Consider the following 71,186-nt stretch of genomic DNA (forward strand, 5'->3'; position numbering starts at 1 on the left):
TCCACTCACTTCTTTCGAGAGAAACTTCTTCTCTAAAAAGGATCCATCTTAGCAACGAATAACTTGCCTTCGGATCTGTGATAGAAGGTGTACCCAATAGTTACCTTTGGGTATTCTACGAAGACGCACTTCTCCGATTTGGGTTCGAGCTTATCAGGTTGAAACTTTTTCACATAAGCATCGCAGCCCCAAACTTTAAGAAACGACAACTTTGGTTTCTTGCCAAACCACAGTTCATAAGGCGTCGTCTCAACGGATTTTGATGGTGCCCTATTTAAAGTGAATGCAGCTGTCTCTAATGCATAACCCCAAAACGATAGTGGTAAATCGGTAAGATACATCATAGATCGCACCATATCCAATAAAGTGCGGTTACGATGTTCGGACACACCATTACGTTGTGGTGTTCCATGTGGCGTGAGCTGTGAAACTATTCCAAATTGTTTCAACTGAAGGCCAAACTCGTAACTCAAATATTCGTCTCCATGATCAGATCACAGAAAACTTTACTTTCTTGTTATGATGATTTTCTACTTCACTCTGAAATTCTTTGAACCTTTCAATTGTTTCAGACTTATGTTTCATCAAGTAGATATACTTATATCTGCTCAAATCATCTATGAAGGTCAGAAAATAACGATACCTGCCACGAGCATCAACACTCATTGGACCATATACATCGGTATGTATTATTTCCATCAAGTCAGTAGCTCGTTCCATTGTTCCGGAGAACGGAGTTTTAGTCATCTTGCCCATGAGGCATAGTTCGCAAGCATCAAGTGATTCATAATCAAGTGATTCCAAAAGCCCATCAGCATGGAGTTTCTTCATGCGCTTTACACCAATATGACCTAAACGGCAGTGCCACAAATAAGTTTCACTATCATTATTAACTTTACATCTTTTGGCTTCAATATTATGAATATGTGTATCACACGATCGAGATCCAACAAACCATTTTCATTGGGTGTATGACCATAGAAGGTTTTATTCATGTAAACAGAACAACAATTATTCTCTAACTTACATGAATAACCGTATTGCAATAAACATGATCAAATCACATTCACGCTCAATGCAAACACCAAATAACACTTATTTAGGTTCAACACTAATCCCAAAAGTATAGGGAGTGTGCGATGATGATCATATCAATCTTGGAACTACCTCCAACACACATCGTCACCTCACCCTCAACTAGTTTATGTTTATTCTGCAACTCCTGTTTCGAGTTACTACTCTTAGCAACTGAACCAGTATCAAATACCAAGGGGTTGCTATAAACACTAGTAAAGTACACATCAATAACATGTATATCAAATATACCTATGTTCACTTTGCCATCCTTCTTATCCGCCGAATACTTGGGGTAGTTCCACTTCCAGTGACCAGTCCCTTTGCAGTAGAATCACTTAGTCTTAGGATTAGGTCCAGACTTGGGCTTCTTCACTTGAGCAGCAACTTGCTTGCTGTTCTTCTTGAAGTTCCCTTTCTTTCCCTTTGTCCTTTTCTTGAAACTAGTGGTCTTGTCAATCATCAACACTTGATGTTTTTTCTTGATTTCTACCATCGTCGATTTCAGCATCACGAAGAGCTCGGGAATTGTTTTCGTCATCCCTTGCATACTATAGTTCATCACAAAGTTCTACTAACTTGGTGATGGTGACTAGAGAACTCTGTCAATCACTATCTTATCTGGAAGATTAACTCCCACTTGATTCAAGCGATTTTAGTACCCAGACAATCTAAGCACATGCTCACTAGTTGAGTGATTCTCCTCCATCTTTTAGCCATAGAACTTGTTGGAGACTTCATATCTCTCAACTCGGGTATTTGCTTGAAATATTAACTTCAACTCCTGGAACATCTCATATGGTCCATGACGTTCAAAACGTCTTTGAAGTTCTGATTCTAAGCCGTTAAGCATGGTGCACTAAACTATCAAGTAGTCATCATATTGAGCTAGCCAAACGTTCATAACGTCTGCATCTGCTCCTGCAATAGGTCTGTCACCTAGCGGTGCATTAAGGACATAATTCTTCTGTGCAGCAATGAGGATAAACCTCAGATCACGGATCCAATCCGCATCATTGCTACTAACATCTTTCAACACAATTTTCTCTAGGAACATATCAAAATAAACATATGAAAGCAACAACGCAAGCTATTGATCTACAACATAATTTGCAAAATACTACCAGGACTAAGTTCATGATAAATTTAAGTTCAATTAATCATATTACTTAAGAACTCCCACTTAGACAGACATCTCTCTAGTCATCTAAGTGATCACGTGATCCAAATCAACTAAACCATGTCCAATCATCACATGAGATGGAGTAGTTTTCAATGGTGAACATCACTATGTTGATCATATCTACTATATGATTCACGCTCGACCTTTCGGTCTCCGTGTTCCGAGGCCATATCTGTATATGCTAGGCTCGTCAAGTTTAACCTGAGTATTCCGCGTGTGCAACTGTTTTGCACCCGTTGTATTTGAACGTAGAGCCTATCACACCCGATCATCACGTGGTGTCTCAGCACGAAGAACTTTCGCAACGGTGCATACTCAGGGAGAACACTTTTTGATAATTTTAGTGAGAGATCATCTTAAAATGCTACCGTCAATCAAAGCAAGATAAGATGCATAAAGGATAAACATCACATGCAATCGATATAAGTGATATGATATGGCCATCATCATCTTGTGCTTGTGATCTCCATCTCCGAAGCACCGTCGTGATCACCATCGTCACCGGCGCGACACCTTGGTATCCATCGAAGCATCATTGTCGTTATGCCATATATTGCTTCTACGACTATCGCCACCGCTTAGTGATAAAGTAAAGCAATTACAAGGCGTTTGCATTTGATACAATAAAGCAACAACCATATGGCTCCTGCCAGTTGCCGATAACTCGGTTACAAAACATGATCATCTCATACAATAAAATATAGCATCACGTCTTGACCATATCACATCACAACATGCCCTGCAAAAACAAGTTAGACGTCCTCTACTTTGTTGTTGCAAATTTTACGTGGCTGCTACGGGCTGAGCAAGAACCGTTCTTACCTACGCATCAAAACCACAACGATAATTCGTCAAATTAGTGCTGTTTTAACCTTCGCAAGGACCGGACGTAGCCACACTCGATTCAACTAAAGTTGGAGAAACAGACACCCGCTAGTCACCTGTGTGCAAAGCACGGCGGTAAAACCAGTCTCGCGTAAGCGTACGCGTAATGTCGGTCCGGGCCGCTTCATCCAACAATACCGCTGAACCAAAGTATGACATGCTGGTAAGCAGTATGACTTGTATCGCCCACAACTCACTTGTGTTCTACTCGTGCATATAACATCAACGCATAAAACCTAGGCTCGGATGCCACTATTGGGGAACGTAGTAATTTCAAAAAAATTCCTACGCACATGCAAGATCATGGTGATGCATAGCAACGAGAGGGGAGAGTGTTGTCCACGTACCCTCGTAGACCGAAAGTGGAAGCGTTATAACAATACGGTTGATGTAGTTGTACGTCTTCACGGCCCGACCGATCCAAGTACCGAACGTATGGCACCTCCGAGTTCAGCACACATTCAGCTCGATGACGATCCCCGGACTCCGATCTAGCAGGGTGTCGGGGATGAGTTCCGTCAGCACGACGGCGTGGTGACGATGATGATGTTCTATCGACGCAGGGCTTCGCCTAAGCAAAGCAATGATATGACCGAGGTGGAATATGGTGGAGGGGGGCACCGCACACGGCTAAGGAACGATCACAAAGATCAACTTGTGTGTCTAGAGGTGCCCCCTGCCCCCATATATAAAGGAGCCAAGGGGGAGGGGCCGGCCGGCCAAGGAGGGCGCGCCAAGGAGGAGTCCTACAACCACCGGGAATAGGATTCCCCCCCTTCCAAGTAGTAGGAGTAGGAGTCAAGGAAAGGGGGAAGAGAAGAGAAGGAAGGAGGGGGCGCAGCCCCTCCCCCTAGTCCAATTCGGACTAGGCCTTGGGGGGCGCCCAGCCTCTCCTCTCTCTTTCCCCTAAAGCCCAATAAGGCCCATATACTCCCCGGCGAATTCCCGTAACTCTCTGGTACCCCGAAAAATACCCGAATCACTCGGAACCTTTCCGAACTCCGAATATAGTCGTCCAATATATCGATCTTTACGTCCCGACCATTTCGAGACTCCTCATCATGTCCCCGATCTCATCCGGGACTCCGAACTTCTTTGGTACATCAAAACTCATAAACTCATAATATAACTGTCATCGAAACCTTAAGCGTGCGGGCCCTACGGATTCGAGAACTATGTAGACATAACCGAGACACGTCTTCGGTCAATAACCAATAGCGGAACCTGGATGCTCATATTGGCTCCCACATATTCTACGAAGATCTTTATCGGTCAGACCGCATAACAACATACGTTGTTCCCTTTGTCATCGGTATGTTACTTGCCCGAGATTCGATCGTCGGTATCCAATACCTAGTTCAATCTCGTTACCGGCAAGTCTCTTTACTCGTTATGTAATGCATCATTCCGTAACTAACTCATTAGCTACATTGCTTGCAAGGCTTATAGTGATGTGCATTACCGAGAGGGCCCAGAGATACCTCTCTGACAATCGGAGTGACGAATCCTAATCTCGAAATACGCCAACCCAACATGTACCTTCGGAGACACCTGTAGAGCTCCTTTATAATCACCCAGTTACATTGTGACGTTTGGTAGCACACAAAGTGTTCCTCCGGTAAACGGGAGTTGCATAATCTCATAGTCATAGGTACATGTATAAGTTATGAAGAAAGCAATAGCAACATACTAAACGATCAAGTGCTAAGCTAACAGAATGGGTCAAGTCAATCACATCATTCTTCTAATGATGTGATCCCGTTAATCAAATGACAACTCTTTTGTCCATGGCTAGGAAACATAACCATCTTTAATTAACGAGGTAGTCAAGTAGAGGCATACTAGTGACACTATGTTTGTCTATGTATTCACACATGTATTTTGTTTCCGGTTAATACAATTCTAGCATGAATAATAAACATTTATCATGAAATAAGGAAATAAATAATAACTTTATTATTGCCTCTAGGGCATATTTCCTTCAGTGTATTACCAAGAGGGCCCAGAGATACCTCTCCGATACTCAGAGTTACGAATCCTAATCTCTACCTATGCCAACTCAATAAACACATTCAGAGATACCTGTAGAGCATCTTTATGATCACCCAGTTATGTTGTGACGTTTGATAGCACATAAGGTATTCCTCCGGCATCCGGGAGTTGCATAATCTCATAGTCGAAGAAATATGTATTTGACATGAAGAAAGCAATAGCAATAAACTGAATGATCAATATGCTAAGCTAACAGATGGGTCTTGTCCATCACATCATTCTCCTAATGATGTGATCCTGTTATCAAATGACAACTCATCTCTATGGTTAGGAAACCTTAACCATCTTTGATCAATGATCTACTCTAGTAGAGGCTCACTAGGGACACGGTATTTGTTTATGTATCCACACATGTATTTAAGTTTCCGGTTGATACAATTCTAGCATGAATAATAAACCTTTATCATGATTAAGGAAATAGAATAATAACCATTTTATTATTGCCTCTAGGGCATATGTCCATCACGTGCCGCCCCAGCCGTCTCTCGGGGAGGCGGCGTGAGGGCTTATCCGGGGGAGGAAAGGGAAGAGCAGAGGCAGGAGAGCCCGAATCCGGCCTACACGCGATGAGATCAGCCGGGATCGAGCGGGGAAGGAGGTGGCGACGAGGGTTTCCGAGATGCTCTAAGATAGTACGGGCCAAGTTAATGTCAGGTTTTTTTTAAAAGGAGAGACAAAAGATTTGCCTCAATGATTAACTGAGCGGAAGACAATTTCTCACTTAATTGACAAAAAATCGGATGAAAATCATTACAACATGATCACCCACGTACTATTCCCAAACCGTTAGAACACATGCCGAACCTGGCACGCTAGGGGGCGCCCAAGGGCGCCGAGGGAAACAGTTTTGGTGCGAAAGTCTGGCGGGCCCGCCGAGCTAGCGACTAGGCATGCTCGTCGTCCTCATCGCCTCGGTTTCCATGGGGAATCAATACCAAGGTTGCCGCCAGTCAGCCTTCTATTGATTCCTCACGGGCGCCGCAGTGAAGGCGCGCCGCCACGCGTTCACAAGGCTGTCGCCCGGCTGGAGCTGGAGCGCCAGCATCGCGCCCTCGAGGAGATCGCCGCCCGACACCGTGATAACCCATAAGTATAGGGGATCAATTGTAGCCTTTTTTGATAAGTAAGAGTGTCGAACCTAATGCGGAGCTAAGTGTAGAACAAATATTTCCTCAAGTTCTATCGACCAACGATATAACTCTATGCACACTTAACGTTCGCTTTACCTAGAACAAGTATGAAACTAGAAGTGCTTTGTAGGTGTAAAGAGATAGGTTTGCAAGCTAATAAAGAACACGTAAATAAGAGATAGGGGCTGTTTAGATAAAGAAATAACTAAGTTAGTTTTAGTAGAGAGCTTTTTGTCACAAGAAAGTTATTTGTCCCTAGGCAATCGAAAACTAGACTTGTAATCATTATTGCAATTTTATATGAGGGAGACGCATAAGCTAACATACTTTCTCTACTTGGATCATATGCACTTATGATTGAAACTCTAGCAAGCATCCGCAACTACTAAAAATCATTAAGGTAAAACCCAACCATAGCATTGTAAGGTATCAAGTCCTCTTTACTCCCATACGCAAACAACCTACTTACTCGGGTTTGTGCTTTTGTCACTCACGCCACCCACCATAAACAAATCATGAACATATTGCAAAACCTACAACGGGCATCCCTCAGGCTTGCGCGACATGAAGAGCACCATAGGACAACACCAATAATAAAACATACAACTCAAACCAATCATGATCATCAATCAACCCATAGGACAAAACGGATCTACTCAAACATCATAGGATAGCCATACATCATTGGAAAATAATATTTAGCATTGAACACCATGTTTAAGTAGAGATTACAATGGGGAGAAGAGGTGTTACACCGCTGCATAGAGGGGGAGAGAGTTGGTGATGATGGCAGCGAAGTTGTTGGTGTAGATCGCCGTCACGATGATGGCCCCAGCGGCGTTCTGGCGCCACCGGGAGAGACGGGGAAAGAGCCCCCTCCTTCTTCTTCTTCCTTGGTCTCCTCCCTAGATGGGAGGATCGTTTCCCCTCTGGTCCTTGGCCTCCATGGCGGCGGAGGGGCGGGAGCCCCTCCGTGTTTGGATCTCTCTCTCTCTCTCTCTCTCTCTCTCTCTGTGTGTGTGTGTGTGTGTGTGTGTGTGTGTGTGTTTCCTTCTATTTCTACGTTCCTGTTTTCTAGCCTTTCATTGTTTCTTAAATCCACGAGATCCGTAACTTCGATTGGACTGAAATTTTAACATGATTTTTATCTGGATAATATCTTTCTTGCGGCCGAAGAAGGGCAAAAACCGCCTTAAGAGGTGGCCACAAGCCCTTGGCCGCTCCCTGAGTAGGGGGGCGCCTCAAAGGTTTGTGGACATCGTCTCACGTTGATTCTTGTCCCGAAAATCACATATATTCCAAAAAAATCTCCGTAAGTTTTTATTGTGTTTGGACTCCGTTTGATATGGATATTCTGTAACACAAAAAACATGCAACAAACAGAAACTGGCACTGGGCACTGGATCAATATGTTAGTCCCAAAAATAATATAAAAAGTTGCCAAAAATATGTGAAAGTTCTTGAATATTGGCATAAAACAATGAAAATTTATAGATAAGATGGAGACGTATCACGCCGCGACCGCGATGAGGGTGGTGTCATCGTCCTCGAGGACAGTGACGATGAGACACCGGCGCCAACCAAACCCGTCCGCCAAGGCGACCCAGGACAGGGAAGTAGCAAGGACGGCGGTGGCATGAAGAAGGAGGAGGAGGAGGACGACGACGGCGGCGACTACAACGCCTTCTGCAAGATCTTCGGCGTGTAGGCCCAAGGCGGCGCGACGGGCGGTGGGGGCGGCGTAGTCTTTGTTTTTTTTTAAATTGTGTTTTAAATATGTACAAAAATCAATGAAAACCTAAATTTCGCCCAATTCTATGTCGTGTTTGGCCGAATTTTGGGAAAGTATGGTTTTAAAAAACGGTGTCTAGGGCGACCTTGGGGCGGCGACTGGAAACCTACCGGCCCCACGTCAAATATATCGCCGGTTCGCCCTCAGACGACGCTATTTCAAATCCCTGAGGGGCCGAATGGCTGGAGATGCTCTGAGTAACTGACGCCCAGCAGTACGCCCAGTGGGCACCATAAGCAACACGTGGGGACGCAAATGCCTGACAACCCAAAATTTTGACTGCGTTTCTTTTTGATTATCTTTCTCAAGCAGATACTGTATTTTAGATTTTTTTAGGGGATTTTAGATACTGTATTTAGATACTATTTAAAAAAGAGATACTGTATTTTAGATACTATTTAAAAAGATACTGTATTTTATATACTACTAAAAAAAGAGATCCTACTCTAAAAGAAACTTGCAGCCCAGGCCCAGCCTCGCAACTGTCCGCCTATATATCACAGCTCTGCCCACCCCTTCTGGATGAGATAGCCTGGTTCAGTGATCTTCTCTTCGTGCCTACGAGCGTCGTGTTGGCCTCCAATGGCGAGGTCTCCGGTGTTTCCCGCGCTCTTGTGCCTCGCGGTCCTCGTGCTGGCCGGCGGCGCCGATGCGAGGAGGAAGATGGTCGGCGTGTACGAGCTCAAGAGAGGGGATTTCTCCGTCAAGATGACCAACTGGGGCGCCACCATCATGTCGGTCCTCGTCCCTGATTCCAAAGGTATCTTCATCTTCTTCTCTCTACCCCCAAAAAACAAGGACAAAAGATCTTGTTTCTCATGCCAATAAAATCGTATCGCCTCTTATGTGTGATCTTGCGTTCCTGTGGCGTGTGAGACTCACTTACCTCGCACAAATTATTTTGCAGGGAATTTGGCCGATGTTGTGCTGGGCAAAGACACCCTCGCTGAGTATGTTGTGAGTTGACTGAAACCTTCTCAAAATTATCTTTTCTGCATTGTTCCTTCAGCGTCCGTCTGAAATGTAGATTGCTCATAGAATGAACATTGCGCCGCTGCTCGTTTTGTTTCTTTCTTTTTTCGATTCACAATATGAAATCATTTCTTTTCCTAGCAAAGATAGGCCCGATTATTCGCCTGATCTCTCAACTTCATTGCTGTCCTGATGAGACACCGCGTTTTTTTTTTTTGACACCATGATGGGACACCACGTTAATTTAAGTTGCTGTTTCCTCTGGTCATTCAGAGTGATAACTCTGCCTTTGGGCCGCTAAATGGGAGGGTGGCGCAGAGAATGGCCAGGGGCCGCTTTGTCCTCGACGGCAAAGTATACCATACGTACATCAACGACGGCAGGAACTCCATCCATGGTATGCATTGTTCGATTCTGTCAAAGAGCTACACGCGATAACACGCGGTAATTAATTTCCCGTTGTTATAGGTGGCCACAGGGGATTCAGCAAAGTCATCTGGACGGTGAAGGAGTACGTCGCCGGCGGCGACTCCCCGTATATCACGCTGTACTACCGGAGCTTCGACGGGGAGCAAGGTAGGAAAAACGATACGGCCAAATTCTTTACCATTCAAAAAACCGTCATGTCGTTTGGCAAATCATGATTGCAACCAATTATTAATCAGGATTGCCCGGAGACCTGGACGTGTACGCGACGTACCAGCTGACGGGCCCGTACGAGCTGAGCATCCGCACGAACGCGACGGCGCTGAACAAGGCGACGCCGGTGAACTTCCTGCAGCACGTGTACCTGAACCTGGGCGGGGAGGGCAGCGGCGACATCCTGGGCCACACGCTCCAGCTCTCCGCATCCCGGTACACCCCGATGGACGAGGAGCTGCTCCCGTCGTCGGGCCGCGTCGACCCGGTGGCCGGCACGAACTACGACTTCCGCACGCCGACGCCGATCGGCGCGCGCATCCGGAAGGTCAAGGGCGGCAAAGTCTACGGGTACGACATCAACTACGTGATCGATGGGGAGGGAATGCGGAAGGTGGCGGTGGCGCGGGACGGCAAGTCCGGGCGCGCGCTGGAGCTATGGACCAACCAGCCGGCCATGCAGCTCTACACCGGCAACTTCCTGAACCACACCAAGGGGAAGGGCGGCAAGCTGTACGAGCAGCACGACGGGTTTTGCCTTGAGACGCAGGCGTACCCGGACGCCGTCAATCACCCCGAGTTCCCGTCGGTGACAGTCAGGCCCGGCCAGGTGTACAAGCACGACATGCTCTACAAGTTCTCCTTCTAGCTAAGGCTGGACTATGGCTGCGCTACGCCAGTAGTAGTAGTACCACCATTGGTTAATGGGCCGTAGATGTGTTCACTCTGGATTTGGAGGTGGCGCGATTCGTGGGACTGGATGCTGTTATGCGGTGAGCCCAGAACGGCTACGGTGCTTGGAAAATAAAATCATGCGTTTGTGCAGTGCAAAAGATCCGCTCAATAAGAAAAAAGAAATAAAAATTGTGCGAACATTAGTCCTTTAGCACGCCCGCGATTTAGCGTGCAACAGTAGGGGTGTGTTTGGTTGCCCAGTAGCTTCATCTCGCAGTTCCACACGACTTACATTTTGCACGTTTTTGTTAGTGATCGTAGACGAGTAGATCTACATTATCCTCGTGAGTGTACATATGCATATGCTTGGTCTAATTTAAAACACTCCTTAATCATTCCTCTAGGCTTTTTACCCCGCATCCTGTTACACTGACGCCATCGCCGGCGTGGTTCTTCTCGATCTCTTCCCCGTGTCTTGCTGTAGTGGCATCATCGCCGCTACCGTTCATCTCGGCCCCTTCTCCCACATCCTACAACACGGATGCCGTCATGGCACACACACCATATTTCTTCTTCTCTATCCTCTGTCTCATAACCCTCCTATTCGTCCCTCCGCATAGACCTTTTCTGCGGTGACGAGCTAGGAACTTGAAAGTGCAACTAATCCTTAGGTGGTTTTGGTAATTAATAACAACATATATTTCATTGAACTAATATCTATTCAAGTGAAAGATTTCAGGAAGTTCAATGATTGGCATCGCAAGGATTAGAGATATGGACTCCTCAAAATGCTAAAGATATGGATTGGCAAAAACTCAAGACTCTTCATTTTTGATTAAGTGATCCAAGATCACATTGAGTCTATAGGAAAGCCAATTTAAAGACATTATAGCTGAGCACTATCAGAGCCCTCTCAAACCATTATCATGTTTGGCCATCAGATGTCAAGTTTTGGGCGTTTCTGGCGGTTGGATTTCCCTCTAATCCCGTCCGGCCTTCCTCTGTTGTGCAAATTGGGCTGCATGGGCTGGGTCGCTTCTCCCGTAAAAAATCCACGATCTCCTGTTAACTGGGCCTAATGGGCTTTAGTTTGTCGTAATCGCTTTGCCGTCCATCACAACTTTTGAACGGCGAGAAAAAAATCGTCGAGAGGAGCTCTCTCCTCCCTTGTAGCGTTATGTGGTGTAGATCGTTTGGAGCGGAAGAGGACTTGCTCCGTCGAGAGGAGTAGAGACAGTCGGTCGCTTCTCTCGAGGAAAAAAAGTGAGTTGCACGGTTGCTGGTGAGTGGCGAGTGTTGGCTACGCGGTTCGCACGGTTACTGGTCGCGGACCAAGACTATCCTGCCGTGCTAGTTCGACCCTCCCGATGCGCACGTCGATGCAGGTAGAGGCGAAGCTTCAGCTCACTGGTCGGTGAAGCGGAGGGGTGAAACTGACTCGCTATAGTTGAAGCATTCAAGAAGACAATGAATTTTCAATTCCAGGGAGCATTCACTGCGAGCGATGTGCGCCACTCACGGGCGACGATTAATGGAGGTGTGCGTTTTCCCCAACCTACAGCCTCTTCAGTTACTGCGCTCGCATATAGCTTCGTCTCCTAGTGCTCTCCCTCACCCTTCGTGCTCCAGCAAACAGATTGCCTATCACGGTATCACGGGAGAGTGAGAGTTTATTATCCGATGGCCACACGCTAGGTCGTGAAGCTCTGACCAGGTTGTAGAAGCGGCAACGAAGAAGCTACGAGCATCTTGGGTGATGACTCCAGTTCAAGTAGCTCCTCCTCAACGCCTTAGAGGGTGTTTGTTTCCAGGGACTTATTGGTTTAGGGACTTAAAAAAGTCCCTATAAGTCCCACCTAAACTAAACACAAAGGACTTATTGGGATTTATTGTGGTGATTTGGGACTTATCAAATAAGACTCTCAGGGAGAAGCTTATTGGGGCTTATCCCGGGCCGGAGCTACCCCGCGTCGCTCCAGGCTCATTCCCCGCACGTCGCCTGCCTCTCGGTCCAATCGCCGCCGCTGCCCCGCCTCTCGCCCCGTCGTCGCACCGTCGCCGCCCCGCCTCGGTTCGTTCTGCCTCGGTTCGCCGCCCCGTCGCCGCCTCGCCTCGGTTCGTTCTGCCTCGGTTCGTTGCAGCGGTGCTTCCAATCGCCGGACAGGCCCTCTCCCGAGCCTCGTTGCAGTGGTGCAACATGGACTTATAAGTCCCTGTAAACAAAAAAAGTAGGGACTCGGGACTTATAAGTCTCTGTAAACAAACAGGTAGGGACTTCTGACTTATAAGTTGAGACTTAAAAACGTCCTAAGACTTATGAAACAAACATGGCATTAGTTGCTCGCTCTGTTTATAAATGGTTGATGGGGGATTCCTTGAACGCCATCGCCGCCTTCGTGGACAATCACGCCCGCTGACAGCGCGTGCCCCCCAACAATCACATCCCTCGGTTGTCACTTATTTAGAGATAGATGAAGGTTGATTTTTTCCTGCAATTCGTACTACAAGTTGCATCAGCAACCAAGGTCGAATCCTGAGCTCCAACTGTCGCGAGAATCCTTTAGTCAAAAATTGATCAATGCCTTTGTTTCTCTCCATATGCTACTAACAACACTAGAAGCTCCCACTCTCCTTCCCCAATATGCATCTTTTTTACAAGAAGGCTCAAGAAAAGCCCGACTTTAAATTAACAAAGCCATCAACCGGCCAGGGATTACACAAGGCCCTCGTTACAACCACTTAACCGCTGCAAACAACCGGTAACAAGAACGGGAAAGAAAAGACGACAGATACATAGTGTTGTCGAAGCAGCTTACAAGTAGTTCTTTTTTGCTCAGATCTTGCTATTGATGGTAGTCGGTGTTTATGGATGTTTGTAAACAGGGCTCCTAATTAGATTTGTGTTGAAAATTCTGCGTAACCACTTTGTAAGTTTGATTGATTGCTATGGACAAGTTGCTGATTATATATTTTGTTTGCAGCAGGCAATCTATAAGTTGAGGTTGTCTCCCCATTGTTTGATCATCTCCATCGCATTGTGTTATATGTTTGTGTTAATTCCTCATATTCAGGAATGATCTTCCCATTATTTTACTGCAAGTTTGTGTTTGTGCGAATGGCTCATTAAACTTGGTATTGATCCTTTTGTTATCAATTCTCTAGCAATGGATTTATTCAGGTGAGGTACTTGCGGTTCTGAGTGGTGATCAGTGAGGATGTGGTAGCAAAGGATGACACTGAAACTTGGTTTACAGGAGAATGAGAGGATCTTCGAAGCTTATTTGAGGCATGAATTTTTTGGGTTTTGCTGATTAATAGTTCCCTTCATCTTCATACACTTTTTTTCCTGGGTTGTCTCATTCTGATATCAAGGTTTCTTATTCGTATATGACTTTTAAAAACTGTATCATCGCATGGCCGAAGATTTGGCCTTCTTACAAAGGTTTCTATGAACATGGATCGACCACCACATGGCTGAAAGAGATGGGCAGTTCCTAGGTACACAGGTAAGCAGAATCACTATCCTTAAAGGTGTGAACCCTTGTTGCATATTGATTTTTCGTGTTCGGTCTTGTCACAGTGCCCACACCTAGGGAGCATCACATCAAAATCTTATGAGAATTACTAACGAGGTACTTTACTATTTTTACCTTAATTTTAAAGTACTCAATTCTGCATACATATAATTTATATATGTTATAAGATAAGAGGAGAAATATAGAGATCCACAGTTGTAACGCCCGGATAATTAGGCTATAGTAAATCTCTCCTAATGATGCCATGTCATCTCTGATTATTGTTGCTAATCTTTTGTTAGTTCAAAACCGATTCAAAAATTAATTCAAAATATAGCAAACAACAAAAGTTTTCAAACCTTGAAACAAAAATGTTCGGTGGGTGCATATTGCACTGGTAATTATTGTGGAGAAAACTATTTTATAGAAAGTGCCTAAATATTTTAAAATGAAATAAAACAGAAAAGAAAATAAATAAATAAAAAGTGAAAATAAAACCAAAGGAGAAAAGAACCCCCCCCCCACTGGACCAGGCGGCCCAGCTCGCACCAGGCCGGCCCACCTGGCCTAGCCGCCCCCCTGGCGTCCCCCTTCCCTGTTCCCCCGACCAGGGTCGGAACAGGGGCGCGTCCCCGCCGCACCACCTCGCCGTCCCCACTAGGAGGGGATAAGGCCGCCATGCCCCCGCCTCCTCGGTTCCTTCTCCCACTCGCCCCCGCTGCCCTCTCGGTCTCTGCGCCTCCTCTCCCCTCAGATCCACCTCGCCACTCCTCCTTCCCCACCGCATCCAAGCGCCACCATGGACTCGCCGCCGCAAATCGCGCGGCTCAGCCACCGCCTCGCCTCGCCAACGTGTCCGTCGTCTCCGCTGTCGTTCGCTACTTCGACTGGTGCACCCCGTTGGAGACCGGAACCATCGCAACGCCCACGATGTCGCCGTCTTCCTCCTCTGCTCCAACAAGCTTCGCCGCCGCTCTTCACCAACCTCGGTGACCCCCCTGCTGCTACTAAACCCCCAAGGGCCACCATGTGTGCCGCTCTGTGAGCCCCCGCTGCCTCCTCTCTCTGTCACGCCCTAGCTAGCTGTCGTCGTAGCACCCGAACTCAGCACCGCGGAGCTCGTCGCCGACGAGTCTCCGGTGACTAAATGGTCACGGGCCAGTGCCGGTTGCACTCGTCGCGCCCTGTAGATCCTCCCCAGCCTCTCCATTTGCCCGCTAGCTCGCCGTAGCTCTGTTTCCCTCGAGCTCCCGTACGCGTCGTCACACGCGCTCGTCGCCGGCAATCGTCCGGTGACCTTTTGGTCCTGGGCTCGTGCCCGTTGTGCTCGTACGCACACGTAGAGGCCTCCTTGCCTTATAGAGAGCTTACTGCCGCGCCGCATCGTCGTTCCCTCTCGCGGCCGAACTCTGGCGTCCGCCTCTCTGCCCGCTGACGCCGCTCCGGTGCGTCTCAGGCGTCGCCACCATCACCCCCCCCCCCCCTTGATGTGGCCCGGCTCCAGCTTTCGAACGCGACCAAAAACATGGCGAACGGACCACCACGGTGGATTTCCGGCCACCTCCCGAGCCGCGCCACCGCGTTTTGCCTCGCCGGCGTGATTCCGACGAGTCGTCGGTCGTCGCTGAGCTGGCCTAATGTGTGGGCCCCCTTGTGTTGCTGACGGGTGGGTCCCGTTGAACCATTGACTCGATCAGCGCCGACATGGCTCCCCTGTGTCTATGACATGTGGGCCCCACGCCATAACGAATAAAAATAAAATAGATAATTTGCTAATTAATTAAAACCTTAAATCTCTCACTGACTACTGGGCCCCACCTGCTAATTAACCCATTTAGTTAGTATAAACCCCACTGTTAGTGCCCCTGACAATGACATGTGGGTCCCACTAGACCCACCTGTCTGGTTTGACTGGTCAACTGACCAGTTGACCTGCTGACATCACTCTGATGTCATGCTTGCGTCATCGTTCACTGTTCTGGATAATGTTGGATTTAAATAAATAATTAAAATCAGAAAATGATTAAAACTTTAGAAAATCATATAAAATAAATCGTAGCTCAGATGAAAATGTTTTCTATATGAAAGTTGCTCATAACAATGAGACGAATCCGGATATACAACCCGTTTGTCCGCCACACTAGCATAGCGAACACGCAACTTTCCCCTCCGGTTCATCTAACCGAAAACGCGAAACACCGGGGATACTTTCCCGGATGTTTCCCCCCTTCGCCGGTATCACCTACTACCGCGTTAGGGCACGCCTAGCACCGTTCATTGTCATGTCATGCATCATCATGCTTATGTTTGCATTGTATTTACTATTTGTTCCCCCCTTCTCTCCGGTAGACTACGAGACCGACGCTGCTGCTGCCCAGTTTGACTACGGAGTTGACGACCCCTCCTTCTTGCCAGAGCAACCAGGCAAGCCCCCCCCCCCGATCACCAGATATCGCCTATTCTTCTCTTTATTGCTTGCATTGGAGTAGTGTAGCATGTTACTGTTCGGTTACTCCTATTCTGTTGCATAGCCTGTCATTGTTGCTACAGTCGTTGATACCTCACCCGCAATCCTAAATGCTTAGTATAGGATGCTAGTTTATCATCATTGGCCCTACATTCTTGTCAGTCTGCCTTGCTATACTATCGGGTCGTGATCACTCGGGAGGTGATCACAGGTATATACTATACATATATACATACTATACAGATGGTGACTAAAGTCGGGTCGGCTCGTTGAGTACCCACGAGTGATTCACGGATTGGGGGTTGAAAGGACATTTGTCCCGACAGCCCTCTGTGTGGATCTTTGTGGCGGAGCGACAAGGCAGGTTGAGACCACCTAGGCGAGAGGTGGGCCTGGCCCTGGTCGGCATTCGCGGTTTCTTCATAATAACACGCTTAACGAGATCTTGGTATTTGATCTGAGTCTGGTCACTGGCCTATACGCACTAACCAACTACGCGGGAACAGTTATGGGCACTCGACGTCGTGGTATCAGCCGAAGCCTTCGTGACGTCAGCGACTGAGCGGCGCGCGCCGGATTGGACCGTAAGCATGCTCTTGTATTAAGGGGTCTAGGTCTGCTTCCGACCACGTACGCAACATGCAGGTGTGCAATGGGTGATGGGCCCAGACCCCTGCGCGCATAGGATTTAGACCGGCATGCTGACCTCTCTGTTGTGCCTAGGTGGGGCTGCGACGTGTTGATCTTCCGAGGCCGGGCATGACCCAAGAAAGTGTGTGCGGCCAAATGGGATCGAGCGTGTTGGGTTATGTGGTGCACCCCTGCAGGGAAGTTTATCTATTCGAATAGCCGTGTCCCTCGGTAAAAGGACGACCCGGAGTTGTACCTTGACCTTATGACAACTAGAACAGGATACTTAATAAAACACACCTAGACAAGTTCCACAGACAACCCGGTGATCGCTTTTCCACAGGGTGACGAGGGGAGGATCACCGGGTAGGATTATGCTATGTGATGCTACTTGGAGGGCTTCAATCTACTCTCTTCTACATGCTGCAAGACGGAGGCTGCTAGAAGCGTAGTCTTCGATAGGACTAGCTACCCCCCCTCTTATTCTGGCATTCTGCAGTTCAGTCCACCGATATTGCCTCTTAACACATATACAAATGCATATGTAGTGTAGATCCTTGCTTGCGAGTACTTTGGATAAGTACTCATGGTTGCTTTGCTCCCTCTTTTCCCCCTCTTTCCTTTTCTTCTCGGATGCCGCAACCAGACCTTGGAGCCCAGGATCCAGACGCCACCGTCGACGACGACTCCTACTACACTGGAGGTGCCTACTACTACGTGCAGGCTGCTGACGACGACCAGGAGTAGCTAGGAGGATCCCAGGCAGGAGGCATGCGCCTCTTTTGATCTGTATCCCAGTTTGTGCTAGCCATCTTATGGCAACTTGTTTAACATATGTCTGTACTCAGATATTGTTGCTTCCGCTGACTCATTTATGTCGAGCACTTGTATTCGAGCCCTCGAGGCCCCTGGCTTGTAATATGATGCTTGTATGACTTATTTTTTACTTTTAGAGTTGTGCTGTGATATCTTCCCGTGAGTCCCTGATCTTGATCGTACACGTTTGCGTGCATGATTAGTGTACGATTGAATCGGGGGCGTCACAACAGTATAGAGAGATCCACATGCTTATAATTCAAGTACTCCATGTTAGTAAAAAAACACTCAAGTTATGGTATATTGTCAGATTAACATATCTTCTGTTTCCGCATAAGATGTTTCTTTGTTATTTCTCTGAAAATAAAATCTCATATTTATACGGTGAGATGTGAGGTCTCCACTACAGCCTACAGGACCAACGATGATAAACACTTTGTGCTGAAAGAAGTGGAGAGAAGAGATAAATTTCTATACTCACCTGGGGCAAGTTAATAAATATTATTTTTGATAATTCTAATTACTTAGAGCATACTAATACACTATTTGCTTAGGTTTGTGTTATGAAAAATCAGTGTAACCAAACTATGGACATGAGTTAAAGTATGAGGAAGGACTGAAGTTACAATATACATGTGTTTTCAATAAGGGTTACTACAATTTATCTGTAGGTGGTCATAATGATTAGATAACTTTGTTGTTGATTACCCTTTTCTTTTGATACCATGTTCCAACTTCCTCCATCGCATTTAAGTTCAAATGTGTTTGTGTCTTCATCACCGGAAATGTGGTTTATCTTACTCGAGTCTACTTTGTGTGCATGTTTTAACATATATTATTTTTATGCTTCTAAGACATGCAACAACAACATGGAAGAAATGATGTGCTTCTCATTCGAGAAGATTCAAAATTATTGGGAGGAAAAAAGGAGACATGGAATGTGTGCACTTGATTTCCTAAAACAATGAAACCAAGTGTTGATAGCATGGACTAAACAAGAACTAGGACTACACCTGGGGGATGGTTATCCGGGTTGTGGTAGATATGTCAAGTACACCAATCGTTGTGTTCCAGCAATTATTCAATATTTCCGTTGAACACTAATATTCAATACAAACAAACGGGCGCAGCAACGCACAGCATCCATGATCTAGTACTATTAAAAGGGGATGAGGCTTTGATGATGAGCTGGTGGCTCAAGTTCTTAGTGATATTCCTTCAAAACCCTCAACCACTTTCTCTATCCAAATCTGTCCAAAACCCTAATATCCAACACGGTTCCACCAAAACTTTTCAATCTGGACCCACCGAGTTCACCAAGACACTGCCACTGCCAAACCCTAACAAATCAGATCCACCGATATGGATCTCGGTCCCACCGAGACGGTCTTGCCAACTCTCCGTAATCATTTGCAATTATTTCGGTCCCATCGAGTTTTCATATTCTTCTTTTCTTAGGCAACTTGTCTCTTTCTTTTTCATTTTGTTTTCCTTTCTTAAATTCACAAACTTTTCTTAAATTCATGAAATTTTCAAATTTGTTAACACTTTTGCAAACCGATGAACACTTTTCTTAAATTTGTGAACTTTTTCCAACTCGTTAACTTTTTTTCAAATGTATGAAAGTTTTTCAAATTCACTAACTCTTTTTAATTTTTACGATTTTTTTCAAAATCCGCAAACTTTCTTTTCAAAATAGATTAACTTTTTCAGATTCATGATTTTTTAGAAATCTATGAACTTTTTTCCTTTTTTTGTGAACTTTTTCAAATTCATTACTATCTTATTTTCAAATTCACAAACTTTTGTGAAATTCGAGATTTTTTGCAAACTGTTTTCAATTTTTGAACTTTTTCAAATTTGCATTTCTTTACAAATTTTGTGAACTTTTCTCAAATGGTTAAACTTTTTTTAAAATCCATAAAATTTTGATTTGACATTTTTTTCAACAGTATTTAAAACGGCCGATTTTTTCTCTTCCACGTGAGGAGCGCATGTGAGGAAGACGATGTTGGGGGATTTGTTTGTTGTGTGTGTCATTCTTCTCATCAATCAAAGAAAAAAAAGAATAAGGATCTGAGGTAGCTGTGACAGGGACCACGAGCAGGCGCGAGCCGGTATCGATCGGGATCCTTTTCCATGTAAAAGAATACATGCTTAAGTCAGTTTTCTCAAAAAGGAGAGGCAAAAGTTTTGCCTGATTGATTGAGAATTGGCCGGTTAATTGAGAAAAAACCGTACGAAAACCATTGCAACATGACACGTGCGGACTACTCCCAAACCGTTACAACCGGGCTTAAGTCACTTTTAAACAGTAAATAAAATAGGTAAAAATGGGCTAAATGGGTCTCAATCATGACAATTATGCAAAGATTGGGTCAAAAACAGCTAGTACGTAATTCATTTCCTAAAAAAAGCTAACCCATGTTAATCAGCACTATTAGAACATTTGCAGCATCCAGGGCATACCAAACATATCTCAGCAGCTGTATTCTTTCCACCAGCAGCATTCTCACTGCTGACCTGCGCCGGCTGTTTCTCAGCAGCTGTAGCGCATGGAACACAGCACATCCCTGCTTCGTCAAGCTTTTGGGCCTAGCGATCTGTTTGGCTGGGTCAGACGATCAAACGCCGCTAGTTACTTTGGTCCAACCGCCGGGACCCGGCGAGCACGAGGGCGGCCGACGCTGTCCACAACCGAGTAACCGACGGCCAGCAGTACGCCTACAAGAAGACGCCCGGTGGGTCGATATCGATCCGTGGGGGGTACCATAAGCAACACGTGGGTACGCAAGCGCGTGCCAACCCAAAATTTGACCTCGTTTTCCTTTTTTTTTATTTCCTTCCTTTCTCCAACAGATACTGTATTTTACTCCTAAAAAAGAGATCCCTGGTCTAAAAGGAAGCTTGCAGCCCAGGCCCAGCCTTGCAACTGTCCGCCGGCCTATATCACAGCTCTGCCCGCCCTTTCTGGATGAGATAGCCTGGTTCAGTGATCTTCTCAGCCGTCCTCTTCTTCCTTCGTCCCTACGAGCGTCGTGTTGGCCTCCAATGGCGAGGGCTCCGGTGTTTCCCGCGCTCTTGTGCCTCGCGGTCCTCGCGCTGGCCGGCGGCGCCGATGCGAGGAAGATGGTCGGCGTGTACGAGCTCAAGAGAGGGGATTTCTCCGTCAAGATGACCAACTGGGGCGCCACCATCATGTCCGTCCTCGTCCCTGATTCCAAAGGTACGTTCATCTTCTTCCTTCTACCCGAAAAACAACAACAACAAAAAAGATCTTGTTTCCACCCTAAAATGAAAAGAGATCTCGTTCCCATACCAAGAAAATCATATAGCCTCTTATGTGTGATCTTGCCTTCGTTTGGCGTGTGATACTCACTAACCTCGCAACAAATTATTTTGCAGGGAATTTGGCTGATGTTGTGCTGGGCATGGACACCCTCGCTGAGTATGTTGTAAGTTCACCGAACCCTTCTAAAAATCACCTTTGCTGCATTCCTTGAGCGTCCGCCTGAAATGTAGATTGGTCATAGAACATTGCGTTGCGTCACTCCTTGTTTTACTTCTTTCTTTTTCGGTTCAGGGCATATATATGGGCTGTTCCACTGAATTCCTGTCTGTTCAACTGGCAATCGCTGGGTTTCATTTGCGTGCCTGTTACTTGATTACAGTCCGTTAGTACGAGTCAGGAGGAGAATATCACTCAACCTTTAGGCTAGCATCAATACCGGCATGCTCTTCCGAATACACTGTATTCACCACCACTTTGTCAATAGTCAATAGCTCATCATGTTCACATTTTCTGAAAAACTCTTACATGTAAGTATCAAAAGTACAGAGAAGAGAAAATTAAGCAGACAAGAGTACATGATCATGAATAAATAAATGAAACGACAAGCAGCTATAGGTGGATCCAATCCTTCTTGTGATTTTGAGTAGTGCACTAATTGCCCACCATGTGAAACAACCTCTCTAAAAGAAACTACAAAAACTTGTGGTCGTGGAATGATGAAGGGAGAGCTTTTGTTTTCTAAAAGAATTCTGGCCGTGGGATGGCCCTCGTCTGCCATACGCGCTGCAGATCTTCCGTTCATTGTCTACTAATCCCCACCCTCGCCCGTGATACACACACGTCCCTTGCTACTGTAGTCTCTTCCCATTAGTTTGATTTGAGTGGTCAAAGCATATATGGCAAGATCAGAACAGCCCGGCAACAGAATTTTCCATGCACGAGCTAAGTCGTCCACCAATCAATCAGATTTTCAGAGAAGCTTATCTGCGAGCCGTCATGCTAGACTAGTTGAAAATGACACCTCAACACCAACCAAGTTTGAGAAAAGTCATGTGTACAGGCCGTCAAGCTTTGAGCTGGTAGACAATGACGACAATCGCCAACCAGGCCCCATCGCTCCATCGTGCTGCTCCGATCCATATTATCATCAAAATCTGAAAGGCCACCGTACATACATAGTATATAGGAGTATAAGCAACGCGCTAAGCATGTGAAATCATATCTTATCCTAGCAAAGATTTGTCCGATTATTCGCCTGATCTCTCAACTTTATTGCTGTCCTGATGAGACACTTGACATCATGATGAGACACCACGTTAATTTCAAGTTGCTGTTTCCTCTGGTTATTCAGAATGATACCTCTTACTTTGGGCCGCTAAATGGGAGGGTGGCGCAGAGAATGGCCAGGGGCCGCTTCGTCCTCGACGGCAAAGTATACCATACGTACATCAATGACGGAAAGAACGCAATTCATGGTATGATATTGTCTGCTTGCTTCGATCAGAGGTTTGTTGTGCCTGCCATTGATTGCGCGTTTGAACTGTAGGTGGCAAAAGGGGGTTCAGCAAGGTGATATGGACGGTCAAGGAGTACGTCGCCGGCGGCGACTCCCCATACATCACCATGTACTACCGCAGCTTCGACGGAGAGCAAGGTGCAAAAAAAATGCAGTGATGTGGTCCATTTTTTCACAAGTTTTTGTCGCGCAACGCAATCAACAGCCGTGGTTAAAAATGACAAATGAGCAGGGTTCCCCGGAGACCTGGACGTGTACGCGACGTACCAGCTGACGGGCCCGTACGAGCTGAGCATCCGCACGAACGCGACGGCGCTGAACAAGGCGACGCCGGTGAACTTCCTGCAGCACGTGTACCTGAACCTGGGCGGGCAGGGCAGCGGCGACATCCTGGGCCACACGCTCCAGCTCTCCGCGTCCAGGTACACCCCGCTGGACGTGGAGATGCTCCCGTCGTCCGGCCGCGTCGACCCCGTGGCCGGCACCAGCTACGACTTCCGCACGCCGATGCCAATCGGCGCGCGCATCAGGCAGGTCATGGGCGGCAAAGTCTACGGGTACGACATCAACTACGTCATCGACGGGGAGGGCATGCGGAAGGTGGCGGTGGCGCGGGACGGCAAGTCGGGGCGCGCGCTGGAGCTGTGGGCCAACCAGCCGGCCATGCAGCTCTACACCGGCAACTTTCTTAACCACACGAAGGGGAAGGGCGGCAAGCTGTACGAGCAGTACGGCGGGTTTTGCCTTGAGACGCAGGCGTACCCGGACGCCGTGAACCACCCCGAGTTCCCGTCGGTGACGGTGAGGCCCGGCCAGGTGTACAAGCACGACATGCGCTTCACTTTCTCCTTCTAGCTAGGCTGGACTATGGCTGCGCTATGGTAGTAGTAGTGCCACCATTGGTTAATGGATTGTAGATGTGTTCATTCTGGATTTGGAGGTGGCGCGATTCGTGGGACTGGATGCTGTTATGCCGTGAGACCAGAGCGGCTACGGTGCTTGAAAAATAAAATCATGCGTTTGTGCAGTGCAAACGAAAATATGCAAACGTTAGCCCTTTAGCGCTTCAACACGACTTCCAAAAAAAAATGTGTGCAAACGTTAGCTCTTTAAAGCTTCAGCGCGACCGTTGTGTGGTTTCATGATTAGAAGTACCCTGGTATTCCTTGACCATAAGAGTTTAACTCCCAGAATTGACATTGGTGTTTACATTTTTCTGCATTTATTCCACGCATTCCGGCGGTGTGTGTTCAGTAGGGAGAGACGTCCCCATCGACTAAGAAGGCGTCTGTGGCAACTTCATAAATCTTAAGATGATTTGCCGACTCACTCTCTCGGAGGTGCTCATAGAGATAGGGTGTATGTGCGCGTTTATAAAAGATGAGTGTATGTGCGTATATATAAGCATCTGCGTCTGTATTATATTAAAGAAGTGCTTCAGCGCGACCCGAAATAAACCTTAAATTTTGATAACTGATGTGCAAAGCTTTGTTAGCAAGATTCAGATCTTGAGCATATTGACGCGCACTGCTGGCAGTGGTGGATCTATGTGTGCTTATTGGGCCGGCCCAGCCTTAGGAAAATGTGTGAAGAAATTATTTTTAGAGAGCTTAGATGAGAAAAAAAATTGCCCTCCCCACCACCTTCCTCCCCTAACTTCCTCTCTAGCTCCGCCACTGACTGCTGGACCTCAATCTTGAGGGAAAAGCGATAGGATTAAATTTCCACTTATGAAGACCGAGTTCAATCTTTCTCTCTCTCTCTCTGTGTGTGTGCGCGCGCACTATTTGGCTTCGCCAATAACGATGGTCATCTTTGATACAACACCGGCAGTCGTGGTTTTGTCACGATAGGTGAAAGATTGGATGGGGTTGATCGAAAACGAGAGGCACGTTGATAATACGTCCATTTTGCATCATGTTTTCCTACTGTTATTTATAATGTTTTCAATTAATATAACACTTTGTGGAGCAATTCTAATGGTTTTTTCTCTCTTGATTTGCAAGAGTTACATGAATAGAGAGATTGCCGGCAGTTGGAATTCTAGAACTGAAAAAGCTACGTCAGAGATGCCTATTCTGCACATCTACAAATGAGCTGAAATTTCACGGAGAATTACTTTCAAATAAATAAAAATATTGGGGAAAAGAATTACCATAGGAGGCCACCCAGGTGCCCACAAGGCACTAGGGCGTGCCCACCCTCCGGGCGGGCCCTAGTGGCTTGTGGGGCCCCTGGCCAGCCTTCGTGGCCCATCTTATGGTATATAATCCCATTTTCCCTAGAAAAATTAAGGAGAGGACTTTCGGGATGGAACGCCGCCGCTCAAGGCGGAACCTGGGCAGGAGCACTTTTGCTCTCCGCCGGAGCGATTCTACCGGGGATACTTCCCTCCGGGAGGGGAAATCGAAGCCATCGTCATCACCAACAACCTTCTCATCATGGTATGACCAATCTTCATCAACATCTTCACCAGCACCATCTCATTTCAAACCCTAGTTCATCTTTTGTATTCAATCTTTGTATCAAAACCTCAGATTGGTACCTGTGGGTTGCTAGTAGTGTTGATTACATCTTGTAGTTGAGGCTAGTTTGTTTATTTGGTGGAAAATTATATGTTCAAATCCATGATGATATTCAATACCCCTATGATATTGAACATGAATATGATTTGTGAGTAGTTGCTTTTATTCTTGAGGACATGGAAGAAATCTTGTCATAAGTAAACATGTGAATTTGGTATTCGTTCGATATTTTGATGATGTGTATGTTGTGATTCCCTTATTGGTGTTATGTGAATGTCGACTAAATGACACTTCACCATCTTTGGGCCGAACGGAATGCATTGTGGAGTAGTTATTAGATGATGTGTTGCTAGAGTGACAGAAGTTTAAACCCTAATTTATGCGCTATACCGTAAGGGCTGATTTGGATCCATATGTTTCATGTTATGGTTAGATTTATCTTAATTCTTTTTTCGTAGTTGCGGATGCTTGCTAGAGGGGTTATGATGAGGACATGACTACCTTGGATACGACCAAAAATATTGCATACATGCATATTTGTCAGGTGATTTCTAGTGCAAACTATTCAATAATCTATTTATGTTATCCAGAAGAAAAATACTTCACACACTTTTGTGTTTTGTCTAATTGCACGTGTATGGGACATTTGTACAATTCACAATGAAGATAAGGGAGAAAGAGATGTTTACTTGCTGTTCAAAAAGTTCTCTCACGTCACTTTTGGGCCAAGAGAAGATAGAGTCCAAGTCTCTCACGTTCTGGATTCAGATTCGGACTGCACAGACATACCTGACTCAAAACGCCAACAACTTTTTCATACGGACTCCGAATTGGGTGATTCATTTTTTGTTGGAATCAAGAATTTGTGCTCTTTCTAGCCCATCTGGATTCACCTTCAAATTCGTCCGGAGTGTTGAGATATCGACGAAATAATCAGACGCTGCAGCAGAATCCGAGTCAAACAATAAGTCCAAAGGTGTTGCATCACCTCTACTTGGGCCCATAAGCCTTGTACGACCTAGGGTTGGTTTTAGGCTGCCTTGGGACGTTCTCCCACCTCCTTGGCCGCCACCCCTTGCTCCTATATAAGTAGATCCATCTAGTAGATTTTTCCTTGGGATCTGTTTAGTTAGAAGTTAGCCATTGCAACTTCGTGTAGTTCGTTTGTGTCCAACGACCAGACCAAGACCGCTTACGGATCCTCACTTTTATCAATACTTCATATATACTCACAATATTCAGATTGCTTTTATCATATTCTTGCTTGTTCTTCGATTGCTTGCAGGAATAGACCTTCGTGGTCAGGTTGATTGTGCTCCGGCGTGGTCAATAATCTCTCGGAGTTGGTTTAGCGAATGCTAAGGCGCAACGTCGTGCACGTTTGTAGTCGGATCGTCAAAGTCATATTCACCAAATCGATAGTTATCATCTCATCGAAAGATCGGGACACCTCCGCCTCTATCAAGTGGTATGGTATCAGTTTTCAGGTTGCTCGGTGAGAATTTCCAGTTTTCCCTATATTAGATTTATTTTCTTACCTATTGTCCAAGAAAAAGGCCACAAAAAAAAGTTAGATCTATTCATCCTTTGTCCAAGCCAGTCTGAGCCTATGCAATTTTCTTTTCATTGTTTGCATTATTGAATTATCGGTTGCATCGTCGTGTCGAGTTGCTGGCCTTAGTGTCTAGTTCGTTTAGAGTTTCGAGTTCTGTTCACATTAGTCACGCCGCCGCTGCATCGTTATCCCTTCCACTGTCCACCACCCATCCATCAACTTCCACCATGTGCTACCCATCGTTCATTGTCATAATCATAGTTGAAATCGTTCACATCTTCACTTGATCCAATCTGCATCTTATCTAGTTTATTTTGGAAAGGGTGAGAGAGAAAAAATACGGAGAAAAAAAAGAGAGAAAAAAAGAGAAAAAAAAGAAAGAAAAAAAGAGAGAAAGAAAAAGAAAAAAAAGTGTGAGCAAAAAAAAAGAGAAGAAAAAAAACGAATTTCGGATCTATCTAGACTCAATCTCGTAGCTGATTTCGGATTGGAATATGTTTTGCGCACTGTTAAGTAAACAGGTGTATCGTCCTCATACGACGTCCGTTTTGGCTCCGTGAGTACTCAAATTAAAGCTAGCGACGAGGCGCATCTAAATAGTTGCAGAAGCATGTTCACTATTTGGCCCCTAAAAATCGGCTTCTAAATAGGTCTTTTCGCCCTCCGAAGTTCGTGAACATAGTTTGTTCTAGTTTTTCAGGCCAGATTTATAATTCTTTGACTCATCATATCAATTCGGAATTGAGTGATTCTTTTTGCATTAGAAAGCTTGAGTTTGTAGCAAACTTTTCATGAGGAAAGTTGGAGAGAGAGTTGTTATATATCCTACTTGGCAGTTGTTATTCATCATTACCTTTACTGCCGTTGTGCTCTTCACTTATATCTTGCTGTCCAGAGCTACTTATCCTTCATTGATGCTTGTTGTGCTATGCCGTGACCTCATTAGTGTTCTAGGCTCGCGTCTCTAGTCCGGTCTAGCCTAGGACCAGCACAGTACCGTCGTCGAGCGTTTATTCAACATTGCATCTTTGAATTGATTATTGCTAATCTTTTGCTACCATATATAGCCAACCCAGCTCCACATATTTATACACCTTGTATACGTACGTTCCCCTGGCAATCGCTTTACACAATCTTCGGAGTTATTTGACACCGCTGGTTGCCTGTCACCACCTGTCGCATGGTAAGAACTTGTAAGATATTGATATTTGCTTTACTATAAGCACGTCACAACCACATCCTAGTAGTTCATAGGAACATTATTCTCGAATTTTATTTCTTGTTTCTACTAATCATGACAGGTTCCGGAGAAAGAAGTTCTTGGACGACGAACACATCTTCACCATCACGAGAGTTGGGACAACACACACGAGCACATGGTCAGGTTATCTCTTTACCATCATTTGAGGGTAGATTTAATCATGCTATTTATTTAGCTTGGGAGCTTGAAGTAGAACAACTTTTTAGTTACCATGACTTTTCTGAACTTGAGCGAGTACGAGCTGCCACTAGAGCATTTACTGGTTTTGCTTCTGTTTGGTGGAGTGTGCATTGTAAGAAAAACATTGATAACCAACCCACAACTTGGAAAGATTTGAAACATGTAATGAGACAACAATTTTTCCCTCGTTACTATCGTCGTGAATTGCTTCGCAAATTTGAACAATTTAAACAAGGCAATAACACTGTTCATGCTTACTACCAAGAGTTCAAATCTTATATGCATCATTGTGACATAGAAGAATCTGAGGATGATACAATGAATAGATTTTTTGGTGGTTTGAACCATGATATTCAGGCAAGATTTAGGTATATTCCTCGTTGCATTACTGGTATGTATGTTCGTGCTTGTACCTTTGAGAGACAGTTACAGGAGGATGCATTGGGTGACTATAACAACTACTATTCCAATTCATGCTCACTACCATCGGTTGATTCCTCCATCGTTGCACCTACTATAGCAGTCACACCTCAGATTGTGAGTGCGACATCATCTCAAGTGTATGGTACATTGTCATTATCCATACCAACATCAGCTACGTCTTTGCGACAAGGTAACAGTAAAGGTATTGATGATATAACTTCACATGAGAATGATGCATCCCTAATTAACTTAAATACATCATGTGTTGAGTTACCTGTTGATTTGAGCACGTCACCTATTTTAAAAAATCATGTTACTATCATGAATGCATCATGTGATCAAACAACTGAAATACCAACAATTTTGAGTGCACCCATTGAATTAACTATTGATGCAAAAGAATCAATGTTTAATCATTTTGATATGACCTCTAATCTTGGTGATGATTCTGTGTCCAATGACTTACTGCATGTTTGCTTATTTAAGCATGTTGTAGCATGTAAATTTGATGCAAGTAAGGTTTATTCACCAATGTTGGGATGGTTTAATGATGAATATTGTTAATGTTTTGATAAGAATAAGAGCTTCACTTATATGTGCAAACTGAGTTGTAATATTTTCATGCCTTCTACTTATGATAATATTTTGGCTTTATATTTTATGAGCTATGAAAGTTACTCATGTATACATGTGTCATATGTGCAAAAATCAAGGGAAGTAAAAATGGATGACATATACATATACAACATGTATACCTTGTCTCTTTTGTTAACCACATTTCAGATTAAGCAACGTCGAGGACGGCTTTGTTTTCAAAAGGGGGAGGATGATGAGGACATGACTACCTTGGATACGACCAAAAATATTGCATACATGCATATTTGTCAGGTGATTTCTAGTGCAAACTATTCAATAATCTATTTATGTTATCCAGAAGAAAAATACTTCACACACTTTTGTATTTTGTCTAATTGCACGTGTATGGGACATTTGTACAATTCACATATGAAGATAAGGGAGAAAGAGATGTTTACTTGCTGTTCAAAAAGTTCTCTCACGTCACTTTTGGGCCAAGAGAAGATAGAGTCCAAGTCTCTCACGTTCTGGATTCAGATTCGGACTGCACAGACATACCTGACTCAAAACGCCAACAACTTTTTCATACGGACTCCGAACTGGGTGATACTTTTTTTGTTGGAATCAAGAATTTGTGCTCTTTCCAGCCCATTTGGATTCACCTTCAAATTCGTCCGGGGTGTCGAGATATCGACGAAACAATCTGACGCTGCAGCAGAATCCGAGTCAAACAATAAGTCCAAAGGTGTTGCATCACCTCCACTTGGGCCCATAAGCCTTGTACGACCTAGGGTTGGTTTTAGGCTGCCTTGGGACATTCTCCCACCTCCTTGGCCGCCACCCCTTGCTCCTATATAAATAGATCCATCTAGTAGATTTTTCCTTGGGATTTGTTTAGTTAAAAGTTAGCCATTGCAACTTCGTGTAGTTTGTTTGTGTTCAACAACCAGACCAAGACCGCTTACGGATCCCCACCTTTATCAATACTTCATATATACTCGCAATATTCAGATTGCTTTTATCATATTCTTGCTTGTTCTTCGATTGCTTGCAGGAATAGACCTTTGTGGTCAGGTTGATTGTGCTCCGGCGTGGTCAATAACCTCTCGGAGTTGGTTTAGCGATTGCTAAGGCGCAACGTTGTGCACGTTTGTAGTCGGATCGTCAAAGTTATCTTCACCAAATCGATAGTTATCATCTCATCGAAAGATCGGGACACCTCCTCCTCTATCAGGTTAACCATAAGTGGGAGGCTTTTTCAAGTAAGTACAGCACCCAAGCAGCGGTCCACCCACATATGAAATTATCAAAGTAGCGAATGCGAATTAAACAAACATGATGAAAGTGACTAAACGAAATTCCCATGTGTCCTCAAGAACATTTTACTTGCTATAAGAGAAAGTTCCGTCATGTCCTTTTCTACCAAAAGGATTGGGCTACCTTACTTCACCTTTGTTACATTACTACTATTTGCTTGTTACAAATTGCCTTGCTATCAAACTATATGTTACCGACAATTTCAGTGCCTGCAGATAATACCTTGCTGGAAACCGTCTGTCATTTCCTTCTGCTCCTCGTTGGGCTCGACACTCTTACTTATTGAAAGGACTATGGTTGATCCCCTATACTTGTGGGTCATCAGGAGTCCGAGGACCTGGGGTGTCTAGAAGGTTTATGTCCTCTTCAGGGACCCGGTCCCTAGGTACATGTGGGTTCCAACAGAGGCACATTAAGGTCTAGGGTTTTACCCTTTATGAATTTTTTCGTGTTGGGTTGCTTCATAGGAGTGGTAGCATGATCCCCAACATCCTCGAATACCTCCACCCCTCTTAATAGTGTGGTTGTCCTCTGATTCAAATAAAATAAAATAAATCTTTGAGTCTTCAGAAAACTGGTACATTTTTTCCTTTTCGAATTAGGGGGTCAACCATGTCCATAGACAACTCATGAGAGGCCAATGTCCTGACATAAACTTGATAAACGACATTAGACCTCACAAACCCCATTGTCATCAACATAAAAATACTATTGAAGAAATAACACACTTTCAAGTTAAAAATTCAAAAATGTTTTAATTCATGAATCACAAATATGATTTATAATCCATCTTCAAGTATATTTGTCTCGACAAGAGCTTCGATACCATATCCCATATGGATACGTTTTGACAATAAAATTCACCTTAAAGTTCTCATCCCATGATATATGAAGTTGGCAGTGTATTGGTACCAAAATTGTTCAACAACCTGACAACCATATTAGTTTCTAGCAAGTTAGAGTAACCTAGCAAGTACCAACGAAAAAAAAGTAGTTGAAGCAAGCTCACACGTGGTCTTTTTTTTGAAGATATCCCTATGTAAAATCCAGCAATAAAAGCAGACCGTCAATCAGGATAATAGTTTGAGAGATAAAAATTTAAAAAATTTAAACTTAAAGAGTAATGTCATGCCTATGGGTAATTGTTGCATGCATGCAACCATGCGGCACCGCTCCCTAGTCCACTCCTTTTTTAAACCTTGTTTACGCTTGAACTGCCAACCAACCGTGCATTTTTTTCCTACAGGTTCTTGAAGCCATTAGTCATTAGGCATGCAGATCTCTAGAAAAAGTCCACTAGACGAGATCTCCTCACTTCTTCGATAATGAGTGCTCCTAGTTGATACAACTGCCCATCCGTTCTACTACGTGTGATTCACTCGGTCCAGTGCCTGCATCTTCTAAGCCATCGTCTTCTTCCTGCGTGCTAACCCCATGGCTAGGGTTCTAGCGTTTCTCGCGCTCTTGTGCCTTGTGGCCTCTGCGCTGGTTTGCGTCGGCGAAGCGAGGAAGATGGTTGGGGTGTACATGCTCAAGAAAGGGGATTTCTCCGTGAAGGTCACCAACTGGGGCGCCACTATCATGTCGATCATCGTCCCCGACAACAAAGGTATGATGAGCGGATGATGTTCCTCCCTTTCAATATAATATAAAATCAGACATTATTCTTTTGTTGGTACCCAGAAATCATGCAGCCTCTTAGGATGACACATGTTGGGTTTTTTCAATGGTTAAGTGATATCAAAGGTTGATGTCCATGAATATATCCATAGATGAACAAAAGAAACCATTTCCATGCGCAAATTCGATGAGTATTCATGCCAATTGTGTTTTATCGCCGTAAGAAGTTATAGCATTATAACTTAAAAATAAGCAAAATATTTTTTACTAGGACATAGGGGAGTTAGATTTCAAAAATATATATTTCCCACTCATATATATATATATATATATATATATATATATATATATATATATATATATATATATATATATATATATAATGTTTTAGGCACTAACACGATCTCTAATGTGCATTTTTATCATTAATTTCATAGGCTCGTGTTAGGAGAAAAATTTCATGTGCCCATTATTAGTAAAACTTAACAAAGTTTGAATATGCATATTAGAAAGTCATCTACTTACAAAAGGAAGGGTTGTGTGATAAATATTTGAAGGCCCACATAACAGAAAGGTTTTAATTCCCTCTGTAAATACTAGTAATTGTATTCCATGCCAACCCATAAATAATCGGATTACCAACCCTGAGTTTTGCCCCATACACAAATTAAAGCACCGCACCTATACAGATGTGGGTTTGGGTATCCAAACTCCCGAGTATTCCTCAAAAGAAAAAAAACACTCGAGTAAAATTGTCATGTTTAATAGCTTCCTTCTTTTTTTATTTTTTTTTTAATTTTTTGCGGGTAGCTTCCTTCATTTGTTGTGAGCTTGTTTTTGTGTGTGAGGCTTGATATACCGAAATGATTTTGTAGGGAATTTAGCTGATGTTGTGCTGGGTAAAGACACCCTCGCTGAATATGTTGTAAGATCTTCGAATTCCATCTTCTCCAACTAATCTACATATGAGCCCAACGTCTTAGGATTATTGTTATCACAATTTCAATCTGTTTCCTCTGAATATTTGCTCTTGCGAACCAGAACGATACGGCCTACTTCGGCCCGCTGAGCGGGCGCGTAGCACAACGAATGGCCAGAGGCCGGTTCGTCCTCGACGGCAAAGTATACCACACGTACATCAACGACGGCAGGAACGCCATCCATGGTATGCATTGTTCGATTCTGTCAAGAGCTACCTGCGATAACATATGCGTTACTTCATTTTCTACTGTTATAGGCGGCCACAGGGGATTCAGCAAAGTCATATGGACGGTGAAGGAGTACGTCGCCGGCGGCGACTCCCCGTATATCACGCTGTACTACCGCAGCTTCGACGGGGAGCAAGGTAGGGAAAACGACACGACCCAATTCTTTACCATACAAAAAACTGTCGTGTCGTTGATCAATCATGCTTGCAACCAACATTATGAATCAGGATTCCCCGGAGACCTGGACGTGTACGCGACCTACCAGGTGTCGAGCCCATACGTGCTGAGCATCCGCACGAACGCAACGGCGCTGAACAAAGCGACGCCGGTGAACTTCCTGCAGCACGTGTACTTCAACCTGGGCGGGCAGGGCAGCGGCGACGTGCTGGGCCACACGCTCCAGCTCTCCGCGTCCCGGTACACCCCGATGGACGAGGAGCTCCTCCCGTCGTCGGGCCGCGTCGACCCGGTGGCCGGCACGAACTACGACTTCCGGACGCCGACGCCCATCGGCGCGCGCATCCGGCAGGTCATGGGCGGCAAGGGCGTCCGCGGGTACGACATCAACTACGTGATCGACGGGGCCGGCATGCGGAAGGTGGCGGCGGTCCGGGACGGCGCGTCCGGGCGCGCGCTGCAGCTGTGGGCCAACCAGCCGGCCATGCAGCTCTACACCGGCAACGGGCTGAACAACACCAGGGGGAAGGGCGGCATCGTGTACCGGCAATACGCTGGGTTCTGCCTTGAGACGCAGGCGTACCCGGACGCCGTGAACCACCCCGAGTTCCCGTCGGTGACGGTGAGGCCCGGCCAGGTGTACAAGCACTACATGCTCCTCAAGTTCTCCTTCTAACTTAACTTTGTAGTAGTATGGTTTCCCATCGGGAAAAATAAAATAAAAATTAGGCGTGTATGATGTGTTGGGTTTGGGCCAGGACATCGGGTATCTTCTTTCCAAACGGGCCCAGCTTGTGTAAGCAAAAAGTTGACTCTGAGGATCACGCTACGCTACACTCCGGTGTCGTGTCGGTGCACCGTGTAAGACAATAAGTTTTGGGGAACCAGCACAATCCTCTAGGGGTGGCTTATCTCATTATATATAATGGTTGTGTTACAATACGTACAATATACGTACATAGGTACAGAAGCTATACATAGTCTAACACCCTCCCTCAATCTTAGCCACTTTCTAAAGAACTGAGAAGGGTAAGATTGCGCCTACAAGCCTCAAACTGTGGCAGCGGTAAAGGCTTAGTGAAGATGTCTGCAAGTTGATCCTTAGATGAGATAAACTTGATCTGGAGTTGCTTCTGTGATACACGTTCCCGTACAAAGTGATAGTCAACTTCAATGTGTTTCATTCGGGCATGAAATACTGGATTTGCAGAAAGGTATGTAGCACCGATGTTATCACACCAAAGAATAGGAGGCTATGGTTGAGACAAACCCAACTCCTGAAGCAAAGATTGCACCCAAATAATCTCTGCAGTAGCATTAGCCACAGCCTTGTACTCAGCTTCAGTACTGCTACGTGACACAGTAGCCTGTTTCCGAGCACTCCAGGCGATCAAATTAGAGCGAAAGAATACTGCATAACCCCCCGTGGATCGCCTGTCATCTGGGCTACCAGCCCAATCTGCATCAGAGAAGGCCGAAAGGACCCGAGAGGAAGTCGGCCAAATATGCATACCAAATGTCAGGATGAACTGAACATAACGAAGAATGCGTTTAACAGCAGCCCAATGAGTATCTCTGGGAGCCTGAAGATACTGACAAACCCTGTTAACAGCATAAGAGATATCTGGTCTCGTGATCGTCAAGTACTGAAGTCCACCAACAATGCTCCTGTACTCTGTGGCATCCGCAGGAGACAAAAGTTCACCATCAACAGCTGTTATCTTGTCGGTAGACGACATGGGTGTGGTGGTCGGTTTGCACTTCAGCATGCCAGCTCTTTGTAACAACTCCAAGGAGTACTTCTTCTGCATAAGGACAAGACCAGTAGCACGAGAGGTGACCTCAACTCCAAGAAAGTAGTGAAGCTTCTCAAGATCTTTGACCGCAAAATCAGCACCAAGAGAGCAGACAGAAGCATCAGCAGCATACTGAGAAGAGCTGACAAGGATAATATCATCGACATATACCAAAAGATACATAGTGACTTCTGGCTTCTGTAGAAGAAATAATGAAGTGTCAGCAGTGGACGGCACAAACCCATGAGCACGAAGGGCAGAGGCAAGGCGGGCATGCCAGACACGAGGAGCTTGCTTCAAACCATATAGTGCTTTGGAAAGACGACAGATATAGTCAGGACGATCAGGATCAGAGAAACCAGGCGGTTGTTTCATATAAACCTCTTCCTCCAAAAATCCATGTAGAAAAGCATTCTGCACATCAAGTTGACGAAGTGACCAACCACGAGAAACAGAAATGGAAGAAGAAGCCGAATAGTGGTAGGCTTGACGACAGGACTGAAGGTGTCCTCATAGTCAAGACCATGACGCTGCCGAAAACCGCGAGCAACAAGTCGCGCTTTGTAACGCTCAATAGATCCATCCGAATGCTTCTTCACTTTGAATACCCATTTTGAGTCAATAACATTTACCCGTGGTGGTAGAGGAACGAGAGTCCATGTCTTGTTACGAAGAAGAGCATGAAACTCCTGCTCCATAGCCTCTCGCCAATGTGGAATGCGCAGGGCAGCCTGATATGAGCGAGGCTCAGAAGATGGATCTGCAACAGCAGCAGCCAAACAAGCAGCCAACCAAGCAACCGTACCATCCTTACGTTCCTTAGGTTTGAAAATGCCACTGCGACTGTGTGTATGTGGTCGGGACACAGGAACCACCGAGGTCGACGGAGCAGCCTGCAACGGGCTGAAGGACGACGACGTTGACGAGTCAGCCGGTGACGAGGAGCCAGTCACGGTAGCCTCGGACTCGGTCGGCGAAGAAGGCCGGCCCACCGGCGAAACCGGCAGAGCAGACGAAGCAGTTGGCGACTCCGGCATCACAGACCGGGCCGATGGCGAGCTCGGCATAGTGGGCCGTGGCGCGGCCGGTGTCGCGGGCCGATCTGCTGATGAAGGCAACGTGAGGACCCGAGCCGCGGGCGAAGATGGCGTGACGGGCCGAGCCGCAGGCGAAGACGGCGTGACGGGCCGAGCCGCGGACGACTCGGCGGTCGCTGGCGAAACAGACCGAGCAGTGGAGATGCTCGGCGCGACGGGCTCGTCGGGTGACCATGCATGGGCACGCGAATCGATGCCATGCAAAATAGGGCGATCGACGTGCCCACCAGAAGACGATGATGATGATGGTGAATCCTCCAACAGCTCCAAACGAGCTCCACGTCCGGTTCCTGCACCATGGTTAGGTAACAGCAAAGGAGAGTATGCAACATCATCAAATTGGTCAGAAGCAACAGAGGATGAATGCAGGGATGGTGGTTCGACAGTGGACACAGGAAGGTTGGCAAAGGGAAAAACATGCTCATCAAACACGACGTCCCGAGATATATAGACACGATTAGTGGGAACATGAAGACATTTGTAACCTTTATGAAGAGAGCTATAGCCAAGAAAAACACACTTCTTAGAACGAAACTCAAGCTTGCGCTTGTTATATGGACGAAGATGCGGCCAGCAAGCACACCCAAATACCTTGAGAAAGGTATAATCAGGTTGTTCATTAAGGAGAACCTCAATGGGAGTCTTCATGTTTAAAACACGAGTAGGAGTACGGTTGATGAGAAAGCATGCAGTGGTGAAAGCATCACTTCAAAACCGAAACAGAACATATGCATGGGCCAAAAGAGTAAGACCAGCTTCAACAATATGACGATGCTTACGTTCGACTGAACCATTCTGCTGATGTGTATGTGGACATGCTAAACGATGAGCTATCCCAAGCGACTGAAAGAAAGAGTTGAGGTTGCGATATTCGCCCCCCCAGTCCGACTGGACATGAACAATTTTGTGCTTGAGAAGACGCTCAATATGTTTTTGAAACTGAACAAAAATATCAAACACATCAGATTTGCGTTTAATAAGGTAAAGCCAGGTAAAGCGACTATAAGCATCAACGAAACTGATATAGTAATTATGACCACTGACAGAAGTCTGAGCAGGACCCCATACATCTGAAAACACAAGTTCTAAAGGATGTTTCACCTCACGACTGGACTCCGAAAAAGGAAGTTGATGACTCTTCCCCTGCTGACAAGCATCACACACTGCTACATCTTTATTACTAGACAAACTAGGAAGCTCATGACGACGCAAAATATGACGGACAATAGGTGTGGCCGGGTGACCAAGACGAGCATGCCACTGTGACGGAGAGACCCGAACTCCACTGAAAACACGAGCGACACCAGGATGCTCCAGACGGTAGAGGCCCTGGCACAACCGCCCACTAAGAAGAATGTCCCTCGTGCCCCGATCCTTAATAAAAAGATCAAAAGGGTGAAATTCACAAAGCACATTATTATCACGTAGTTTAGGAACTGAAAGAAGATTACGGGTCACAGATGGAACTCGAAGAACATTGCGAAGCTGAAGACTCCTATTGGAATGTCTAGTGAGAAGAGATGCTTGACCAATATGAGAGATGTGCATACCTGCTCCATTGGCGGTGTGGATCTTGTCGGAGCCATGATAGGGTTCACGAGTGTGAAGCTTCCCCATCTCGCTAGTCAGATGCTCTGTCGCCCCAGAGTCCATGTACCAGTGTGGATCGATGGAGTAGGACTGAGTGTGTCCCTGTTGCTTCTGCGGCGCGGGACGATCAGCCATGGCGACCTGACGGGCATTGTTGCGTGTATCTTTGCCGTCATTGCCAAGACCAAGGAAGCTTCGCTGGAAGCGCTTATGACACTTGGAGGCCCAGTGCCCATCGCGGCCACAAAGCTGACACACACGTGGACCGCCAGCCCCCGGTAAGGTCGCAGTAGGTGGGGGGGCCGAGGCGGGCGACGGTGGCAGCCCCAAGGGAGACCGGGGTGATGAAGAAGAGCGGCCACCCTTGGTGGCAGCGTTGGCCGAGAGGGAGCCAGTGCCCCTGGTGCGGCGAGTCTCGACCCGTTGCTCAGTGAGAAGGAGCCGAGAGAAAACCTCGTGTGCCAGCATGGGTGTCGAGTTGCCTCGCTCGTTGATGATCTTGACTAAGGCATCATACTCCTCATCAAGACCATTGACAATAAACGAGTTGAACTCGGAGTCGGTAGGGGCTGTCCAATGGAGGCCAATGTGTCGACGAGGCCCTTGACCTTGTTGTAGAACTCAGTGGCAGTGGAGTTAAGCTTCTGACACTCTCCAAGCTGACGACGGAGTGCAGAGACACGAGCCTGGGACTGCGCTGCAAAGGTGCGCTCAAGGATGGTCCAGGCCTCATGAGACGTCTTCGCGAAGACAACAAGGCCGGCAACTGCCGGCGAGAGCGACCCCTGGATGGAGGAGAGGTTCGCCTGGTCCTGCCCCGTCCAGACGCGATGGGCCGGATTGTAGACCGGACCGTGCACGCTGTCTACCAGCGCGGGTGGGCAGGGAAGCGATCCGTCGATGTAGCCTAGCAGGTAGTGACTCTCCAAGAGCGGGAGAACCTGCGCACGCCAGAAGATGTAGTTGTCGGCGGAGAGCTTGATGGTGATGAGATGACCGAAGTGAAACGGCGGCGGCGAAGACGATCCCATCGAGGAGGCTGCCTGGGGTGCAAACACCATGGAGGCAGCCGGAGGCACCGAAGCCAATGCGGGAGGAGGCGGGACCGCAGCCAGGGCGGGCGCCGCAAAGCTCGCGGCCGGTGCGGACGCCGCAAGGCCCGCGGCCGGGGCGGACGCCGCCAACCCCACCAGCGGGGCAGTGTGATCCGCTTGCGGCAGGAGCGGCGGGACGATGCCTGCGGAGTCCGCAGCGGACGGCGGCGCCGCGGTGTGGACCACGAGGTCACGCCCAAGCGAGGGCGCCGGCGGCGTGGAGAAGACGGAGCCGATGCTCCTTGTCCCGATCGGAGCCGGAACAGAGACGGCATCGAGTAGGAGGTTGAGCAGAGCCGCAAGAGAGGCCGGGAGGAAGCCCGCAGCAGTGGAACCGGTGGTGGCGGCGCTCGACATGGCGGCGGCGCGATCGATGGCGCGGCGGCGGCGCGATCGATGGCGCGGCGGCGGCGGTGAAGGCGGCGGCGGCTGCGGCGGCGGTGCGGGTATTAGGGTTTAGAAGCGGAAGCGATCGTAACCTAGCGTGATACCATGTAAGACAATAAGTTTTGGGGAACCAGCACAACCCTCTAAAGGTGTCTTATCTCATTATATATAATGGTTGTGTTACAATACATACAATATACGTACATAGGTACAGAAGCTATACATAGTCTAACACACCGGATGCGACGACCCGCATTGCCATCACAAGTTTGGCAGCGCGCAGGCAGTATGCGCAAGCAGCCACGAACCGAAAGCGCAAGGAAGCCGTAGTGACGCCACGGCCCCGGCCACGAGGCTCACGCGCGCATCAGGTGACACGGCGACCCGCTACGTGCGTGTACGTTTCCGGAGGGTCAGGTGGCAAAGGCAAAACCCGAGCAATGCTACACTTACGTAGCAATCAAACGTAAAGTAACGTAATGGCTTAGGTGGCATTTTTCAGTTGGAGGAAATTAGAAGAGGGACCCCACCCAGTTGGAATCAGGGGGTAGAGGGATTAGCAGTTAGTCTAATTACGTAACAGTACGTAGGCATTTTATAGGTGTAGCATTTTTGGGCAAAACCCCAACACGCATGACGCGCGACGCTATGTGTACAACATCGGGTTTTTTTTTTTTTTGAAAACGGCTACAACATCGGTTGCGTGCACTGCTCACAACGGAAACGCTTTCCGCTTTTGCGACATATATGGACATAGCGTCGATCGCTTTAACAAATTATGGATCTTTTGTTAATTTCGGTCACCAGTGCACGTTGCTAAGCATGAACTTAAGCAAGAACACGCAAGAGGGTTGTGTGTATTTTGCATTAATTAAGATATAGATATAGGAGATGTCACTGCATTTTAAGTTATGTGCAACGTGAGCGAAATGCTATCGTCATTTCTAGTTCTTTGCTAAAGAGTGTGGCTTGAAGATTGGATTGTTCATATATACAAAGGCTTCCAAACGCCAAATCTTCAACAAATTGTCTATCTTTCTCATGAAATATGCAGGCATTCGATGAATAGACCATGCCAACATCGGAACATGAGAGATGCATAGTTTTGCTGTTGACACGCATTCGAACGGACAAAATAAACGCCGGAGCATTAAACGAAACGGATGGTTCATTCGGTGGATCATCACGGAGGAGGAATACAGGTCCCTCTTAGGTTCACATACAAACAAACAAACAAACAAACACGCGATTATTCATGGTTCAACATGGCCAGATGGGCAGGACGCTACTACGACGGGGGCAGTTACTACAACTTCTTGAAGCGGCCGGATTGCTCATGCTCGCTCACTTCCCTGATGGCGGCACGGTAGTCTGGGGCTGCTCCTTCACGTTGGCGGGGGCTGCTGGAGGCGTTGCAGTGGCCGGGGTCTTGTCCTTCTGCTCCAGTCCCAATGGCGGACCGTCAACATTGTAATAGGAACCCTAGAACATATACTTTCCGAACTTAATTTGTGAATGATTTTCACTAAACTCTAGATAGAGTGGTGCTAAAATAACATGAGAGGAATCAAAGGTAAAACAATCAAAGGAGTGATGCTACTACTACCTCGGTGAAAATCTTGAAAGCCTCTTCAGGGGACTTGGTTTTCAGCACGTACAGAGCTTCCTCCTGCATGCAGTGAAACGAGTCAAACTATGGTAATTGCACCAGGAAATTGAGACCGGGAGTTAATTCATACAGCTGCGGCGGCGGCAGCAAACTATGCTAGTAGTGCTAGTAAGTTGCTCCCCAAATATGTGAGTGGTAAATCATCTGGCTTTTGCATCTACTCCATATATGATGTACTACCTCTCTCTCAGTTTACAGGGCATGCGCGTACCCCTAGGTCGTCAATTTGACCAACCTAATACAAGTCATATATTACAAAAAATATACCAACATAAACTTTGGAGTTTCTACTTTTAAAAGGTATAATTTTTGTGTTATATAGTTTATATTAGGGTGATAAAATTGGCAACCTAGGTATACGCGTAGGACTTGTAAACTGAAACGGAGGTAGTATTCCTAATATTTTTAATTAATGTAACTCTTCTAGTTAGTATTCAATTAATATATTCAGATTGAAGCTTTGAATCTCGGATCTAAATTTCTCAAGATCTTACTCACAACTTCTTGTCGATCTATTTTGCCCATACATGAGGCATACTATGTATTAGTGCTAGACTGGATAACACAAACAATATCTATGAGCATATGAGCAAAATACACAAGATCTAGCAAGGGATCCAATTCTGAATCCATGAAACCAACTGTAATCTGCCTAAAAAAAAGTAACCATCATGATTTCCTATGGCTAGAATTGTATGGATCTATGACTACAATCGTAACACAAGAATGCAGAGAATTACTATAAAAAGATTCAAACGGAGAAAAGCGCGCGAAACCGTGATTTCAAAAAAGCACGCGAAAGGCAACACAATTCAAGAACCATATATAAGTGGGTACTGAAATTGAGCATAGATCGTATATACCCTGGCTCGCGCCATTTGCTCGCTGGTGAGGGTCGGGGCCTCTAGAAGGTCATCATCATTCCGGATGTAGAAATCGTCCTCATCGTCGGCGTCGTAGGAGTACTCCTGCCTCTTGATCGAGCCCATCCTCTTCGGATCACTTGGGAAGTTTGGGAGAAGATGGAAAGGGGATAGCTAGGGACTGCGAGCACACAATGCAGGTAGGGTGGAGGGGATGGGGGTCCTTTTGTAGGTGGCCGGAGGCGAGTGAGACGGTGGGGAGGGGATCATACGTGCATAGTGAGAAGTGACACGTATCGGGCCAGATCGGCAGCTCTATCCTCTATTAATTCCAGTTCATTGCAGTTTGTAATCTCCCTGCCGCGTCCGGCCGGACGTCACGCATTAGGGGATGGTTGAATGCCAGGCCGGAGCGCATGCATGATAATTTGGTGAGGCGTAAATGCTAGCTTGCTTTGGAAGTTTGTTTTGACCCGGGTTAAACACAAGCTAATGCGTACGTGGAGATTATTGGAGAGGTTCGGTTATGTGTCGGTGCTGTCACGTATACTACGTACAGCAGTCCAAAATAAGAAGTTGAGATGTGCAGCAGACATGAGCATAAAATAGTGGAGTAGTAGCAACACAGACGCAGTTAATGGGCATCTGAATGATACATTTTCCGGTTAATCATTGTCACAACATACACTTAATCATTTACCAAGGAAAAGAGAACTCCAGAAACAAACCACAGAAAAGAACAGAAGGTGATAACGGAGCAGCGAAGGTTTAGCTGATCTTGCAAGTATCAGTCATCACACGTTCTGTACACACATTACGTTACCTCGATCGGTATCTCATGTACAGGGGGCAGGCGTTGCATGCATATGCATGCATGCGCGTTTAGACCTTGAACCCGAGGTAGTTGGGCATGCCGGTGAACTTGAGCCATGTCGCCCCGTCGATGAAGGGCCCTGCGGTGAACTGCTCGGCCTCCTTGTTCCCGATGACGCGGAACCCTGGCCAGGTGACCCTCTTGCTGGTGCCGGCGCCGGGGCCGCGGTTGCCGAACTCGGCGTAGTAGAGCGTCTTGAGCCCGAAGTCGCCGTTCCACGGCATGTACCCCTCGGGCTTGATGAAGTCGGCGATCATGCTCTCCATGATGACCAGCCGCGAGAACTCCTTCCACGGCCGGCCCAGGAAGGACGGGATCTTGAAGCGGTCCGCGAACAGCTTCTGGTCCGGCACCAGGCGGCAGTTCTGGATGACCAGCCCGGACTTCATGTTGGGGTCCGTGCGGCCGTGCGCGGTCACCGAGTTCTGCTGGTTGTCCATGGGCCGGCGCGTGATGATGAGGCAGTTCTGGAAGACGGCGGCCGAGTTGCCGAAGATGAAGTCGATGGTGCCGGAGATGACGCAGTTGCGGAAGAACTGGCGCCGGGCGTGCACGTACAGCGTGTCCTGGAACGCGTCGAACCGGCAGTTGAAGAACGCCGAGAGGTCGCCCTGCACCCGCAGCGCCACCGCCTGGTGCTTCTCCGCGCCGGCCGTGTTGTGGAACCCCATGTTCTTGCAGATGAACCCGGCCGCCTCAATGGCTGCAGCATGCAGCAGACAAGATACGTTATTAAATTACTACCTGCATTGCCCTGTGCAACCTAACCTTACTCGTGCTGCACCAAATATATACTCCTACTAGCTAGCTAGGGCTCACAGAAGGTGGCGGTCTTCATGGTGGTGATGCCGTCGGCGAAGCTCTTGCTGCCGGTGACGCGGCTTTGCTTGGGGCCGTCGCCGTACATGAATATGTTCACCTTGTCCTTGGGGACCATGACCATCTCCTCGTAGACCCCAGCCTTGACGTAGATGACGTACCGGCCCGGGTGATCCTTGGGCATGGAGTTCACGGCGTCCTGGATGGTCTTGAATTTGCCGCTGCCGTCCTTGGCCACAATCGCGTTCGGCTGTGGCAAGCCACCGGAGGCCAGTAGCTTCCTTTCTGGAGCCCTCATCCACGCGGGGTACCTGGACTCATCCGCAGACAAGAGGCGGCGGCGGGAGTCGGTCTTGAACACGTCGAGGTCGAGCTTCTTGAAGATGGCGCCGAGGCTGTTGGTGATGGCGAGCGCGTTGCTGCTGAGCTCCGTGGCGTTGCGCAGGATGCCCTGCATGTCCGCCTTGAGCTTCTCGTCGGCGAAGCCATCGGCGCAGGTGTCGATAAAGGTCATCACACCGGTGATCCAGTGCTCGAGGTCGTCGGTGCGGCCAAGGAGCACCTTGATGTCGCCGCCGGCCATCTCGACCATGCCCTTGAGGTCGTCCACGGAATCCTCCAGGAGCTCCTTGCAGTCCTGGCGCGCGCCCTCCGTCAAGGGGTCGCTCGACTTGGCCTCCCCGATACTTTTTGACCGCTCCACCGCCGACTTGATCGACTCCAACGCCGACTTGGCAACGGTGGCGAACACCTCTTTGGGGTTCTCGGTGCCATTGGAGGCCGAGGTGAGGGTCTTCTCGCACGACTCCTTGTACAGCGTGGGGGCGCACAGAGACTTGACCGACTTGCCGGAGGTGGCAAGGTTGGCCTCACCCGGGACATTGAAGTTGTCGCCGGCCTTATTATTACCGGAGCTGGTCACGGTGGCGACTACGCCCACCACGACCGCGACGACAAGGATGGCCCCCAGGCCCCCGAGGAGGAAGTTATTTGCCATTTCGGCCGGCGAGAAAGGTTTCTGAGGGATTGAAGGGAAACCACAATTTATAATGGAAGGATGCATGGCAGTGGCAAGGGAATTATTGATTCGAGCGCTGTTTGCGGCATGTCCTGTCCGCAGGTGGTCGTTAGGTTTTGACGTACAGAAGAGCGGTGTCTATTTGGGGATCGCGTTGGCCCTGGTCAATGGGGTGACATCCTTCGGAGAGTTCTTCCCCGCTGACTGGTCATTGTCTGTCTGCTTTCTAAAATCGGTCACGCTTGTCTCTCAAAAAGAAAATGCGACATGCAGTCGGTTCAAGCAGCCGAAATTTTCTCGGAGTACCTTACTTTATTTTAGAATTCCACAATGAAATACTGAATTTTCTAGCAATTATACTACTCCGATCCGAAATAAAAAAGAACCCTCAAATTATTTTGAGAAATTAAAATAAGCACGCTATTCTAAATCGAAGTAAAGTCAAACTTTCTAGTATATTATATTATATTACGGCTTTATTACATTCATAGAAAGGAGATAAAATGAGAAATCTTTACCATCCAATCTGAGAATTCATCTAGATGAGATATAATTTGGTCTCATTCACTTTGAAAATAAAAACAGATACAACCAACGTCAGCACACACGCATCTTATAACATCACATCAATTGGCTATAAAAAGTGAATGAAAACAAATTATATTTCATCTAGATGAGTTCTAGCAAAACTGATATTTTTTTATTCAAAAAGGCACCTCACTCTAACTGATCCATAAAAAATAGAGGAGTAAACCTTAGGGCATCACTAGAGTCACTAAGCTCCCAAGAATTCACAGCTCCTAGTGAATCGGGGTCTTTGGAGTCGGTTCGTGAGCCCAGTTGTTAATATGTGTTACGCTGCTTATACCTGTATATGGGCCTGCTGTGAGTCGTGGCGGTTGTAATGGGCCTTTTTTGCGTACGTGTCGGTGGTTGCGTGCGTCTCTCGCTTCTCGGTTGTTTTTGTTGGCGACGGTTGTGCGTCGGTTCCTAGAGACGGCGTCGGTGTTCCCTGCGCTAGCGACTGCTGTTTTCTCGGGGAGAGTGAGCTGGTCGTGCCGTCTGGGGCTTCGTCTTCCGCATCTCCCTTGTCCGGTTTGCTGGGTAGCCGGAGGGGTTCACTTCGATGTCCAGTTGCAGGGTTTGATCGGCTGTTGGTGTTTCCTGTGATGCATCTTATGGTTTGATTTCCTTCTCTGCTCTTGTTTTTATCTCCTACTTGTATAATAGGGCATTGTTTTTCCTCTGAGGCCCGTCAAGGACATGCATGACCTCCAGCACATCGCACCAAGGGGCCACAATAGGCATCAAAACTTCCTTAAATTGCGAGAGTACTTACGCCATGTATGTCGTCTGCAATTTCTTCATTTTCCATTGCCCACAGCACAGGATTGGTCTAACTCCCCGCTCCCCCCGCTCCGCCGTTGGCCACTCCGGCCACAGCGTCCACAAAAATCGCCAGAACTGTGTCTTCTCGTCATCGTCAACCCCTCCCTGCCGCGCGTAGGCGGCCATCAACATGTCGCTCGCCGATCTCAACTTTGACAAGGGGCATGCTTTTGAAGAAGAGGTATGGAGGAAGTGGGGAGTTCGCGCCAACTCCCAATCGGATCAAGACATGGAAGAATTTCAACTGGTAGCGGAATTCACCAGATCCAAGATCAAACCCATAGAAGAATCAGTAAGTACTATCCTTCTTTCCTGTTTGGAGGGAGGGCATCGATGCTCAAAGTCCAACATCTTCAAAATTGGTCTTACAAATTCTCTGTATCCTCTAAAGAAGTGGGTTTCTCTATCATCAAGGGTGGCAACATCTCCAACTCTTTTTTCAATCTCAACTCTCTCCTCTTTGGGGATGGGGCCCCCAACTCATCCTACGAGCTTGATCTCTACTTCCAAGAGAAGGAAGATGAATGGACCCATGATTTCAGAAAGCATCCTAACAAATCTTCCGCCCAAGCGGTTGCTACACCTGCACATTTTCATTCTCATCAATTGGCCAATCCATCTAGGAGCCCGATTCGGACTAGTTCTTCTTTGGCGGTGAATCAGGAGCATGATCATAGGCACATGCATTCATCCCCGGGCAATAATGTGGCGGTTACTAATCTGGTTCAAAATTCCCGTGACCGCGCACAGGCCCGGCCCTCCGACAAGCCCAATACGGCTCCATTCTGTGTTCGGTGCCTCCTCACGGGCCACTCTAGGTCGGATTGCCAAAATCATATCAAATGCAGGGCTTGCAAAAGATGGGGCCACATTGCCAAGGACTGCTATGACAAAGCGGGGCCATCTGCTCCCAGAGCCCAGCCCAGAACCCAATCCAGCACATGGAAATCACCCCCCCTTGAACAGTGCGTGACAGGCTCGCTTCCCGCGATTGAGAAGACTAGACCCGCCGTCCCTGCCTCTAATCCTGGCAGTCATCAAGCTATTGCCTTTGCTACTCCGACGCCAATTGGTACTAGTCATTACCACATCGCTCCTGTTTCTCTAATCTCTCGCCCCTTTGCTTCTGCTACCTTGCGCCGTCCGCCCGTCTCTCCGACCAGCACCATCATCCCCCCATCCAACAGCCCAATGGCGAACTCCCCTTTCAATCCAGCCCCCTTTGTCCCACCAAACCACTAGATCATCAATGTGGAGGGAAGGCCTGCTAGGGCGCGTGTGGTTGTGGGCGCGGTGGCGAGGAGTCATCAAGAGTGGGTCATTGCAACTATCGTCCTCACGCCCAACCTCCCGGTGGCATTCAACAACATCCGCGAGGTACTAACGGAATTTCTCTCTAACATCAAGCACATCGGTTTTTCTGAGATCACACCATGCCCGTTCGGCTAGGCATACATCAAGCTGGATAGTGTGTTTGACAGAGATACCCTGCTCCATGATAATCCGCATACGTTTACGGATGTGCATGTGATCTTCCAAAAACACAATGAATGGATGAATTGGAGAAGATTAGTACTCAATAGAGAGGTTTGGATCTTGTTTTGTGGCTTTCCTTTTGACAGACGTTGCATGCATGAAATTGCGAATGCCGTCAGAAATTTTGGCAAACTGGTACATTGGGTCAGGGTAAAAAGTACCAGATCCAGTCTTCTTGTGAAAGTTAGAGTAGAAGAGCTCAGAGATATCCCTATAAGTGTTGTCATAGGTGAAGGAGAGGGTTTTCTGACAGAGTCAGAGACAATTCTAATTGTGATCCTACAGCAGCATATGCTTGGTGCAGAAGCACCTGATGAAGATCTTATTCCACCCGATGGCAACCCACATCCTCTGCCTCTCCAAGATAATTTCCATGCAAACCAGCACAACCATTTCTTGGGTCCACTTCAGCACCATGAACATGATGATATCCACCAGCAGCTCATCCCACATCTTAATCAGGCAGTCAACCCAGCAAATCTGCAATTAGCTCTTGATCAGCCTGGTCTCAACGAGGATAATGACATGGAAGAAGGAGATGAGGAATTACCTGGGTGGGGGCATTTGGCTCTCCCACAAGACACTGCTCAGCTTGATTTTGGAAATCACCTTGGAGAGTTCATGGAATTACAAGACTTGATGGCTCCTCGATACGTCTCCAACGTATCTATAATTTTTGATTATTCCATGCTGTTTTATTATCAATCTTGGATGTTTTATAATCATTTTATAGTCATTTTATATCATTTTTTGGTACTAACCTATTGACATAGTGCCAAGTGCCAGTTGCTGTTTTCTGCATGTTTTTTACATCGCAGGAAACCAATATCAGACGGAGTCGAAATGCCACGCCAATTTACGATGATTTTGATGGACCAGAAGGAAGAAGTTGGGCCCTGGTTGCACCCGGGGGGGGGGAGTCCCGAGGACGGGACAACCCACTAGGGCGCGCCAGGAGGCCCGGGCGCGCCCTGGTGGGTTGTGCCCACCTCGCGTGCCCCCTGGACCAACTCTTTGCTCTATAAATACCCCAATATTCCAGAAACCCTGGGGGAGTCGAGAAATTTTCATCCAGCTACCGCAGAGTCCAGAACCACCAGATCCAATCTAGACACCATCACGGAGGGGTTCACCACTTCCATTGGTGCCTCTCCAATGATGCGTGAGTAGTTCTTTGTAGATGTTCGGGGTCCGTAGTTAGTAGCTAGATGGCTTACTCTCTCTCTCTCTCTCTCTTGATTATCTATACAATGGTCTCTTGGACATCCATATGATGTAGGTCCTTTGGCGGTGTGTTTGTTGGGATCTGATGAATTTCAAGTTTATGATCAATTATATCTTTTTATATCCATGAAAGTTATTTGAGTTCTTTGATCTCTTATATGCGTGATTGCTTATACCCTTGCATTTCTTCTCTGATATTTGGGTTTTGTTTGGCCAACTTGATCTATTTATCTTGCAATGGGAAGAGGTGTCCGGTAGTGGGTTCAATCTTATGGTGCTTGATCCCAGTGAAAGAAAGGGAACCGACACGTATGTATCGTTGCTACTAAGGATAAAAAGAGGGGATCCATATCTGCCACAATAGATAAACGGATCTTGTCTACATCATGTCATCGTTCTTATTGCATTACTTCATTTTTCCATGAACTTAATACACTCGATGCATGCTGGATAGCGGTCGATGTGTGGAGTAATATGAGTAGATGCAGGCAAGAGTCGGTCTACTAATCTTGGTCGTGATGCCTATGTAATGATCATTGCCTGAATATCATCATGATTATTTGAAGTTCTATCAATTGCCCAACAGTAATTTGTTTACCCACTGTTTGCTATTTTTCTCGAGAGAAGCCACTAGTGAAACCTACGGCCCCCGGGTCTTCTTTCTCATATATTTGCCTTGCGATCTACTTTTTCCTTGCGTTTATTTTCAGATCTATTAAACAAAAAATATAAAAATACCTTGCTGCAATTTATTTGTTCCGCGATCTATTTATCCCATCTACAAATTTACCTCACGTCCTTTGCCTATCTCGAGGCACCGTACCACGAAAGGGATTGACAACCCCTTTAACACGCCGGGTTGCGAGGTGTTGTTCTTTGTGCGTAGGGGCTATTTACGTTGTGTTGCTTGGTTCTCCTACTGGTTCAATAACCTTGGTTTCATATCTGAGGGAAGTACCTACCACTGTTGTGCTGCATCATCCCTTCCTCTCTGGGGAAATACCGACGTAGCTTCGAGCGACATCACTCCTCTGAATGAAAATGAGGCTCTAGCAGTTCAACAAGCTCAAGTAGCAGAAGACAACAACAGTATCACCCTTTCATTGGCTCCTACCAATAGCAGTGCTCCTTCAGCTGAATCTACTAATGGGCTTGTGGAGCCCAATATGCATGCGCTGCCACATTTAAATCTTCTGGTGGCCCATGCCCAGCCCCAACACCTGGTACCTGATATGCCACAGATGGTGGCCCAACCCATTCATGTGCTACCACTGCAACAAGACTTCCACTTGGAGGCCATTTTAGTACAACAAGAGCATACTGAAATTCAGGGTTTTGACCCTATGCAACAGGAGCTCCAGGCTCACATTCCACATGCCATTGCACAACTCCTCCCTTCTCATGCTATGCAGGCAATGGATACAATTGAGGGAGTTAATCCATCAGAGGTTGCAGTTTCTGTCATTGCCCCTCTAAACAGAGATACTGTTATGGAGGATCAGAGGGCAGCCATTCCAACACCAGACAGTCAGGTTGAAGGTGAGAGCTCTTCCACAGAACTATCCGCCCCATGGATTTCCTATTCCACAATATGTTGAGGTTAACCAGAACTTGTTAGTAGGTTTTGTTTATATCTCATCAGATACTGTAGATCCAATGATTATGGAGAAGGAGAGGATTTCACCTGTACTGGGAGATGTAGATTCTGCTCTACTGGGTATAGAAGGAGCAAAGATTTGGTAGAAACATTTCAAGCCCAAGCACGACAATAAGTAGATTATTCAGGTAATAATAGAATGGGTTCACTTCCTTTCCGTTACTGTGTTATCACCAGACAAATTTGATTGGGACAAAAAGTTTATCACATCTCAAGTATGGAACTATATCATTCAAGGTTCTGACACTAAGATCCTCAAACTATTTGCCATACCAGACACTTGCCCTGATTCTTCTTCATTTAACTGCTTGTCACAGCAAAGTACCTCAACTGAAGTAGATCAGGAGAATATGGCCACTCCTTGCTTCAAGTCTGCTGAGGGCCAATTAGCATACTCAACTACTACTCTGGCCAGGAACAAGAAAAGGAAAGACAAACTCCCATTGGTTGAAACAGAGGTAAGAAGGAGTTGTAGACTTCAAAATGTAAGCAAAGGTTTTAGGAAAATAGTTTATGTTGATAAGAACTGCTTAGCTTGCCACTCTCTTCCACCACTGGTCCCTAAGAAAGTAATTAAAAACCTTTCCTCCTCCTTTTGCAAGGTCAATGCTATGGGAGAAAATTAGGAGGACATGACACCCAAGGGGAGTAAGAAGCAAAAGAGCAGCATCTCCAATGACACCACTGCAACCCAGAGGACTGCTACAAAGAGCAAGAACAACAGCTAGGAATAGGGGCATTGTTGAATATTATCTTACTAGTAGTGAGTACCTGATTTTGGATTATTGTAATGATGAAAATATCTGTCCAGGGTGACTTTTGTACTGTTGGCATAGTTTGCTACTCTTGGGATTTCTATAAGTACTTGTTCAGTCCCTTACATCATTACTATGGGTACCACTTGGAATGTATTAAACTAGAATATCAGAGGACTTAATGATGATAAGAAATGGTCTGCTCTATCCAGTAAAATTGAGGAATCTACATGCTCTATTCTTTGCTTGCAGGAAACCAAAAGAGAACAATTTGATAGTCAGTACCTAAAGATTTTCTGTCCCAAATATCTATCCAAGTTTGATTACTTGCCATCTGTGGGGGCATCTAGGAGGGCTCCTTGTGGTCTGGAATGAACAACTTTTCTCTGGGCATACTATCCTAAAGAATGACTACTCTATTACCATTGAATTCACCTCGAAGAAGTCTAGGGAGGCTTGGACACTAACTAACATCTATGGTCCTTGTCAACATGACCTTCAACCCAATTTCATCAGTTGGTTTGAAAAATTTCAGATGGATGATGATATAAACTGGCTGGTGCTAGGAGATTTCAACTACATAAGATATCCTCAAAACAGAAATAGAGCAGGTGGAAACGTTCAAGACATGCTACTATTTAATGAAGCCATCCGCCAACAAGCACTCCTAGAGATCCCTTTAAAATGCAGAAAATTCACTTGGAGCAACATGCAAAATGCTCCAATACTTGAAAAATTGGACTGGTTCTTCACATCAGAGGCATGGACTTTATCTTACCCAGACACAACTGCTATTCCCTTGGCCAGAACCACTTCAGATCATACCTCTTGTGTTATCAAGATTGGCACATCTATCCTGAAATCCAATATTTTCAGATTTGAAAATTACTGGCTTGAACACAGTCAATTTAAGCAAGCGGTGAAAGACATATGGGAACAACCAGTGCCAGAAAGTGATAGTGCAAAAATCATTTTTGCAAAACTTAAGAGACTCAGGAAAGGTATCAAGAATTGGTCCAAGAACATCTCTGATCTTAATGCTATCATCAGGAACACCAATGAGGTTATCCTTTTTCTTGATTATCTGGAGGAATACATGCCTTTATCCAGAGAGGAAACTGAGGGCAGAAACAGCCTCAAAGAGCACCTTGCTAGGGTGCTAAAATTTTAGAAAATCTATTGGAAACGTAGAGCAACAATTAGATCCATCAAGGTGGGAGAAGCAAATACAAAATACTTTCAAGCCAAAGCAACTATCAAGCTAAGAAATAACAGTATTGCTATGATCAAGGATTCCAATGGTGTTGAACACCAGGACCATCAATCCAAAGCTGCTATTTTGTTCAGTGCATTCAAGGTAAGACTTGGAACCCTTGTTACACACCTTGCTCCAACCTGATCAATTACTTCAAGATCTAGAAGCACCATTTACTCATGAGGAAATTGATAATATCATCAAACAGATGCCCAATGACAAAGCTCCAGGCCCAGATGGTTTCAATGCTGCCTTTCTTAAGGCTTGTTGGGACATAGTTGCACCTGATTTCTACCACCTAATAGAAGATTTTCATGAGGGTAGAGCAAACATTCAGAGCATCAACTACTCTTACATCACAATTGATTCCAAAAAATAGCTCTGGTACCACTCCAGTTGAATTCAGACCCATATCACTCCTCAATTGTACTCTCAAGATTATCACTAAGTTTCTGGCCAACTGATTACAAAAAGTCATCTTGAGATTAATACATAAGAATTGATATGGATTTCTCAACAACAGGAGCATTCAGAATTGCCTAGCTTGGGCATATGAATATTTACACCAATGGCATCAATCCAAGAAGGAAATCATACTTCTCAAACTAGACTTTGAGAAAGCCTTTGATTTACTTAATCACGATGCCACCATTGAGATTCTGGAAGCCAAAGGGTTTGGGCAGAGATGGATAAACCGGATCAAGCAAATATATAGCACTGGCTTCTCCTCTATTTTACTCAATGGAGTTCCTGGTAAGCAGTTCCTTTGCAAGAGTGGAGTAAGACAGGATGACCCTCTGTCTCCTCTGATCTTTGTGATAGAAGCAGACCTCCTTTAGTCTATGATGAATGAAGCAATGCATAACTCTCTTATTGAACCACCTATCAAACATGCAACTTGCCCAGATTTTCCAATCATTCAATATGCAGATGACACTGTCCTGGTACTCCCTGCTATCCCAAACCAGCTCATGCATATCAAGAACCTGCTGCTCCACTTTGCAACATATACTAGACTGAAAGTGAATTATGCCAAATCAACCTTGATAGCCATCAATACACCAGAAGACAAGATGTAGGATTTATCAGCTTTAATGGATTGTCAAATTGGAACACTTCCCCTTCCTTATCTAGGAATGCCTCTAAGTGTCCACAAACCAAAGGTGGTTGATTTTTCCCCCTCTTATCAAGAGAATTGAGACAAGGTTGCAAGGCTGTTCAACTCTACTTTCTTATGGGGACAAACTTGTGCTCATCAAGTCTGTCTTTGCAAGCATGCCTATCTTCTATATGAGCATCTGTAGCTCTTCCAATGATAGTGGCGCAACAAATTAACAAGTACCCGAGACAATGTTTCTAGAGAAAATATGGCTCTGAGGATAAAACACCAGCTCTGATTGCCTGGGACAAAGCTTGTCTTCCTAACTGCCATGGTGGACTTGGAGTTCTTGATATCCCAACTCACAACCAGACACTTCTCATGAAGTTATTACATAAATTCTTCAATAAGCATGACCTACCTTGGGTGAAGATGTTATGGGGAACTTACTACACTAAGCATTCACCAGGAGCAAAAGTAATCGGTTTATTTTGGTGGAAAGATACTATGAAACTGCTCCCCACTTTTCAACAGTTTGCAAGCTGCAAGGAAGGTATTAGGGACACCATTCGGTTATGGAAAGACCCTTGGAATGAGACGCCTCTCCATCAGAAATACCCTGAGCTTTACTCATTCACCACACATATGGACATCACTCTGCAGATTGCTCTTCTGGTGGGCAACAGAGAAAATCTTTTTCACAGGCCTTTATCCTCTGCAGCACACCAACAATTCATGGAAATACAAGACCTTCTCCAAAACTTACCAACAGTTGAGCACAAGGTTTCTTGGACATACAAATGGACAACCCCAACGTACTCATCTATCAAGATGTACAAGTGTTTGATGGATTAAAGCAATTCTCACTTCATCTTCAGCATTCTATGGAAAGCATCAAATTTACTCGGACATAAGATCTTCTTCTGGTTACTTCTACATGATAGGGTCAACACCAGGAACCTTCTAAAGAGAAAATCCATGTTCCTGAACTCATATGACTGTGCATTGTGTAATGATAAGACAGAAGAAACTTCTCTGCACCTATTCTGGGACTGACCTTTTTCCATGCAATGTTGGAACTCAATTATGCCTGCAAAGAGAAGAGGTATCTCAATTTTTGATGAATTTTGTTTGGCGGTGTCAGTTCTCCTAAAGGAGTGTGGAATTTACATCATCATTACTGGTTGCTGGAGTATTTGGCCTGTGAGAAATGACAAGATTTTCAAACAGGCAGTGGCTCACCCTTTGTGCTGGAAATATTACATGAGAGAAGGTCTCAAAGTGCTCATGCTGAGAGAAATGGCTATTGATACGTCCATTTTGCATCATGCTTTTATATCAATATTTATTGCATTATGGGCTGTTATTACACATTATATCTCAATACTTATGGCTATTCTCCCTTATTTTACAAGGTTTACCATGAAGAGGGGGGATGCCGGCAGTTGGAATTCTGGCTAGAAAAGGAGCAAATGTTGGGAACCTATTCTGCATAACTCCAAAAGACCTGAGACTCCATGAAACAACTTTTTAGATTTAATAAGAATTTTTGGACAAAAGAAATAGGCCAGGGGGGCCACACCCTGTCCAGAAGACAGGGGGCGCCCCCCCTAGGGCGCGGCCCCCTATCTCCTGGGCTCCTTGGTGGGCTTCCGGCGTCCATCTTTTGCTATATGAAGGGTTTTCCCCTGGGAAAAATCGTGGGCAAGCTTACGGGACGAAACTTCGCTGCCACGAGGCGGAACCTTGGCGGAACCAATCTAGGGCTCTGGCGGAGCTGTTCTGCCGGGGACACTTCCCTCCGGGAGGGGGAAATCATCACCAACATCATCACCAACGATCCTCTCATCGGGAGGGGGTCAATCTCCATCAACATATTCACCAGCACCATCTCATCTCGAAACCCTAGTTCATCTCTTGTATCCAATCTTGTATCAAAACCACAAATTGGTACCTGTGGGTTGCTAGTAGTGTTGATTACTCCTTGTAGTTGATGCTATTTGGTTTACTTGGTGGAAGATCATATGTTCAGATCCTTCATGCATATTATTACCCCTATGATTATGAACATGAATATGCTTTGTGAGTAGTTATGTTTGTTCCTGAGGACATGGGTGAAGTCTTGCTATTAGTAGTCATGTGAATTTGGTATTCGTTCGATATTTTGATGAGGTGTATGTTGTCTCTCCTCTAGTGGTGTTATGTGAACGTCGACTACATGACACTTCACCATTATTTGGGCCTAGAGGAAGGCATAGGGAAGTAATAAGTAGATGATGGGTTGCTAGAGTGACAGAAGCTTAAACCCTAGTTTATGCGTTGCTTCGTTAGGGGTTGATATGGACCCATATGTTTAATGTTGTGGTTTGGTTTACCTTAATACTCATTTTTGTAGTTGCGGATGCTTGCAATAGGGGTTAATCATAAGTGGGATGCTTGTCCATGTAAGGGCAGTACCCAAGTGCCGGTCCACCCACATATCAAATTATCAAAGTACCGAACACGAATCTTATGAACGTGATGAAAACTAGCTTGACGATAATTCCCAATGTGTCCTTGGGAGCTCCTTCTTCATTATTAGAATTTGTCCAGGCTTATCCTTTGCTACATAAAGGATTGGGCCACCTTGTTATACTTTATTTACTTTTTGCTCGTTACTATTTATCTTATCACAAAACTACCTATCACCTACTATTTCAGTGCTTGTAGAGAAAACCTTACTGAAAACCGCTTATCATTTCCTTCTGCTCCTCGTTGGGTTCGACACTCTTACTTATCGAAAGGACTACGATAGATCCCCTATACTTGTGGGCCATCAAGACTCTTTTCTGGCGCCGTTGCTGGGAAGCGTAGCGCTCTTGGTGAGTGGAACTTGGTAAGGAAACATTTATATAGTGTGCTGAAATTTTCTGTTACTTGTCACTATGGAAACTAATCCTTTGAGGGGCTTGTTTGGGGTATCTTCACAACCTACTGAACCTTATGAAAATATTCACTTTGATATTCCCTCGGGTATGATAGAAAAACTGCTAGCTAATCCTTTTGCAGGAGACGAAACATTGCATTCCGACTTACACCTTATCTTTGTGGATGAAATTTGTGGATTATTTAAGCTTGCAGGTATTCCCGATGATGTTGTCAAAAGGAAGGTCTTCCCTTTATATTTGAAGGGAGATGCAATGATATGGTATAGGCTATGTGATGATACGAGATCTTGGAATTATAAGCGACCAAAGTTGGAATTTCACCAGAAGTTCTATCCTATGCATCTTGTTCATCGTGATCGTAATTACAAATATAATTTCTGGCCTCGCGAAGGAGAAAGCATCGCTCAAGCTTGGGGGAGGCTTAAGTCAATGTTGTATTCATGCCCCAATCATGAGCTCTCTCGGGAAATGATTATTCAGAATTTTTATGCTCAGCTTTCTCTTGATAATCGCAACTTGCTCGATACTTCCTGTGCTTGTTCCTATATGCTGAAGACTATTGATTTCAAATGGGACTTATTGGAAAGAATTAAACGCAACTCTGAAGATTGGGGTTCCAACAATGGTAAGGAGTCAGGTATGACACCTAAGTTTGATTGTGTTAAATCTTTTATGGATACCGATTCTTTCCGTGGATTTTGCTCTAAGTATGGACTTGACTCTGAGATAGTAGCTACTTTTTGTGAAACTTTTGCTACTCACGTTGATCTCCCTAAAGAGAAGTGGTTTAAATATAATCCTCCTGCTGAAGTGAAAGTAGTTGCACCTATTACAGTCGAAGAGAAGACTATTACATATAGTGATCCTATTATTCCTACTGCTTATGTTGAAAAACCTCCTTTTCCTGTTAGGATAAGATCATGTTAAAGCTTCGACTTTTGTTCGTAAGAGTAATACTAGGACTTATACACCTCCTGAGCAAATTAATGTTGAACCTGGTATTGCTATGATTAAAGATCTTTTGGATGAGGATTTAGATGGGCATGTTATCTCTTTCTTGGGTGAAACTACTAATATTGCTAGACCCGATACTAAGACACGTAGACCTGTTGTAGGCACGCCTGTTATTTTTGTTACAATAGGAGATCATTGTTATCATGGTTTATGTGATATGGGTGCTAGTGCTAATGCGATACCTTATGATCTTTATAAAGAAATTATGCACGATATTGCACCTGTTGAATTAGAAGACATTGATGTTACTATTAAGCTTGCCAATAGGGACACCATTAAACCTATTGGGATTGTTTGAGATGTTGAAGTCTTGTGTGGGAAGATTAAATACCCTGCCGATTTTCTTGTTCTTGGTTCCCCACAAGATGATTTTTGTCCCATTATTTTTGGTAGACCCTTCTTGAATACTGCTAGTGCTAATATTGATTGTAAGAGGAAGGTTGTCACTGTTGGCATAGACGGTATGTCTCATGAGTTTAATTTTGCCAAGTTTAGTAGACAACATCATGAAAAGGAACCATCTAGTAAGGATAAAATTATTGGTCTTGCTTCCATTGTTGTTCCTCCAACTGATCCGTTAGAACAATATTTGCTAGACCATGAAAACGATATGTTTATGAAGGAAAGGGAAGAAATAGATGAAGTGTTCCTTAAACAAGAACCCATGCTGAAACATAATCTTCCCATTGAAATTCTTGGGGATCCCCCTCCACCCAAGGGTGATCCCGTGTTTGAACTCAAACCATTACCTGATAATCTTAAGTATGCTTATCTTGATGAAAAAGAAATATACCATGTTATTATTAGTGCTAACCTTTCAGAGAAACAAGAAGAAAGATTATTGAAAACTCTGAAGAAGCACCGAGCTGCTATTGGATATACCCTGGATGATCTTAAGGGCATTAGTCCCACATTATGTCAACACAAAATTTCAGTGGAGAAAGATGCCAAACCAGTTAGAGATCCTCAAAGACGATTAAATCCCAAAATGAAGGAAGTGGTAAGAAAGGAGATACTAAAACTCCTTGAGGCAGGTATTATTTATCCCGTTGCTGATAGTGAATGGGTAAGCCCTGTCCATTGTGTCCCTAAAAAGGGAGGTATTACCGTTGTTCCTAATGATAAAGATGAATTGATCCCACAAAGAATTATTACAGGCTATAGGATGGTAATTGATTTCCGTAAGTTAAATAAAGCTACTAAGAAAGATCATTACCCTTTACCTTTTATTGATCAAATGCTAGAAAGGCTATCCAAACACACACATTTTTGCTTTCTAGATGGTTATTCTGGCTTCTCTCAGATACCTGTATCAGCGGGGGATCAATCTAAAACTACTTTTACTTGCCCTTTTGGTACTTTTGCTTATAGACGTATGCCTTTTGGTTTATGTAATGCACCTGCTTCCTTTCAAAGATGCATGATGGCTATATTTTCTGATTTTTGTGAAAAGATTTGTGAGGTATTCATGGATGACTTCTCCGTCTATGGATCCTCTTTTGATGACTGTTTGAGCAACCTTGATCGAATTTTGCAGAGATGCGAAGACACTAGTCTCCTCCTGAATTGGGAAAAGTGTCACTTTATGGTTAATGAAGGCATTGTCTTGGGGCACAAGATCTTCGAGAGAGGTATTGAAGTTGATAAAGCCAAAGTTGATGCTATTGAAAAGATGCCATGTCCCAAGGACATAAAAGGTATAAGAAGTTTCCTTGGTCATGCCTGTTTTTATAGGAGGTTCATTAAGGACTTTTCCAAAATCTCCAAGCCTCTGACTAATTTATTGCAAAAAGACATTCCTTTTGTCTTTGATGATGATTGTGTAGAAGCATTTGAAACACTTAAGAAAGCTTTGATCACTGCACCTATTGTTCAGCCACCTGATTGGAATTTACCTTTTGAAATTATGTGCGATGCTAGTGATTATGCTGTAGGGGCTGTTTTAGGGCAAAGAGTCGATAAGAAATTGAATGTTATCAATTATGCTAGCAAGACTCTTGATACTGCCCAGATAAATTATGCTACCACTAAAAAAGAATTCTTAGCAGTTGTGTTTGCATGTGATAAGTTTAGACCTTATATTGTTGATTCCAAAGTTACTATTCACACTGATCATGCTGCTATTAAATACCTTATGGAAAAGAAAGATGCTAAGCCTAGACTCATTAGATGGGTTCTCTTGCTCCAAGAATTTGACTTGCATATTATTGATAGAAAAGGAGCTGAGAACCCTGTTGCAGACAACTTGTCTAGGCTAGAAAATGTTCTTGATGACCCACTGCCTATTAATGATAGCTTTCCTGATGAACAATTAGCGGTCGTCAATGCTTCTCGTACTGCTCCTTGGTATGCTGATTATGCTAATTACATTGTTGCTAAATATATACCGCCTAGTTTCACATACCAGCAAAAGAAAAAGTTCTTTTATGATTTAAGACATTACTTCTGGGATGATCCACACCTTTATAAAGAAGGAGTAGATGGTATTATTAGACGTTGTGTGCCTGAGCATGAACAGGAACAAATCCTATGCAAGTGTCACTCTGAATCCTATGGAGGACACCACGCTGGAGATAGAACTGCACACAAGGTACTACAATCTGGTTTTTATTGGCCTACTCTTTTCAAAGATGCTCGTAAGTTTGTGTTATCTTGTGATGAATGTCAAAGAATATGTAACATCAGTAGACGTCAAGAAATGCCTATGAATTATTCTCTTGTTATTGAACCGTTTGATGTTTGGGGCTTTGATTATATGGGACCTTTTCCTGCCTCCAATGGTTATACACATATTTTAGTTGCTGTTGATTACGTTACTAAGTGGGTAGAAGCTATTCTAGCTAGTAGTGCTGATCATAACACTTCTATTAAAATGCTTAAAGAAGTTATTTTTCCGAGGTTTGGAGTCCCTAGATATCTTATGACTAATGGTGGTTCACACTTTATTCATGGTGCTTTCCGTAAGATGCTTGCTAAGTATGATGTGAATCATAGAATCACATCTCCTTATCACCAGCAGTCTAGTGGTCAAGTAGACTTGAGCAATAGAGAGCTCAGATTAATTTTGCAAAAGATTGTGAATAGATCTAGAAAGAATTGGTCCAAAAAACTTGATGATGCATTATGGGCCTATAGAACTGCATACAAAAATCCTATGCGTATGTCTCCATATAAGATGGTTTATGGAAAAGCATGTCATTTACCTCTTGAACTTGAACATAAAGCATATTGGGCTATTAAAGAGCTTAATTATGACTTCAAACTTGCCGGTGAGAAAAGGTTATTTGATATTAGCTCACTTGATGAATGGAGAACCCAAGCATATGAGACTGCCAAGCTTTTCAAAGAAAAAGTCAAACGCTGACATGATAAGAGGATACAAAAGCGTGAGTTTAATGTAGGAGATTATGTGTTATTGTTCAACTCTCGTTTAAGGTTTTTTGCAGGAAAACTTCTCTCAAAATGGGAAGGTCCCTACGTTATCGAGGAGGTCTATTGTTCTGGTGCTATAAAAATCAACAACTTTGAAGGCACAAATCCGAGGGTGGTAAACGGTCAAAGAATTAAACATTATATTTCAGGTAATCCTATCATTGTTGAAACTAATATTATTGAAACCATAACCCATGAGGAATACATAAGAGACACTTTCCAGAATGTCCCAGACTCCGAAAAGACATAGGTACGTGGTACGGTAAGTAAACCGACTCCAAAACAACTCTAATGGCAATTTTTATCAGTTTTGGATTATTTAAAGATTTTAGGAAGAAAGAAGTAGTCCGAAAGGGACACGAGGCTTCCACGAGAGAGGAGGGCGCGCCCCCCACCCTGTCTCGTGGGCACCTCGTGTGCCTCCCGGACTCCGTTTTCTTGTATGTTACGTATTTTGACCGGTAAAAATTCATTATATATACTCCCGAAGGTTTTGACCACCGTATCACGCAAATATCCTCTGTTTTCGTTTCGAGCCGTTCCTGTTGCAGAATTAAGCAAGATGTCTTCTCAGGAATCAGTTGGGGAGAGCCGAGTGTCTTACCCAACGCCAGGTCCAGGAGCAAATCACGATGCCTATCACTTTGGACCATCAACAGAGGATGAGATGGAGGTTGATTTGAAAAGGATAGATGCCATGGAGGAAGATCAAGAAGTTACCTCTCGCCCCAAGCAGAATTCACTATGGGGGAACTACCTAGCCTGGCTGTCCCTACTTCGGTCACTCCTTTCAGCTCCAGATTTCTTTCTTATGAAAATATGAAAAAGAGTTTCACTTGTTCTCCAGAAGCTATGCAACATCCTTGGGTAAAAGGAGCTTTGTCTGTCACGGGCAAGCTCCGTAAAGAAAATATGGACCTCAAACAACAAGTCAATAAGCTCGAGGAGGAGAACCATATCCTGAAGGGCATAATCGCCAAGAAGATCATGACACCAACCATGAAGAAGGAGAAATAATCACATGGGTATGGGCACTCCCCTTGGCAACTGCCAAGCTTGGGGGAGGTGCCCCGATATCGTATCACCATCACACTCCTATCTTTACCAATTTATTTAGTTCGATCCTTTTAGTAGTATCTTGATCTATTAGTTTGAAGTTTTGATACCAAGTAGTTTTGAGTTTTTCGTTGTGATCTCTTTATGTAATCGAGTCTGTAAGCTATCTATAATAAAGACTAGTGTTGAGTCAAGGGCTTTGCTATGTTGCTATGATCTTGAGAAAATAGAAAGAACAAAAGAGTTCATATTGATATTATGGATAGTGATAACTTCACACATAGAAAGTATGAGGCATAAAAATTGTTGAGAGTTGATGAATGTAGCCTTGGTCATCGTTGCAATTAATAGGAAGTAATAAGGAAAGAGGGGTTCACATATAAATATATTATCTTGGACATCTTTTATGATTGTGAAGCACTCATTAAGTATGACATGCTAAAAGAGTTGACGTTGGACAAGGAAGACAACGTAATGGTTTATGTTTTCCGACATCTCAGTTAAAATATTATTGTCATTGACCTTCCAAACATGTTGAGCTTGCCTTTCCCCCTCATGCTAGCCAAATTCCTTGCACCAAGTAGAGATACTACTTGTGCTTCCAAATATCCTTAAACCCAGTTTTGCCATGAGAGTCCACCATACCTGCCTATGGATTGAGTAAGATCCTTCAAGTAAGTTGTCATCGGTGCAAGCAATAAAAATTGCTCTCTAAATATGTATGACTTATTAGTGCAGAGAAAATAAACTTTGTATGAACTTGTTGTGGAAGTAATAAAAGCGACGGACTGCATAATAAAGGTCCACATACAAGGGGCAATATAAAGTGACGTTCTTTTGCATTAAGATTTCATGCATCAACCCTAAACGCACATGACAACCTTTGCTTCCCTCTGCGAAGGGCCTATCTTTTACTTTATGTTTCACTTTATGCTTGAGTCAAGGTGATCCTCACCTTTCCCTTTTCCATTTTATCCTTTGGCAAGCTCCTCGTGTTTGAAAGATCATGATGCATATATCCAATTGGATGTAAGTTGGCATAGGCTATTATTGTTGACATCACCTAAAGGTGAATATGTTGGGAGGCAACACAATAAGCCCCTATCTTTCTCAGTGTCCGACTGAAACTCTATAACCAGAAGTATTGCGTGAGTGTTAACAATTATAGGGGACTACGAGATAGTTGAGTATGTGAGCTTGCTGAAAAGCTCTATTATTGACTCTTTCTGATGCTACGATAAATTGCAATTGCTTCAATGACTGAGATTATAGTTTGTTAGTTCCCAATGAAGTTTTCGAACCATACTTGACATGGTGAATTGCTTATTTCTTGAACACAGGAAATCATATGACAAAATCCATATATGTTGCTGTTATTAGAATGATCATGATGTCCTCGTGTCCGTATTTTATTTTTATCGACACCTCTATCTCTAAACATGTGGACATATTTTTCGATTTCGGCTTCCGCTTGAGGCCAAGCGAGGTCTAAGCTTGGGGGAGTTGATACGTCCATTTTGCATCATGCTTTTATATCAATATTTATTGCATTATGGGCTGTTATTACACATTATATCTCAATACTTATGGCTATTCTCCCTTATTTTACAAGGTTTACCATGAAGAGGGGGGATGCCGGCAGCTGGAATTCTGGCTAGAAAAGGAGCAAACATTGGGAACCTCTTCTGCACAACTCCAAAAGACTTGCGACTACACGAAACAACTTTTTAGATTTAATAAGAATTTTTGGACAAAAGAAATAGGCCAGGGGGCCCACACCCTATCCAGGAGACAGGGGGCGCCCCCCCTAGGGTGCGATCCCTATCTCCTGGGCCCCCTGGTGGGCTTCCAACGTCCATCTTCTGCTATATGGAGGGTTTTCCCCTGCAAAAAATCGTGGGCAAGCTTACGGGACGAAACTCCGCCGCCACGAGGCGGAACCTTGGCGGAATCAATCTAGGGCTCTGGGGAGCTGTTCTGCCGGGGACACTTCCCTCCGCGAGGGGGAAATCATGACCAACGTCATCACCAACGATCCTCTCATTGGGAGGGGGTCAATCTCCATCAACATCTTCACCAGCACCATCTCATCTCAAAACCCTAGTTCATCTCTTGTATCCAATCTTGTATCAAAACCACAAATTGGCACCTGTGGGTTGCTAGTAGTGTTGATTACTCCTTGTAGTTGATGCTATTTGGTTTACTTGGTGAAGATCATATGTTCAGATCCTTCATGCATATTATTACCCCTCTGATTATGAACATGAATATGCTTTGTGAGTAGTTACATTTGTTCCTGAGGACATGGGTGAAGTCTTGCTATTAGTAGTCATGTGAATTTGGTATTCGTTCGATATTTTGATGAGATGTATGTTGTCTCTCCTCTAGTGGTGTTATGTGAACATCGACTACAAGACACTTCACCATTATTTGGGCCTAGAGGAAGGCATAGGAAAGTAATAAGTAGATGATGGGTTGCTAGAGTGACATGAGCTTAAACCCTAGTTTATGCGTTGCTTAGTTAGGGGTTGATATGGATCCATATGTTTAATGCTGTGGTTAGGTTTACCTTAACACTCCTTTTTGTAGTTGCGGATGCTTGCAATAGGGGTTAATCATAAGTGGGATGCTTGTCCATGTAAGGGCAGTACCCAAGTGCCGGTCCACCCACATATCAAATTATCAAAGTACCCAACGTGAATCTTATGAACGTGATGAAAACTAGCTTGACGATAATTCCCAATGTGTCTTCGGGAGCTCCTTCTTCATTATTCGAATTTGTCCAGGCTTATCCTTTGCTACATAAAGGATTGGGCCACCTTGCTGCACTTTATTTACTTTATTTACTTTTTGCTTGTTACTATTTATCTTATCACAAAACTACCTATCACCTACTATTTCAGTGCTTGCAGAGAAAACCTTACTGAAAACCGCTTATCATTTCCTTCTGCTCCTTGTTGGGTACGACATTCTTACTTATCGAAAGGACTATGATAGATCCCCTATACTTGTGGGTCATCAACTACCAACGCAAGCAAGATCCAGTTCTGGATGGATAACAATCTGTAATTTTATTATACTATGTTAGAACCCACTCGCATTGGTTGAGGCTTTGTAGCCCGGTTTTATTGTATATATTTTAACTATTAATGAAAATATACCGTAGAACTGTTGTTCTATGGTCAGGGTGTCAAAAAAATTCTTCATTTTCTTGGCATAAACATACTTGCCTAATGAGTACTTTGATCTCACAGTGACCCAGCTCGAAAAAAATTCATAATAATTCACGATGTGCTGCATCCATGTAGAACTAGCAACACAACTGCAGAAATCACACACCCTGCAAAAAGGCACATATAGGTCAGTTAGAGAGAAGGCACAACTTATTCAACATGTTGTTTGGCCATCACTCTTTAAAGAACTGTTTGGCCATTTTAATATAGAGTTACTACTAAAAAATAGTTTATCTGAATTTCATTCTGCATATGTATACACAACAATTATATATAGTACATGCACCCTTCTCTCTCTCTCTTCCTTCCTAGGGATACATACGACGAATAAAAGTAGTATAATTTCTACTCCCTCTGATCCAAAATAATTACTATGATTTTTGTTCAATTTTGAACTAAAACCACGACACTTATCTTGGATCAAAGGGAGTAATAAATATAAGATAGTGAGCTCTGTTGGTGTCGGGGGGATAGACCCCGGGTAGCCTAATCAACACTTAACCCCATTTCACAACATCGGGGCTGACCAAGCCCGTCAGTCCGACTGGTCGCAAGGCCGGCCTCCCAGGTCGGACGGAACCAGCGGGCCGCCTCCTAGAAGATGGCGGACCCCCTAGAAAGCGGCTGGAGCCAGAAGCCGCCTCCTAGAAGGCGGCGCCCCCCCAAGAAGATGCGTGCTCCAGAAGGTGGCAAGGGCACGGGCCGGCTTCTGGCAGGCGGCATGCCCCCTCCCTCAGAGACAAGCTGGGGCATGGCCACAGTGCACCATGCCTCCCCCGAATACCGGACGCATGGCTATAGTAATCGTCCGCTAGGCGGCCGCCGACCCGCGTGACGCGACACTATAGCCATGGTGCTCCCAACACGGCCTCCATCAGCACGGATGGCGCAACAGTGAAGAGCCGTCAATGGGAACCGCAGGCGGTGGGCCCCACCTATCGGCCGATTCCTCGATAGCCGGCTGGGTCCACCAGAGGCGGGCCCCAGCAGCCGGAAGAGAACCCAGCCTCCTTAGACTTTGATGGCCGGGACCTATCACCTGGCCGAATTACCATTGTACCCGTGGGGGGTAGGCCTATATAAACCCCCCAGGGTCACCCATGCAAAGGGTTCACATCTTAGTTCCCTCCACCACAACTAGGGTAGAAGAGAGCTAGCCTTGCCCTTCTTCCTCCTCTAGCCAAGAAGCTCAAGGAGCACTCTTGTAGCCACTCTATTGACGATAGTCATCATGCAGAGACCCCACGGAACAGGACTAGGGGTGTTATCTCCACGGAGAGCCCCGAACCTGGGTAAGACTCGTAGGTGTTCGAGGTCTCTCTCACTCCTGCTTCTAGAGCCCGGCAACGTACTCCTGTCCCCATCCATGATAAGCCACCCCTTGGCATATGTCGCGAGAATACCCTGACATTTGGCGCCCACCATGGGGCGGTGTGCACCGTTGGCCAGAGACACATTATGGACGGGAACCCTCTTCCTTCCCAGCGAGCGCAGCCATCCCAGCACGTCTGATGGCATTTGCGTCGATGCGCTGCGTGGTGTGGAAGCCGCTTGCGCCGCAAGCTCCCTTGCTGATCTCATTGGCGGGATCCACCTCTCCGATGAGCCCGCGCCCGATGCGGGAGCAGCCAGCTCTGAGAGCTGCCTCGTCGACCTCCTCGGCAAGCTCCACATCGTCGATGAGCCGGCCTCCGACTTGGAGTCTGTCAGCTCCACCGACCCGCCCGTCGAGATGCTCATCGACTCCGACACGGCGAGCACATATGCCTTCCCCGACAACATGGTGATCATGAATGACCCGCTCCCTCCCGCGGTCAGCAACACCAGCGCTAGCACCATCATGGAGGTGCTGGTCATCAGCCACGATGGAGTCTCTGGTGGGGCAGGCAAGGACCCGCTGCAGGTGGCAGTGCATGGTCTGTCCGTGCTTGTAGAGGTGGGCGCTGATGGCGCAATGCTGGAAACGTTCCGTGTCTCGCTCCTCAACAGCGCCAACAAGTTGGCGGCCATGAGGCACCTCACCGAAGCCTACCAGCGAGAGATCGACCGCACCGTGTGCGGCACGCCACCTGCTGGTGAGCCTAGCCGAGTGGGCGCGATTTGGCAGCACGGCGCGGCCATTGCCGACATGCTCTGGGCCGAATGCGCTGTCTACGCCACTCCGATGGAGAACCTGCATGCCGCCCAGGCAGCGGCAGATGAGCTGGACCATCTAGAGGGTGATGAGCATCGCTGCATGAGGTGCACCTCCATCAGCTCCTCGACGCAGCCGTCGTGCAACACGAAGCTGACAGCCGCGTCGTGGAACCCGATGTGCAAGCCGAAAATCATCCTCCCATTGTGAGCACGGGGCAACCTCCCACACAACAATAGGCGGCACCCACAGTCCGAGAGACCCAGAGCCGGCTGCTAGCCGTAGTCGGCGCACCCACATCACGATCGAGCACGACCAAGACGGCCGCCCACGAGCAGTGGAACAGCGGGACGACCGCCTCCCGCATGCATAAATAGGCGCACCTCCCTGCCGCCTGTTGAGCACCCGACTCTCGGAGGCCATCTGGGCCCCCACGAAGGAGTTAGAGAGAACGACGCCCACCACCGGATCCACCCACTTGCTTGGTCCCTGGCGGTAGAAGAAGACGATGCAATCGGTCCGCCTTGCTTCGGCCCCCGCATTCGCGACGAGCCCTTCCCCAAAGGGTTCTCGCTCCCATGAGACACTCCCAAGTATAACAGCTCCATGAAGCCGAAGGATTGGCTGGTCGACTACTCCACAACCGTCCGCATAGCAAACGACAACAAATGTGTTGCTGTGAAGTACATTCTTCTCATGCTCCAGGGCACGACCCAGACATGGCTGAACAGTCTCAAGCCGTACAGTGTCAACAACTGGCTGGACTTCACCGAAGTCTTCGGCCGCAACTTCACCAGCACCTACAAGCTGCCGCCCAAGCCTCATCAACTCTCCATGTGCGTTCAAGGCCCGATTGAGTCCACCCGGCGACTACCTGATGAGCTGGGCTGAGCTGCGCAACTCCTGCGAAGGGGTGCACGAGGTGCAAGCCATAGAATACTTCATCGCCGGGTGTAGAGAGGGCACCCTACTCAAGCACAAGCTCCTCTGCGACGAGCCGGCCACCCTAGACGAACAACTGGTCATAGCAGACAAGTACGCCAAGGCTGACTCCTCCATGAAGTCATAACTCCGAGTGGATGTGTCCGGGAAGGTGCTCCCTCCGGCTTCACAAACACCGGCTGGTGACACCAACCGGCGCCAGCCGAATGACAACAAGTGCAAGGCCCAGCCTCTGGCTTCTAACAACCGGCAAGTGGCAGCAGTCGAAGATCAGCAGCCGGCCAGGCAGCCCAGCCCCAAGCATGAATGGGGCGACAAGGGTGCCTGCCATCCTACCTTCTCCTTTGAGCAGGCCCTCGATGCCCCGTGCAAGTTCCATAGCGGCGCGAAGCCATCCAACCACACCACCCGGAAGTGCAACTGGCTCGCCCGGATTGCCAAGGGCGAGGCCCTGCCACCTCCTCCACCAGCCGGGCAGGTAGCTCCGGCTGTTCAGCAACCGACCCGAGCTACCGGCGCTATTCAAGATGAGTTCCACGAAGAGAATGCCACCTACATCGTCTTCACTAGCAAAGCCGACGACAAGCACAACAGATGGCAGTAGCACCGTGAGGTGAATGCTCTCAGCTTAGAGGTTCCCACCAACATGCACTAGTCCGAGAGGCCCATCACTTGGAGCCAAGCTGACCACCCGGCCGTGATGCCCTCACCGGGTGCATACGCCTTGGTGCTGGAATCAACCTTCTCAATGGAGAGGCGCACTTGCCGCTTCAGTCGAGTTCTGATAGATGGCGGCAGCAACATCAACATCCTGTACCGCGAGACCATGGAGCGGTTGGGCATCAAGGCCAAGTAGCTTTAGCCCAACCGGACCGTCTTCCACGGCATAGTTCCCGGCCTTTCCTGCTCTCCAATCGGCAAGTTCAAGATTGATGTCCTGTTCGGCGACAAGAACCACTTCCGCCGCAAGCCAATCTGGTTCGAGGTGGTTTACCTAGATAGCCCCTACCACGCGCTCTTGGACCGTCCTGCACTTGCCAAGTTCATGATGGTCCCACACTATGCCTACCTGAAGGCCAAGATGCCGGGTACCAAGGGCATCATCACTATTGCGGGCGACTACCAGAAGTCGCTAGATTGCGTTGCCGCCAGGAGCCAGCTGGTCGAGTCCCTCGTCATCGCTCAAGAGAAGCGTCTCCTTGACCAGATGGTAGCCATGGCCAGCGAGAAGCCGGCCATGCCGACTGACCCCAAGGAGGTGGAAGCAGGGGCATCCTTCCAGCCGGCTAAGGAAACCAAGAAGATTGCCTTAGAACCGGTGCACCCGTAGAGGATTCATTTGCTGTGCCACGGATCGACCAAGTGATAGACTCCACGGCCGGCTGCGAGCTCTGTACTTCTTGGACGCGTACTTCGGCTACCACCAGATCAAGCTAGATCTGGCCGACCGCTTGAATACCGCCTTCATCACACCATTCGGCGCCTTCTGCTACATCATCATGACATTCGGCTTGAGGAATCTCGGCGCCACCTTCCAACGATGCATGCAGAAGTGCTTGTTGAAGCATCTCGGCCGCAATGCCCACATCTATGTGGATGACACTATGGTGAAGACAGAGAAGCGCGGCACCCTCCAAGAGGATGTCAAGGAAACCTTTGAAAATCTGCGCCATTTTCAAATGAAGCTCAACCCGGAGAAGTGTGTCTTCAGAGTACCAGCCAGCCAGCTCCTTGGCTTCCTTGTCTCAGAATGCGGCATCAAGTGCAACACCGTCAAGATCAAGGCCATCAAGCGGATGGAGAAACCCACCAGGCTACGTGACGTCCAAAAGTTCACCAGGTTCCTAGCATCCCTCAGTCGCTTCATCAGTTGGTTGGGTGAGAAGGCACTCCCCCTGTACAAGCTCATGAAGAAAACCACTTGCTTCGAGTGGAACGACCAGGCGGACGAAGCTTTCCTTCAACTCAAGCGCATGATGTCCACGCCGCCTATCCTGGTGGCTCCCGTTGCTAACGAACCGATGCTCCTCTACATCGCCGCCACCAACCGAGTCATCAGCATGGTGATCGTGGTCGAGCGTCCAGAAGCCGGCAAGGTGCAGTCGGTCCAGAGGCCGGTGTACTATCTGAGTGAAGTCCTGTTCGCCTCCAAGCAGAACTACCCCCACTAACAGAAGATGTGTTATGCCATGTACTTTGCCGCCAAGAAGCTGAAGCAATATTTCCAAGAGCACTCCATCACAGTTGTCTGCACCGCCCCTCTTGCCGAGATCATGGGAAACCGAGATGCTTCTAGCCGGGTGGCCAAGTGGGCCATTGACCTAGCTCCCCACACCATCCTCTACCAGCCCCGCACCACCATCAAGTTGTAGGGGAACGTTGCAGAAAATTAAAATTTTTCCTACGGTTTCACCAAGATCCATCTATGAGTTCATCTAAGCAACGAGTCAAGGGAGAGAGTTTGCATCTACATACCACTTGTAGATCACGAGCGGAAGCTAGCCAAGGGGATGGTGATGATGGAGTCGTACTCGAACGTGATTCGGATCACCGATGTCCAAGTGCTGAACGGACAGCACCTTCGCGTTCAACACACGTATGGGACGGGAGACGTCTCCTCCTTCTTGATCCATCAAGGGGGAAGGAGAGGTTGAGGAAGATTGCTCCAACGGCAGCACGACGGCGTGGTGTAGTTGGTGCAGCAGTACTCCGACAGGGCTTCGCCAAGCATATACGGAGGAGGAGAGGTGTTGGGGAGGGGAGGGGCTGCGCCTTGGCTTGTGTTAAGCTCCCATGCGCCTCCCCACTATATATAGGGGTGGAGGGGCTGGTTTCTTGCCCTCCAA

General features: G+C 46.1%; 4 protein-coding genes across 7 annotated transcripts; 2 read left to right on the forward strand and 2 right to left on the reverse strand.

Moving 5' to 3' along the window:
• Positions 1–8,628: 8,628 nt before the first annotated feature.
• Positions 8,629–23,686, forward strand: LOC123045652 (galactose mutarotase). 3 transcript variants are annotated; one of them, XM_044468794.1, is made up of 5 exons: positions 8,629–8,876; positions 9,024–9,073; positions 9,362–9,485; positions 9,557–9,664; positions 9,754–10,639. In XM_044468794.1, exons 1-5 carry the CDS (start codon positions 8,699–8,701, stop codon positions 10,374–10,376), a joined length of 1,083 nt encoding a protein of 360 aa, XP_044324729.1. In that variant the 5' UTR covers positions 8,629–8,698; the 3' UTR covers positions 10,377–10,639. The 3 variants fall into 3 exon arrangements, with proteins under 3 accessions (XP_044324729.1, XP_044324728.1, XP_044324730.1); XM_044468793.1 differs by lacking the exons at positions 9,024–9,073; positions 9,362–9,485; positions 9,557–9,664; positions 9,754–10,639 and adding exons at positions 21,236–21,285; positions 22,474–22,597; positions 22,669–22,776; positions 22,871–23,686 and having other exon boundaries at positions 8,643–8,876; XM_044468795.1 differs by lacking the exons at positions 8,629–8,876; positions 9,024–9,073; positions 9,362–9,485; positions 9,557–9,664; positions 9,754–10,639 and adding exons at positions 20,728–21,056; positions 21,236–21,285; positions 22,474–22,597; positions 22,669–22,776; positions 22,871–23,686.
• Positions 23,687–31,713: 8,027 nt separating this feature from the next.
• LOC123041484 (galactose mutarotase) lies at positions 31,714–34,376 on the forward strand. Its single transcript, XM_044464084.1, has 5 exons — positions 31,714–32,084; positions 32,971–33,020; positions 33,137–33,260; positions 33,333–33,440; positions 33,531–34,376. The coding sequence occupies exons 1-5, from the start codon at positions 31,910–31,912 to the stop codon at positions 34,154–34,156; spliced, it is 1,083 nt and encodes a 360-aa protein (XP_044320019.1). The 5' UTR covers positions 31,714–31,909; the 3' UTR covers positions 34,157–34,376.
• Positions 34,377–40,594: 6,218 nt separating this feature from the next.
• LOC123041486 (uncharacterized) lies at positions 40,595–42,196 on the reverse strand. Of its 2 annotated transcripts, none has more exons than XM_044464086.1 (3): positions 41,977–42,196; positions 41,048–41,113; positions 40,595–40,926 (listed from the first exon to the last, which is right to left on the reverse strand). In XM_044464086.1, the coding sequence occupies exons 1-3, from the start codon at positions 42,100–42,102 to the stop codon at positions 40,789–40,791; spliced, it is 330 nt and encodes a 109-aa protein (XP_044320021.1). In that variant the 5' UTR covers positions 42,103–42,196; the 3' UTR covers positions 40,595–40,788. The 2 variants fall into 2 exon arrangements, with proteins under 2 accessions (XP_044320021.1, XP_044320022.1); XM_044464087.1 differs by having other exon boundaries at positions 41,051–41,113; positions 41,977–42,188.
• Positions 42,197–42,614: 418 nt separating this feature from the next.
• LOC123041485 (pectinesterase) lies at positions 42,615–44,681 on the reverse strand. The gene is made up of 2 exons (XM_044464085.1): positions 43,670–44,681; positions 42,615–43,553 (listed from the first exon to the last, which is right to left on the reverse strand). The coding sequence occupies exons 1-2, from the start codon at positions 44,664–44,666 to the stop codon at positions 42,859–42,861; spliced, it is 1,692 nt and encodes a 563-aa protein (XP_044320020.1). The 5' UTR covers positions 44,667–44,681; the 3' UTR covers positions 42,615–42,858.
• Positions 44,682–71,186: the final 26,505 nt, after the last annotated feature.

The sequence above is a fragment of the Triticum aestivum genome, chromosome 2B, assembly GCF_018294505.1.
Source record: "Triticum aestivum cultivar Chinese Spring chromosome 2B, IWGSC CS RefSeq v2.1, whole genome shotgun sequence".
In the NCBI taxonomy this organism is placed as follows: Eukaryota; Viridiplantae; Streptophyta; class Magnoliopsida; order Poales; family Poaceae; genus Triticum; species Triticum aestivum.

Bases quoted from the DNA above. Each gene is read 5' to 3' on its own strand.
- LOC123041484 (XM_044464084.1), top strand. From the start codon at position 31,910: ATGGCTAGGGTTCTAGCGTTTCTCGCGCTCTTGTGCCTTGTGGCCTCT. The intron at 33,021-33,136 runs GTAAGATCTTCG...CTTGCGAACCAG, and splicing joins ACACCCTCGCTGAATATGTT to AACGATACGGCCTACTTCGG. The intron at 33,441-33,530 runs GTAGGGAAAACG...ATTATGAATCAG, and splicing joins CAGCTTCGACGGGGAGCAAG to GATTCCCCGGAGACCTGGAC.
- LOC123041485 (XM_044464085.1), bottom strand. From the start codon at position 44,666: ATGGCAAATAACTTCCTCCTCGGGGGCCTGGGGGCCATCCTTGTCGTC. The intron at 43,554-43,669 runs GTGAGCCCTAGC...TGCATGCTGCAG, and splicing joins CATGAAGACCGCCACCTTCT to CCATTGAGGCGGCCGGGTTC.
- LOC123041486 (XM_044464086.1), bottom strand. From the start codon at position 42,102: ATGGGCTCGATCAAGAGGCAGGAGTACTCCTACGACGCCGACGATGAG. The intron at 41,114-41,976 runs GTATATACGATC...CACTGCATGCAG, and splicing joins AGCAAATGGCGCGAGCCAGG to GAGGAAGCTCTGTACGTGCT. The intron at 40,927-41,047 runs GTAGTAGCATCA...TATATGTTCTAG, and splicing joins TCAAGATTTTCACCGAGGTA to GGTTCCTATTACAATGTTGA.
- LOC123045652 (XM_044468794.1), top strand. From the start codon at position 8,699: ATGGCGAGGTCTCCGGTGTTTCCCGCGCTCTTGTGCCTCGCGGTCCTC. The intron at 8,877-9,023 runs GTATCTTCATCT...ATTATTTTGCAG, and splicing joins CCTCGTCCCTGATTCCAAAG to GGAATTTGGCCGATGTTGTG. The intron at 9,665-9,753 runs GTAGGAAAAACG...ATTATTAATCAG, and splicing joins GAGCTTCGACGGGGAGCAAG to GATTGCCCGGAGACCTGGAC.